Source organism: Helianthus annuus, chromosome 6 (genome assembly GCF_002127325.2).
Source record: "Helianthus annuus cultivar XRQ/B chromosome 6, HanXRQr2.0-SUNRISE, whole genome shotgun sequence".
Lineage (NCBI taxonomy): Eukaryota > Viridiplantae > Streptophyta > Magnoliopsida > Asterales > Asteraceae > Helianthus > Helianthus annuus.
This window is the reverse complement of record NC_035438.2, coordinates 2,017,176-2,089,264: the sequence shown is the minus strand read 5'-3', so window position 1 is coordinate 2,089,264 and position 72,089 is coordinate 2,017,176. Positions and strand designations below refer to the sequence as shown.

General features: G+C 38.3%; 1 protein-coding gene across 3 annotated transcripts; it reads left to right on the top strand.

Annotated features, from left to right (window-relative positions):
• Positions 1-23,376: 23,376 nt before the first annotated feature.
• LOC110864344 (alpha-ketoglutarate-dependent dioxygenase abh1) lies at positions 23,377-67,379 on the top strand. 3 transcript variants are annotated; one of them, XM_022113391.2, is made up of 4 exons: positions 23,377-23,490; positions 23,830-24,066; positions 66,430-66,738; positions 66,984-67,379. In XM_022113391.2, the coding sequence occupies exons 1-4, from the start codon at positions 23,425-23,427 to the stop codon at positions 67,254-67,256; spliced, it is 885 nt and encodes a 294-aa protein (XP_021969083.1). In that variant the 5' UTR covers positions 23,377-23,424; the 3' UTR covers positions 67,257-67,379. The 3 variants fall into 3 exon arrangements, with proteins under 3 accessions (XP_021969083.1, XP_021969082.1, XP_035830199.1); XM_022113390.2 differs by having other exon boundaries at positions 23,824-24,066; XM_035974306.1 differs by lacking the exons at positions 23,377-23,490; positions 23,830-24,066 and adding an exon at positions 66,110-66,351.
• Positions 67,380-72,089: the final 4,710 nt, after the last annotated feature.

The window sequence follows — 72,089 nt, the reverse complement described above, 5'->3', positions numbered from 1 at the left end:
AATAGATATTATAACATGTTGAGATAGACCAAATGGGACATTACTTCCGTTCCATAAGTTTTAACATTAAATTGGTCCTTACATATGTAACAAACAGTACTGCTCTCCTTTAGAGGATAATATGATAAATGAGATTATTTTCATACGCTTCATTAATTAGAAGCCTTATGTAAGTTTAAGTCTATACTCGTTTAGATATTACTCACATTGCAACACACTAGATATGTCTAGATTAACGTGAAGCATTTAATAGAGTATTACAATATCTTTAAAAGAAACGAGAGACTATATTTTAAAGAAGAAGTGAGAACTAAAACCGGTTGATTACTCTAACTTTGTGATATTAAAAGATGACAAAATGTAATTTCGGGTATATCCTTATGTCAGCAGACAAACCTATCTTATGGAGGAGTCATAATGAACTGATAATAACAACCTAAGTTATAACGACATAATATAGTCACTAAATGTTGTTGGAAATTTATCAGTGGACTCATAAGTTTATTAACTCCATATGATTAATATATTGAAGACTTATTGTGATAAAGTCAGCTACCATGTCTCCTTGAACAGTAACAGTTCGAGAGGTGCTGCATTAAATTTCGATACACAATTAATTATTCGTTTATGAACGAATTGAGGAAACTAAATCTTTGTATCGAATGCATTCATGATATGCTTAAGGATCCTATAACTAAAAGTCTATCACCCATAACTATTATGTAAGCGCTTATAATAATCACGGGTTTATTGATGACTATGTACAACTGCATATCGTACTATGAATGATTAACTTTTAATATTCCTCATCAGTTTGATTTTGTATGTCTCTTACATATGTTCTGCCGGTGTAATGACATATAGACAACTGTAAATACAAATCAAACGTTAAAGGGCTTACTTATTTTGATCATAACTATTAGGTTTTAAATTAAGGCTATAGTATGACTAATGGGGGTGCTGAGTCGCATAATGATTCAACGACTGTATTTCTCTGCTATAGTACTTGTTTAAGGCTAAAATGAGTATTAACTTCTGATCAGACTTATCTAATACTCATGATAAATGATTATTCGGCTAGTGGGAGAATGTAAGATTAAATATTTATTTATTTATATTTAATCTAGTAGCCATCATTATCATTTATATAATACGGATCAAAATATATTAAAACCTATAATAAATTAGTTGGTAATTGTTGATGGGCCAGATTACCCTAATTAACTAATTGGGTTTCCCCTTGGGTGTATATAAGGAGATTACTAGAGAGGGATTAGGGTTAGACATTCATAACATCATCACCAAAAATCGCCTCCTCTCTCTCTCCATTACTACGAGTTCTTCAACCCTAAAGAACTCGGTATTACCATCAAGAAGATACATCCTAAAGGGGAACCAGACCAATTTGACGAACATGACGTCTACTTCCCTCTCTGGTGTGGTGACTGCTAATCAGGTACACACCTCTTATTTTATTGTTCATGATTGAATTTACATCATTAGGGTTTATGTTTTACCCATGTTCTTTATGATATAATCAACATTTACGAATTCCATCTGGTTCTCGCGCATCAGGGGGTACGTTCTCACAGCGTTTGTTCTATTATCAAATGAGTTTCTTTGCTGTTAAAAAAAGGTCAAACATGTATGGCGGCGTCTTTTGCTGGCTATTTCCCGTTGTGACGTATCATAAATTAATAGAAGTGTAAAGCAAAATTAGGTCATAGTCGTCAAGTTTATAATAAACTACGTTAGAGATGGATGATTCAAATTCTACAAGTTGCAGGTATTGATGATAAATAAAAGTAGAGTATGATTATGTTAGTTTGTCGTTAAAAAAATTAATGCACTAAACAAGTTATAAGGTGTATTGGGTTTAAAACGTATTCTAAAATCAAGTACTTTCACATAAAAATAATATATTTTTAAACATCCTAACATGTGGAAATATAATCTACAACAAAAACAAGAATGCTTAGTTTCCATTATCTACTTGTGTATAAAAAAAGTAATACATGAATTACTTTAAAGTGCTTTCTTATAAATAAATTAAAACTCTATATATATAAACTACTAATTAAAAATAAATTAAGTAGAAGCCAGATGGTGATACTGGTTCAATGTATAAATGTGAATATGTACAATTCTTATCTATTAGTTATGCGATGAGAATTGGTTGAAAACGATGGTTGTTTGGTCATTTTCAGAAAATTCTGGCATATTTTCTTGTGTTCATACAACTTTCGGTATGATGCAAATTCTATCTGCCTCTTTGGTATCAACATTTATACCACCTTATCATAATTAATCTTTGTGATGTCATCTTTCGAATATTTGTTTTACTTTTCAATGTATTAGCTAATTAATTAACTTTAGTGTTAGTACTAGATGCGACAATGTCGATATATTAAATAACAGTCAGTCTATTTAGGTCATGTTTTTCTCTAAACCACTAGTTGGATACCCGTCTATAGGCTGGTATTTTAACGCATAATAACATATAAGTATATATGATACATGATAATGCAAATAATAAAAAGGATTGTTTTAAAAAGATGTGAACATTCTATTTATTTCTTTTGCCTGCTACCTTCATATTTCAAAACAAGATTTTTATATGAAAAAGTTATACAAATATAGTTAAACAAGGAGTATCCTAATCGATACTTCATGTATCAATTAGTGACTGGTTTTGGTTATAAAGCCACTAGGTTAGAACCCCGTATATTACACGGGTTTACTAAATATAATTTTATATACTAAATAATAAAAATAATATATCCTTAAAAAACTCGTGTATTGTATGGATTTAACAAATGTAATTTATATACCAAATAAAAAAAATTATATTTTTAAAAATCTTGTGTAATACATGAGTTAAATAAATGTAATTTTGTATGGTAAATAATCAAAAAAATTATTTTTTTAAAACCCTATGTATTACACGGGTTGAATAAACCTAATATTATGTACCAAATAAGAAAAAAAGTTGTATCATAAAAAATTAATGATAACATATTAATACAAAGTTTGGTTTTCGTGATAATAAGAAAAAGTTATAGCATAAAAAAACAAACGATTTCGTTATAGGGAAGCATTCTGTTCCAAAATGGCTAATGAAAAAACTTAGTTATATGAAAAATATATCTATCTATAAAGACACCAAGTACCTATACTTAATATAATAATATGTTTAAGTTTTTTAAAAGATATGGGAACTTATGAATGCACTATACGTATCTGTAAACACAAAAAGTAACATTCGCCATTGAAAAAATTAATAAAGAGAGTGAATCAACATAATAGCATGGATAGATTACGATCTATTTGGTGTAATTTAGAAGTAAAGTTATTATAACATTCGCCATTGAGAAATTAGTAAAGAGTAAGTAAATCAACATAATATACGGTAGAATAAATTAAACAAAAGGAAGGATACTAAAATTAGAAATAAAAAAAATTGAGAATTGATTTTGTTGACCACATTAACATAATTCATTTCCAATGAAGATTTCTTCAAATAAATTGTCGATCCAATCACTTGTTAGTTGAATCCTTTATCCTAATATTGAATAAATAATTCAAAACCCAACACCAAACTCAAATTTTGATAGCCTCGTTGATTGACACGTGTCCTCAAAGAGGTTTCTTTTATTATATGTATAGATGGATATGAAAAAATTATACACAACAGCTAAACAATCAGTTTCTTAATCGATACTTCATGTATCAATTAGTGACCCGTTTTGCACTTTTGGCTATAAAGAGGTTTTTTTGACACTTCTACCTCCTAATTCGTATACTCCCATACATGACCTGGGCTTTGTATAAACCCATCAAAATAAGCCCAATATAAGCTGTTGCAATATATAACCCAGTAAACTTCAATATATCTCATCAGACTATGATCAATTACTTTAGTTGACCTCTCTTTAACTTTTTGGTCAACCATGCCCAAAAAGTCAACTATATTATTTTTGGTTAAAATGGCAAAATCTCAAATATATATTTTCGAAAATCATTTCTTTTGACCATGATTTGACTTGGCTTATAAAAACACTCATCATATATGTTGAACCATCTTTTGAATAGTAATGCTGCTAACAAAGCAGTACCTTAATATGTATATCTAGTTGTACCCGTTTTGCATGGTTGTTGACCTGGTATCCTTCAGTTGACCCTCGCTATATTAAGCGTAAGAGGGAATACGAAAGCAAAACGCTATTGTTGTCTCCGAGCCCGTTAGAGCACAAGCCATCAAATCTCGACCAACTAAAGAATTAGTTGAGTGGATGATCAAATCCGATGCTTCGGACCACCACAAACCCGTAAATAAAGTAAGAAGCAGCCCCTCGCCTCGTCAAAAAGCCTGTGGAATAGCTAAATTTTCTTAATTTAATAAAAAACCACGAAAAGAAACACACCACGCATTTGACTCATTTCATTTCTATTGCTGTTTATTTTGTTTAAAAAGTCATACACAAGTTTTAACAAACCTGGCTAAAGTGTATTTAAAACACATAAAACATCTAAAATCATTTTATTTCATGTATTGTTTTATCAATGTAATAATAATATAGCTTTTTAATCATTCTTAGCACACTAAATTATGTATATATATAACTGAAGAAAAAGAAAAACAATCCTATCTCTCACCGGCCTACATTACAGAAGCATTGGAAATGTCGAGATTCTGTTAAAAAATCATTTGCAACAATAAAGTTTAGTCAAGTTTAATTCGTTACTTCGATAAACTGAATTGTCCGAAATTTAAAAAAAGGTCTAACCTAATAACTGAATATAATTCGGTTACGGTTAAAAGCCGAAGCAAATAACCAAATTTTTATTCGGGATTTTGAATGAACACCTTAGCATATATGTATATGTATGGTGGGTGGGCTTGAGATTGGGCTTATTAGGCCAGGGAGTTCTAAATATTTAAGGTATGTCATTTCCATGCCAGCCAATCTTGTCAAAGAGTAACAATGATGATGAATCGACTATTGAGACCCATAGTATCTTCATCTTTTGGGGTGAGCATCTATATATTCATATGGTTTATTTTGCTTTGTTGAATTTTATTTCAAACTTAGATTTGTTCTTCTTTCCACACACAAAACCTCCTCATCATTTGTTGAAGTTTTGGGTTTAGCTTTGAAGATGTTGTCTTCGTTTCTGTTGTTTTTTTTTTCTATACACAAAAGCTTTAGCATTTATTTTCTTCTATTGAAGTTTTACTCCAAACAGCATTTTTTCTAACATATATCTTGTCTTTTGTTTAAGTTTTACTCGAAATTTTGGGTTTACCTTTAAAGATCTGGTCTTTTGTTTAAGTTTTACTCCAAAATCTGTGTTTACTTTCAAAGATGTTGCCTTTGTTCATGTTGTTTGACGCTAATCCGTTGTTCTTTTGCCTTTGTTCATGTTGTTTGACGCTAATCCGTTGTTCTTTCAACACACAAAATCCGCTGTTCCAAAACCCTAAAGATGTTCATGTTACTCCAACAACTGGCTTTGAGTCTTTATAACCAGGATCATACGATCAACATTTAGTGTGTATGTGTGTTTACTTTTATTTAATAAATAAAACTGTTTATCTTGAAGCAACTTTAATATATTATGGTAACACTAATTTTCAAATTCAAAGGTGCAGGATGCAATTCATGGCCGTTTAAGTGGAATGTTGAAGAAGCGGTATCCCAACACCAACACGTCTCCTCCTCCCGACATTCAGGATGATGAAACAGAAGCTCCGTTTAGTTTAATCAGCCCCTATTTGAGCACATCTTCATGGTCTAGGTGGAGAAATCTATTTCCGGAACGTAAACTTCTTGGATCAGGAATGATGCTCATAAAGAATTGCGTCAACCTCATGGGCCAGGTAATTTTTTTTTTCAACAACAATGCAAGCAATGCTCTTTTACATGTAGTTGACCTGACCACCCAGAAGATCTATCTAATGTTTTAGGTTGAGATTGTGAATATGTGTCAAAAGTGGGGTGTGGATCATGGGGGTTTTTACCAGCCAAGTGGAGCCAAAGTTCCACTGCATATGATGTGTTTTGGTCGAAACTGGGATCCAGTTACAAGGTATGACAACCCTTACCGGAGTGATGGTTCTGAACCACCACCAATTCCAGATGATCTTTCTCTATTTGCTGAAAGCGTAGTTAAAGATGTCCGCTTCCTTTTGTATGAGGACAAACTTCCTTTAATGTGCCCGGATGTTTGTGTGGTCAATTTCTATTCAAAATCCGGTCTGCTTGGCCTTGGCCTTCATCAGGTTAATTACTTCTCACTTGCACATACCTATAAATGTATGTATGCTTAATTCCAGAAACGATATAGCTATTGTTATGTTAATGAATAATTGAGACTTAACATCATCATAACCCGTTTGTAGTTGTAGGTAAATTATCTGAAAAAGTAGAGTTAATTTTTTGTAGGATTGCGATGAGAGCCTTGATAGTCTCGAAAGAGGATTGCCTGTGGTTACCATCGCCATTGGCGACTCTGTAGAATTTTTGTTTCGCGACAGTGATGAAAACAAGTTACACGAGATTTTGTTGGAATCGGGTGATGTATTGGTATTTGGTGGCAAGGATAGACATATTTTTCACGCGATTGAGAGAGTCATTCCATTATCATGTCCTACACAGTTAGTTAAAGCAACCAGGCTTGCACAGGGCCATCTAAACCTTACTTTAAGACAGTTTTGATCCTTTCTTCTGGAACCGTTTAGAGTTTTCTGTCTCTCGTCTTCAAGATCTTGTTGGTGATCGTTGTTTGAGTTTCGTCTTGTCATGTTGGTGCCAATGAAATACTTGTCCAGTTTATCGTGCGTTTATTGTGACTGTGGCAGCTTATGCTTTCTTTTACTCTTAGTTTTAATTTGAATTTTCTTGAATTGTGTCGAATTCGAACTTGTGGTGATTTATTTCAGATTCTTTTTTTTCGCATGTGATTCTTACATTGTGTTTGTTGGTGCACTTGTGTCTGTACTTTGTCTGTATTCGGTCTGTATGTAACGATGTCCTGATTTGTGTTGTAAGTTGACCAAGTCAACCATCCTCCGGTTTGACTTGGACAACAGTTTGTATATTGAAAGATGTTCTGATCGAAGGATAGCTTCTCGAAGGATTCTGTTGATCCTTCGAGGTGCACGAATGATATAGTTCGATTGTTAGACCTCGAAGGATGATCCTTCGAGGTCAATGCTGATGATTCGAACAACTTATCCTCGATAGATGATCCTTCGGACCATCTATCGGATCCTTCGATCTGGCATCATGAGCTGGGTATATATATACCCATGCAGTGTATGTGTGAGTAAGTTCTGTCATTTGCACATCAGAGAGACACACAGCAGAGAGCATTCTGTCCGAAACACTCACACACTTTGAGAGTTTATAGAACATTTCTGTAAACATTGAGCTTGTAACCGAACCCTCATTGCATTAATACAAGTTGTGTTAATCGGTGAACTTGTGTGTTTGTTTCTCTACTTGCTACTAACTCGGTTTGCTTGCTAGCTTGGATTCCGCACTCGCTAGTAGGTTTGTATAACAAGGTTTAGGTTTGTTCTCGATCCTCCGAGAAAAGGGACCTACAAGTGGTATCAGAGCCTCGCTCTTTACCTTGTTTAAAACCGGGTTTTTACAAGTTTTGGTGTGTTGAAACACTTGGTTTTGCACCTGTTTTTACTTAGTTTCTTGCATTTTCTTTGAGTAAAAACGTGTCTAAACTAACCGGGAATGTTTAAAGTGGGGTTGGGTAACTTAGAAACTTGTTTTTGAGTGTTTTGGTGATTTCCGGCATACTCCGGTAACTATTCCGGTCACCGGACTGTGTGGATAAGATTGTCCATATTTGGTAAACTTTCAGGTCATTTCAAAGTTGGTAGAAATCTGTGTCAGACCTTACCTCCTTTTGCCGAAAGTTGACTTACCAACCTGTCACCTTTTCACCAACCCATCACTTTGTGTCTGTGTGTCAGAACCTCTCGAAAGATATCCTTCGACCTCGAAAGACTATCTTTCGATTAAGGAAGGCTCGAAAGATTATTATCCTTCGACCCATCCTTCGAAGTCCGAAGCATATCTTTCGATAAAGGAATCTTTTCGAAAGACAAGTGTCCGAAAGTTAGGGATTTATCTCGAAAGATAAGGATCTTTCAAGTGTGAATCTTTCGAGATTTTGAATCTTTCGAAGCCAGTGCTCGAAAGTCAACAGTGATCCTTCGAACACTGTTGATCATTCGAACAAGTGTGATTTTTCGAAAGTCAGCCATACGAAAGATAAGGATATTTAACTCGAAAGATAAGGATCTTTCAAAAGGGAATCCTTCGAGTTCTTGAATCTTTCGAAATTATTGTTCGAGACTCAACAGTAATCTTTCGAGTACTGTTGATCCTTCGAATAATAGTTGATCTTTCGATCGTGGTCAGTTTATTGCTAACAAGTTTCTGTGGTTTGAGATCCTTCGACCAGGAACCTTCGGCGGTGTGATCTTTCGGGTGCTCATCATCTTTCGTGACTTGGACATAGAATTTATTTTTCTTGTCAAAGATGAATCCGAGTTGGTGGGGAAATCCGGCTCCAGACAGTGGAAAATACATGAATACCAGTCAATCTCCATCATGGGCCGAATCGCCGGTATCTACATCCTCACAAACAAATGCCACTCCAGCTGGTCAATGGGCGTTTGTTTCAAATCAAACTCCGAGTATTCAAAGTCTTCTACTAAGCGAAAGTGAAACCGGAAGTTTGAACAGGCCTCCAAAGTTGATGCATCTTAATGAATATCCGGGATGGGTTGATCGTTTCCATACATACATTCTTGGTCAAAATACAGAGTTGTGGTTGCGGTTCACTACGGAATTCGATCAATCTATCGAGGTTGCTGCTTCTTCGACAGCTACATTTGCCGATCTTCCTGATGATCAAAAGAAGACGTATGACTTAGAAAAGAAAGCATACGCTATTCTCACTCAAGCACTGAGCAAGGATATTTATCATCAGTTCGTCAGTTTCAAGACTACAAAGAAGCTGTGGGATGCATTGAAGACAAGAGGAGTAGGTAATGAAGCCACACGTCAACTACGACGAGATCTACTGAAGAAAGAATTTGATGGCTTCACATGTATGGATAAGGAGTCCTTGGGAGATATGACAAGCCGTTTCTATCACCTACTTACTGAGCTGACCAACTTTGAAGTCACAACGACTCCAACAGAGGTGGTAAAGAAGTTTGCCGATGCATTGCCTCCTCAATGGAATAACTTCCTGGAAATCTTGAAGTACAACGGAACGTTGAAAACTACAAATATCAACGATTTCGTGCAGCTTCTGGAGAACAAGGATCAGGAAGAAACGTTGAAGGCAAAGAGAGTTGCAGTGCCACAGAATCCAGAGATGTATTATGGCACCTCCACTTCTTCATCTGCAAAAGCCGGTTCACATGCTCCACTTCAAACGGCGTTTGTCACAAGCACGGATATGTATGGCAATCCAGTGCAAGTTCCTGTAAAGCCGCCTCCAACCACAGATCTGTATGGAAATCCAATACAACCACCTCCTCCTCCTCCTGCTCAACAACCACAATATGCGTGTTATGGAGGAACATCATCTGCTGCAGGTCAACAATCAAAGCCAAATACAGTACAGCTTGACACTTCAAGCTTCTCTAAAGTCAGTGTAGAAGTAGCTAAGGAACACATGGAGCTACTTAACACTGTAGTGAGCGCGTACTGTGGGTTGATAGAAGGTCAGATTGGAAACATTAATCTGACACAAGAAGATTACAGGCAGATTGATAAGGAAGAGATGGACTTGATGGATATCAAGTGGGCCTTTGCGAGTGCTGTGAGAAGAGCAAAGGATTGGATGGAAAGTACTGGCAGAACCAGCTTGGAAAGTAAGCGAGACACCAAGTATGGGTTCGATAAGCAGGCTGTTAAGTGCTTCAACTGTGGTGAACGGGGCCACTTTAAAAGGGAATGTACAAAGCCAGCACAGCACGGGAATCAAAATCCCTTCAGAAACCGAGGCAACCAGCAGAATCAGAACAGAAACACTGAGCGTTCATTGGTGCCTGCAAATAACCAAACCAACCGAGCACTTGCAGTTCAGGTGGATGAAGGTTGTGACTGGTCAATCCAGTTGGGTGGTGATGCTCCTGATGGAACAGCATGTTTTGCTCAGATTGTGAAGGAGCTAGTTCACACCAGTGGTGGAGAATCTTCTGCCAGTGGTGATGAATCGTCTGAAGATGAAGACTCTTCTGGGTACAGCAGAAGTGTTGATGAAGAATCATCCAATTCTGGTGATGATCATGTGGGTGAGACATCGAATGCAGCAATCGATGCAGATATTGATGAACTCTTGGAGGAAGCTGCAGCAGAAACTCAAAGAAGATCTATTCTGGTGGATCAAGCTGCTTATACTTCGTCTTCTCTCCATTCAGCCTTTATGGCTAATGTCGACGGTTCATCAAGTCAGGTATGTGTCGATGAACCCACTGCTGTTAATTGTGATGAATGTGATAGATTGCATGCTAGGTATGCTGATTTGGAAGGAAACATGTCTGAGTTGCAAGCCAAACATGATGCTTTACAAGCTAGTTTGTTTGACTTGCAAGACAAACATAGTTCCTTAAGTGCTGATTGGTGTGACTTGCAAAGCAAGCATGAGGCTTTGCAAGAGAAATATGATGTGACATTCATCCACAATCAGAAGTTGACTGTGGATCTCTCTAAATGCACAGAAGCCAACATGTTTTATGAAAACCATGAAAAAGAATTTAAGTCAGTAATTGAAACATTAAAGAAGGATAAAACTGAACTGACTAAAATGGTTTCAAGAAAACAAACTGATATTAATTTGTATATATCTCGCCTTGAGAGTATACAAAAAGAGATGGCTTGTGTGAAAACCGAAAGTGATGCGATCCAACTCAAGCTAGACAGTTATTTGAGTTCTAGCTATGTGTTAGATCACATCATTGACGTTCAGAAGGAAAAGAGAGATGTCACATGCATAGGGTACAAGAAGTGTCCACCACCAGTGAGACATAATTATGATGCCATGCCTGATGAAGAGGACAGGGTTTTCTTTGAACCTTCTGTGCCTCTAGATGTTAAGGAGTTTGCTGCAGGACTCGGATACCAAAAGGAAGTATCCTCAGATTCAGATGTGTCAGCAGATACATTTGTGAGTGCTGAACAGAATCAAGATCCTCCAGTTGTGATTGAGGATGCTGATTCGTCTGATGATGAATCTGACGATACTGTCCCAGCAAAGTCTGATGCGGTAGCCAAAAATGAGGACATACCTCTTGAGAATCACATTCTATGTGATCCCCCTGTTCAACCCGCTAAGACTATTGCAACTGAGTCCTCATCTGCAGAAGAGCCGGAGAGTGTGAATTTGCTGTACACTCTAGTTGGTGATGATAAAATTTACTCAGACAAAGATTTTCCCATTAAGAATGTTAATCAATCCTTAATCTGTAAAGTCTTTGAGAATTCGACGAGTAAGTTCTTGGGAAAGGCAGGACCTAAAGTTACAGTTACACAGTGTCCTCCTATTCCAAAGGCTGAAATTCGAAAACAATTTGGTTACAAGAAATTACCAACAGTGCCAACACAGCAAAATCACACCAAACCCAAAGGTAAAACACCGGCTCAAGCTAACAAGAAGCCGAACCAAAAGAAGAAGAAAAAGGTTAACTTTGTGAAATCGACGGGAACGGACAAAATTGAAAAGTTTGAAAATCAATCTAACTTAGATTTTGTCAAGAAAGCTATTGTCGAGAAAAGAAATGAACCAAGCAGTTCAAAACCTAGTACCTCGGGTTCACAAAGTTCAACATCATCGGCTAGACGATCACATGATTCTTCGGGGTTTGTAGAACGAAGATCATGTTTTGAATGTGGAACCATTGGACATATTATTCGTAATTGTCCATATCTTCATAAACAAAAAGGAAAGGTCGATGATCCCCGTGGCAAAACTGACCGTAAGCCAACTGTTTCCACAAAACAAGATCCCCGACTTGTAAAAGAAAGGGAAAAGAAACAGAAACGCCAACAGGTCAAAAAGATTGAAAAAGCGATTAAAACCGATGTGGTTCAAAAACAATCTGTTGTTGTAAAACCAGACAATTCTAAAACTTCAAATCATCAAGAAGTTAAAATTTTAAAGAAAAACACTGGTGAAACCAAACAGACTTGGAAACCAAAAACGGTTGTTGAATCAGGGGGACCATCACAATTCACCAACCATCAAAGACAAGAAGTTATTGTCATTGATGAAAATGGAAGACCCAAGACCACAATGGCTTGGGTCCCCATCTCCAACTAATTCATTTGAGTTCATGTGCAGGGTGCTTCAGGAGGAACTATCAGTAGTCATTGGATTGTTGATAGTGGGGCATCCAGGCACATGACAGGCGACATGAAGCTTCTCTACGACGTTAAATCTATTAGAGGAGGTTATGTTGCTTTTGCTGGAGATAAGGGTGGATATATAACGGGTGAAGGAATGATATCTAACGGGATTGTCAGCTTTGACAAGATCAATTTTGTGCAACAACTTGATCACAATCTTCTTAGTGTTTCTCAAATCTGTGACAAGCAGTTCTCAGTACACTTTGATGCTAATGGATGTTATGTGCTGAAACCCGGCTTCAAAATTCCAAAAGAATGGATTCTCTTGTCGGCTCCAAGGATAAATGATTTGTACGTCCTTGACATGAGCCAAGCTATTACTACGTCTGCACAAGCAACTTGTTTCGTTTCTAAAGCCACAGAAAAAGACACTATCTCTTGGCACAGACGAATGGGTCACATTCACTTACGAAAAATGAATCATTTGGTTTCAAATGAATTGGTGAATGGTGTTCCCCTCAAAACTTTTCATCTTCAAGACGTCTGTGTTTCGTGCCAGAAAGGAAAGCAAACAAAGAAGAAGCACCCTACAAAGAAGATCAACACAGTGGCAGTTCCTCTTGAACGTTTGCACATGGATTTGTTCGGTCCTGTCAAGCACAAGAGTATTCGGGGTGATCAATACTGCCTCGTGGTTACTGATGATTATTCAAGATTTTCTTGGGTTGCGTTCATGGCACACAAGAGTGAAACCTTTGGCATTATCAAAAACTTGATCATTCAGATTGAGAATTTGTATAAGTTGAAGGTTAGGCGGATACGTAGCGACAATGGTACTGAATTTAAGAATCATTTCATGGCGGAGTTCTGCACTTCAAAGGGTATTCTTCATGAGTTTAGTGCAGCTTATACTCCTCAACAGAATGGTGTCGCTGAACGTAAGAACCGCACATTGATCGAGACTGCTAGGACAATGTTGGTAGAGTCACAGTTACCCATTCCATTCTGGACTGAAGCTGTGGCCTCTGCATGTTACACATTGAACAGAGTCCTTACAGTCAAAAGACACAACAAGACCTGCTTTGAGCTTCTTCAAAAACGGAAACCAGATTTGTCTTATCTAGAACCGTTTGGAGCTCCATGCACAATCATCGATCCTAATGGAAAGTTTGGGGCAAGAGCAATTGATGGATACTTTCTTGGGTATGCCACCCCTAACTTACGAGTCTGGAATCTAGAGACTAAAAGGGTCGAGGAATGGTCTGAGGTCAGAGTACAAAGGCACACCTTGCCAGTCAAAAATCCGGGTCAACCTTGGATGTTTGAGTATGATGACTTTTTCAATTCGATCAATGTTGAAGCCGTTGAAGAAAATGCTGCGGCTAGGATGTTTTTCGAGAGTGACAATGCAACAGTTTCACCGGTGGTTCGTCCAATTCTTGTTAATCAAGAACCATCTTCTTCGGTGAACAATAATACTCTCAACAATGAGGATTTTCATGATGCAAACGAATTGAACGAATCTTCAGAGGATGATGAATTTCTAGATGCAGATCAAGAAGCTCCTACAACAGCAGTTCATGGTACTTCAGAGGGTACTCCTCCAGTGGATACACATAGAACAGCTGAGACTACGGCATCATCCTCTTCGTCAATTCCGGGTCTTGAATTGGTTGTTGATCTTAATCTTAACAACCTGGGTATAAATGTTCCAGTTCCAGATAATCCAGAAACAAGGATTCATAATACCCATCCTCAACAAAACATCATTGGAAATGTGCAAAGTGGCGTTCAAACAAGAAACATGTTGCGAAACAACAACAATGCAGGCTTGTATGCAGCTATTCGAGAATCCGGGCAACAAAACGACTGGTCCTTCGCGTGTTATGTCTCACAGGAAGAACCAAGAACATGGAAAGAAGCCTTGAAAGATAGCGCTTGGGTTGAAGCAATGCAGGAAGAACTGCAACAATTCCAGAAGCTGGGTGTCTGGAAACTAGTAGAGAAACCTGCTGGATACAAGAAGATTGGTACCCGTTGGGTTTTCAAATGCAAAAAGGATGACCGCGGAGTTGTTATCCGAAACAAAGCACGTTTGGTCGTTCAGGGTTTTCGTCAGACTGAAGGGATCGACTACAACGAAGTCTATGCACCAGTGGCACGTCTCGAAGCAATTCGAATCTTTCTAGCCTATGCGTCCTTCAAAGGATTCAAGGTTTATCAGATGGACGTGAAAAGTGCATTTTTACATGGTGTGGTTGAAGAAGAGGTATACGTCGAACAGCCTCCAGGTTTTGAAGATCCTATCCATCCCGATCGGGTTTGGTTGCTCAACAAAGCTCTTTATGGTCTTCATCAAGCACCGCGAGCTTGGTATGCAACCTTATCTCACTATCTGCTGGAAAACGGTTTTCGTAGAGGGCTTATCGACTGTACTCTTTTCATCAAAGAACAAGATGGAGATCTTCTTCTGGTACAGGTATACGTTGATGACATTATTTTTGGTTCTACTAATGATGTCTTGTGTAGGGAATTCGAGCGCATTATGCAGGATAAATTCGAGATGAGTGCTATGGGGGAAATGACTTTCTTCTTGGGCCTACAAGTACAACAAACAGAGTCTGGGATATTCATCCATCAGACTAAATATGTTGGTGACATCTTGAGCCGGTTCCAGATGTCAGATGCAACGCCCATTGGTACCCCATTGCCAACTAATCACGGAATTACTCCAGATTTGAAGGGAGAAGCTGTTAGTCCCTCAAACTATCGCGCTATGATCGGATCTCTTATGTACCTCACAGCATCAAGGCCAGACATAATGTACCCAACATGCCTGCTTGCCAGATATCAAGTTAACCCGAAGGCCTCACATCTTGCTGCTGTTAAAAGGATTTTTCGTTATTTGAAGGCGTACCCTGACACCGGTCTGTGGTACCCTAGGGATAATAACTTTGAATTGGTAGCTTTCAGTGATTCTGATTTTGGCGGATGCAAAATCGACGGTAAATCCACAACGGCTGGATGTCAGTTCTTAGGAAATCGCCTAGTTACATGGCAGTGCAAGAAGCAGACGTGTGTCGCTACATCAACATGCGAAGCTGAATACATTGCTGCCTCAAGTTGTTGCTCCCAAGTTCTTTGGATCCAACAACAAATGCGGGACTACGGTTTTGAATTCCTAACTACTCCTATTTACGTTGATAATTCTGCTGCTTTAGATATCACTAGAAATCCTGTGCAGCATTCAAAGACCAAACACATCGAAATCAAATATCACTTCATACGTGATTGCTTTGAGAAAAGGCTAATCGATGTTGTTAAGGTCCACACCGATGACCAACGTGCCGACTTATTTACCAAAGCTTTTGACAAATCTAGATTTGATTTCTTATTATTGGTAAACGGCATTAAGGTCAAGCAAGAGTAAAACCAACATCGGAAAATCATTTTTGTAAATATCTTTGTGTGTTTTTAAATTTATCTTAGTTTATTGATTTTAGGGGGAGTAAATCCAAAATCTGAAAATCCAAAAACATCGAAAAATTTCAAAAACACAAAAACAATAGAAAAACAAAAATGAGTTTCCTGGCGAGCAAAAGAGAAAATGATAGTACATCAGTGGTCTATTCAAACCTCTTTAAAACCTTAAATGAAAAACGATAAGCAGCTCTATATAAGATGTATCGGTAGGCTCACAATCATTTTAAAGTGTGCAGGGTGATATAAATCTTAATCGACTGAAGACCAGGTGGGAACCATTCATTGGCATATGGTCTTAGTACCGAAATTTCGTTTGATAGATTGCCGAGGTTCTGAGATATTCGGTCTTTATGCTGCTTATCATCTGGGTATCATGGTTGTATCTTTTACCGAAAAATAACGGGGACGCAAGTCTAGATCTTCCATGATACTATACATACGTGTACATATATACATACTGCATTCGACCTCAATAAGTGATAAACAATCACATGTCCAAATCAAATAAGTGATAAAATATCATATTTTTCCGGGTGTCAAGTTCGTCTCTCTGCTGTACGGAAGTACTGACCTGTTCACGGACTTGCACCTGTGCCCTCATGCATATGAAAATCAAGTTCCTCATCAATAAGTGATTATATCACATAGGACTTGTTTTCAAATCAAAATAAGTGAGTATCTCACAATTTATACGGTCAAACAGATGATAATCGGTATACTCACCGGTAAGATGAACCCTCGTGCATACCTTGATACGGGAATGTGTCGTGATGTGGATGAACACCGGTCGGTAAGTATAAAAAATACCTTAACGTATCCCCTCGCCATGATTACATCTGATAAGTTGAGCTTAAGTGGACAACAATACCGATAATTGTTATAGGATGCTTATCTTAATGTTAACTAACTGAACAACAAGAGTGTTTTGGCATGACCGTATACTGATATGATTCTCTTACCCTCGAAACTCGCAAAAAGAATGTTTGTATATATTTATTTATTTACTGCTTAACTTTTATTATTTCTTTTAAACAGTTTCGTCGTTTGGTGCATATCAGCACGACATTAGCGGTGATGTCGTTTGATAACACTCAAAGGATTTTAAATTGTTGTCTTTTACTTTCAAAAATACCAAAAAGATTTTAGGAGTGTTTTAATATAAACTTTATAAAAGCCAAAAAGATTTTATTTCTGCTTTATTTTCGATCGTACGATGTTGGAGCTCAAGTCTTCGTTACCTGAAACCTGACTGAAAACCGAATTGACTAAATCTTCATAAACGGTAAAAAATTTGCATGTTTGAAAGTTAAAAGGCTAAAATTGGCAAATTTATTAAACTTTCAAACTGTCGGACGGTGTTTGTTTGTGACATGGTCATTCGTGTGTCATTTGTTTATACTATATTCCAAGCAGTTGTTCTCATTACGCGTTTAGATTTCTTGCATGTGCAGATTCTAAAGGCTGGAAGAACATAGTCGATGACAAGCTCTGGAATGAAGACACGACGAGAAGGCGCTCAAGTGATGAAAATGATCGAGTTGCCGTTGGCCATCATCAACACCACAAGGATCTCACTTCATAAAGATAAAGTCTTTTCACAAGCATAACTCAAGGGGGAGCTTATGTTAAGGGGGAGTTTGTCAACACACTTCCTACATGATATGGGTAGTTTGTTGATACACTCTCTGCTTTCAAGACGTGAAGACTTTGAAGATCCTCCGACATTGAAAACTTGAAAGGACATCAGAGTTTTGATAACTCGAAGACCAAAGACCGTCGAAGTTCAAGACGAGTCTACAGCTATAGAAGATAAAGACAAAGCTACAGCCAAGGGGGAGTTTGTTGGTGCACTTGTGTCTGTACTTTGTCTGTATTCGGTCTGTATGTAACGATGTCCTGATTTGTGTTGTAAGTTGACCAAGTCAACCATCCTCCGGTTTGACTTGGACAACAGTTTGTATATTGAAAGATGTTCTGATCGAAGGATAGCTTCTCGAAGGATTCTGTTGATCCTTCGAGGTGCACGAATGATATAGTTCGATTGTTAGACCTCGAAGGATGATCCTTCGAGGTCAATGCTGATGATTCGAACAACTTATCCTCGATAGATGATCCTTCGGACCATCTATCGGATCCTTCGATCTGGCATCATGAGCTGGGTATATATATACCCATGCAGTGTATGTGTGAGTAAGTTCTGTCATTTGCACATCAGAGAGACACACAGCAGAGAGCATTCTGTCCGAAACACTCACACACTTTGAGAGTTTATAGAACATTTCTGTAAACATTGAGCTTGTAACCGAACCCTCATTGCATTAATACAAGTTGTGTTAATCGGTGAACTTGTGTGTTTGTTTCTCTACTTGCTACTAACTCGGTTTGCTTGCTAGCTTGGATTCCGCACTCGCTAGTAGGTTTGTATAACAAGGTTTAGGTTTGTTCTCGATCCTCCGAGAAAAGGGACCTACAAGTGGTATCAGAGCCTCGCTCTTTACCTTGTTTAAAACCGGGTTTTTACAAGTTTTGGTGTGTTGAAACACTTGGTTTTGCACCTGTTTTTACTTAGTTTCTTGCATTTTCTTTGAGTAAAAACGTGTCTAAACTAACCGGGAATGTTTAAAGTGGGGTTGGGTAACTTAGAAACTTGTTTTTGAGTGTTTTGGTGATTTCCGGCATACTCCGGTAACTATTCCGGTCACCGGACTGTGTGGATAAGATTGTCCATATTTGGTAAACTTTCAGGTCATTTCAAAGTTGGTAGAAATCTGTGTCAGACCTTACCTCCTTTTGCCGAAAGTTGACTTACCAACCTGTCACCTTTTCACCAACCCATCACTTTGTGTCTGTGTGTCAGAACCTCTCGAAAGATATCCTTCGACCTCGAAAGACTATCTTTCGATTAAGGAAGGCTCGAAAGATTATTATCCTTCGACCCATCCTTCGAAGTCCGAAGCATATCTTTCGATAAAGGAATCTTTTCGAAAGACAAGTGTCCGAAGCATATCTTTCGATAAAGGTATTTAAATTGAAGAAGGATGCTAACGGGAATGTCACAAAACATAAAGCACGTCTGGTAGCTAAGGGTTATGTACAACAGAAGGGAGTTGATTTTGAAGATGCCTTCGCACCCGTTGCTCGCTTGGAAACGATTAGACTCCTTCTAGCGATCGCAGCAAATGAGAATTCGGTTGTGCATCATCTTGATGTCAAGTCGGCATTCCTTAATGGCGATCTTAAGGAAGAAGTGTATGTGACACAACCAAGCGGCTTTGAGGTTAAGGGAAAAGAAAGAATGGTGTACCGCCTACACAAGGCTCTCTACGGTCTAAGACAGGCACCACGAGCGTGGAATGCCCGGTTGGATAAAGCACTCAAAGAACTTGGTTTTAGCAGATGTGTGCACGAACAAGCGGTTTACAAGGTACATGAACCAGACTCTATACTTATTGTAGGTGTGTACGTTGATGACCTGATTGTAACCGGGTCAAACGAAGAAAAAGTTCGCGAATTTAAGAAAAGGATGAAGATGGTTTTTGACATGAGTGACATGGGGAAATTATCATACTACCTTGGTATTGAGGTTGAACAAACCAAGACAGGAATCTTAATCAAACAGGAGGCGTACGCGAAGAAGATTCTAGAGATGGCAGGTATGTCAACGTGTAATGCTACGGCGTTTCCTATGATTCCAAAACCGCAGTTGACAAAAGATGAAGAGGGAGAGAGTGTTGATCCAATCATGTACAGAAAGATAATTGGAAGCCTCCGCTATTTGATTCATACTCGGCCAGATCTTAGTTACTCAGTCGGGGTTGTGAGCAAGTTTATGCAGTCCCCAAAGCAAAGTCATTTTGCAGCGGTCAAACAAATTCTGAGATATGTTCGAGGTACAACGGGTTACGGGCTGAAGTACGATAAAGGGGGAGATGGCAGATTGTTTGGGTACTATAACAGTAGTTTCGGTACTGATGTTGAAGACCGTCGAGGCATGACTGGTATGGCATTTTATTACTCAAATAATATGATCACTTGGTGTTCACATAAACAAAAGACGGTTGCTTTAAGCTCTTGTGAAGCCGAGTTTATGGCAGCAACGTCGGCGGCTTGTCAAGCATTATGGTTAAGGAATTTGATTAGTGATTTAATGGGAGAAAAGGCACAGGTTGTGAAACTGTTTGTCGATAATGAATCTGCTATCGAGTTGATGAAAAACCCCGTCTTCCACGGGAGAAGCAAACATATCGACACTAAACATCACTTCATACGTGGGTGTGTTGAACGAGAACAAGTGTGCATCGAACACGTGAGTGGTAATCTACAGAAAGCAGATATATTGACAAAAGCGTTGGCACGGGTGAAATTTGCTGAAATGGTGAGTCTTATCGGAGTGAAGGACCTGCACGAAGATGTCAACACTACGGGGGAGAATGTTGGTTTAGTGTTGACTAACTCTGCTGAAAATAAACGTTGCAACAAGACCGAGTTCGCAGGAGGTGCACGTTGAAAAGTTAACGTTGGAATCACAAAATAATGGAACTGATTGGACTGAATAATATGCTGAAGTTTGTTGCATTTTTTATTATTTAAGTCAGTTTTATTGTTCAGTTTTTTTATCACTTTCAATTCCAAATCAGTCGAAATTACTGTAATCATTTCATAAGCTTTAAGCATTCAGCAATAAAGATTACATTCGACTTCATTTCTTCTCTGTTTTTCTTTGATAATTTCAATATTTGCCTGATCCAAACCAACAAACGCAATATATAGACAAACGATTGGTATTCCCTGTTGAAGTAGTGACAGCTCATATGGGTTCGTTGCTTTGTCATTGATACGGGATTTAAGTTGTTTTTGGTAATAAGTATGTTGTTGTCAAAGGTACAAAAATATGGCAGCCTTGAAATTATTGAGATTAAAAGTGGTAATTCAGTTGTAGTGAAAGCTCATACGGGTTCGGTTCAATCAATTGTTCACACCAGATGATGGTGGTTTTGTGACTGAAAGTACAGGTCATGATGTTAAGTTTTGGGTGTATCAAACAACAGAGGTTTCTGGTCAGGTGCATTTATTATTTGAAACCATAAAATTGTTGGAAATCCAGTTCACATGCAGCGGAAGTTTTGAATGATTCTCCAGACTTGATTTCCATTGTGTAAATGTGTAGAAAGTAAACGAAACAAAATGTGCAGAAAAAACGAATGGTTTGTGGACAATTTCAGTTGCGGTAAAATTGTCTTGATAACCGAAATGATTTGCCGGCAATCAACTATTTAAACCACTGTTTTGGCGGTTAATTTTGGGCGAGTAACTGCTCCTGCAGTTAAGTTTAAACCAAACCCGCTTATCATCCTAATTACATATCATGATTACATATATGTTCGAATTAATATAAACATATCTAAAGTTTAATAATAATAATAATAATAATAATACTTCTAACAAAAATCAGTAGTTTTTTTTTTAACTTTAGATAGACTTTATTTGATCATCTTATCATCTGTGTTTATGTTTTTGGTTTGTAATTTATGTTTATGAACTTTACCAATGAATGATGATGCTGTAGTGGTGGCTATAAGCTGTTATGGAAGGCATATTGTGGCTGCTCAAATGGATTCCATTGTCAAGGTAAAAATTTGCTTATTTATTATTTTGGCTATAACTAGGGCTATTCATGAGCCGAGCCGAGCCGAGCCAGGCCAAGCTCGGGCTCGGCTCGATTATAAACCGAGCTGGCTCGGCTCGGCTCGTTTTTGAAACCGAGCTGAAAATCTAAGCTCGGGCTCGGCTTGGTTTTAAACCGAGCTGGCTCGGCTTGGTTTGGCTCGATTTTATAAAGAAATACTAATATAAACATCTTAAAATTCAGTAGCCTAAAATATTATTCAATACTTTAAAATAATATATTCAAAATAAGTTCAACCAAATACATTACAAACCAAAATCAAGTCCAACAACGCAAAATAAGTTTTAATTTCAATGAAATACAATATTAGTTCATTAGTATGGTAATCAACCTTCAAATATGCCATAGATATCAAATTACAAACCTATATACATGTAAATAGTAATCAGTTTTTTTTGTAATATATTATAATGTATATAAAACTAAAATTTATTATAAGTAAAATAATCCGAGCTAAACCGAGCCGAGCTACAAAGCGAGCCAAACCGAGCCAACTCGGCTCGTTACGAGCCGAGCCGAGCTAGGCTCACTTTCTAACCGAGCCGAGCCGGCTCGGCTCACTTTTAAACCGAGCCATATCGAGCGAGCTTTTTCCGAGCTAAATCCGAGCGAGCTTCGAGCGAGCTCCGAGCCACGAGCTTTTTGAACAGCCCTAGCTATAACATGGTCACTTTAGTTTGTAGATTGTTATGCATAAACATGTCACTGTTGAAAACAATGATGAATCATTTCTTTTGACCATTATTTGACTTAGCTTATAAAAACACTCATAATATTTATGTTGAACCATCTTTTGAATAGTAATGCTGCTAACAAAGCAGTACCATATGTATATCGAGGTGCACCCGTTTTGCATGGTTGTTGACCCGGTATTCTTCCGTTGACCCTCGCTACGTTAAGCGTAAGGGGGAATACGAAAGCAAAACGCTATTGTTGTCCCCGAGCACGATAGAGCACAAGCGATCAAATCTCGACCAACTAAAGAAATAGTCGAGTGGATAATCAAATCTGATGCTTTGGACCGCCACAAACCCGTAAATAAAGTAAGAAGCAGCCCCTCGCCTCATCAAAAGCATGTGGAATAGCTAAATTTTCTTAATTTAATAGAAAAACCACGAAAAGAAACACACCACGCATTTGACTCATTTCATTTCTATTGCTGTTTATTTTGTTTAAAAAGTCATACACAAGTTTTAACAAACCTGGCTAAAGTGTATTTAAAACACATAAAACATCGAAAATCATTTTAGAGTTAAATGTCATTTTAGTCACTCTGGTTTGGGTCATTTTGGCAGTTTAGTCTAAAGGTTTGAAACGTTGCCTTTTTAGTTCAAATAGTTTCAAGCGTTGCCATTTTTAGTCCACTGGGTTAACTACGTTCATTTTTTCTATTAGCTAGAAGGGTAATTCGATCATTTTATATGGTTGAATTGTGTTTCTAATTAACAGAATTACATATAATATTGTTGGATAATCTTGATGGGTTCGGGTGAGTACAGGTCAAAGTTAGAAAGTGAAAGTTGGGTTGGTTCCACAAAAACGGGAGAACATGGGTTCATTTAGCATGTTTTTTTTTATGTTTTCTTATAATAAATTGTAGTATTCTATTCTCATTTCCAACACCCCTTGTAATCGTTATTTTGAGTTGAGAAATAAACACAGAAAAGAGTCCCAAATTGTGTCTATTGAGTGTGTCGATTCTGAACCCACAAAAATGACCGAAATTTAAAAAAAAAAAATGTCTAACCGAATATGTATATAAATATTTATGGTGGGTGGGCTTGAGATTGGGCTTATTAGGTCAGGGAGTTCTAAATATTCAAGCTATGTCATTACCATGCCAGCCATTCTTGTCAAAGAGTAACAATGATGTTGAATCGTTCTAGCTGCTACCACCGACTAATCAGACCCATAGTGTCTTCATCTTTTGGGGTGAGCATCTATCATATATTCATATGCTTTATTTTGCTTTGTTGAGTTTTATTTCAAACTTAGATTTGTTCTTCTTTCCACACACAAAACCTCCTCATCTTTTGTCTTTTGTTTAAGTTTTACTCCAAAATCTATGTTTACTTTTAAAGATGTTGCCTTTGTTCATGTTGTTTGACGCTAATCTGTTGTTCTTTCAACACACAAAACCCTAAAGATGTTCATGTTACTCCAACATTTAGTGTGTATGTGTGTTTACTTTTATTTCATAAATAAAACTGTTTAACTTGAAGCAGCTTTAATATATTATGGTAACACTAATTTTCATATTCAAAGGTGCAGGACGCAATTCATGGCCGTTTAAGTGGAATGTTGAAGAAGCGGTATCCCAACACCAACACCAACACCAACACGTCTCCTCCCGACATTCAGGATGATGAAACAGAAGCTCCGTTTAGTTTAATCAGCCCCTATTTGAGCACATCTTCATGGTCTAGGTGGAGAAATCTATTGCCGGAACGTAAACTTCTTGGATCAGGAATGATGCTCATAAAGAATTGCGTCAACCTCATGGGCCAGGTAATTTTTTTTTCAACAACAATGCATGCAATGGTCTTTTACATGTAGTTGACCACCCAGATCTATCTAATGTTTTAGGTTGAGATTGTGAACATGTGTCAAAAGTGGGGTGTGGATCATGGGGGTTTTTACCAGCCAAGTGGAGCCAAAGTTCCACTGCATATGATGTGTTTTGGTCGAAACTGGGATCCAATTACAAGGTATGACAACCCTTACCGGAGTGATGGTTCTGAACCACCACCGATTCCCGATGATCTTTCTCTATTTGCTGAAAGCGTAGTTAAAGATGTCCGCTTCCTTTTGTATGAGGACAAACTTCCTTTAATGTGCCCGGATGTTTGTGTGGTCAATTTCTATTCAAAATCCGGTCCGCTTGGCCTTAGCCTTCATCAGGTTAATTACTTCTCACTTGCACATACCTATAAATGTATGTATGCTTAATTCCAGAAACGATATAGCTATTGTTATGTTAATGAATAATTGAGACTTAACATCATCATAACCCGTTTGTAGTTGTAGGTAAATTATCTGAAAAAGTAGAGTTAATTTTTTGTAGGATTGCGATGAGAGCCTTGATAGTCTCGAAAGAGGATTGCCTGTGGTTTGTTGGGATTAATCTTGATCGGGTCGGTTACGGTTCAACATACGGGTCACGGGTGATGGTTATGGATCTGAACGTTTTGTTAATATTGGATTGGTTGGGGTTTGGCCGATTCATAAGGACCTGTACGTTGGTGAATTATATGCATGTGGTTAATTAGAGAAGTAGTCTATTTAGTTGACCGATTCTTAAGGATAGGAATTAGTTTTTTATTAGTTTTATTATTCCCACGTTTGTAATGTTGTGGCTATTTAAAGCCTTTGTTTTATTGAATAGTATAACCTTCTGCATATTATCATTTATCTTTGAGCTACCAATTCTCTAATATACATACTTACGTGAGAGTGTGATTGTGAGTGTATTGTGGGACCTGAACCAACATTTGGTATCAGAGCGGGTGAAGACGGTGTAGCCGGTTTGAGAGTCGTGTTCGGGGAAACGGGGGTGCAGCCCTCTAAACTGTAACGGCTGAAGAGAACGAAGAAAGGTGAGACGAAAGAAAGAGTTCGCAGACCGATTTCGCAGACCGATGCCGGCGAGTAAAACAAAGCCATAATTGATTGGTGGCTTGAAAGAAAGACCGAAGAACTCGCCAGGAAGACCGTAGGCGTGAGGAAGACCGTTACCGGAGAAGACCGCGCCGTGCAGACCGAACGGCTTGAAAGACCGCAGCCGGAATGTTAATTCTGGTGGGAGAAAGAGAAGACTGAGGTCGGCGAGAAGACCGGCTGCACACCGCAGCGAAGACCGAGACCGTCACCGGAGTAATAGAAACCGGTGAGAGACCGTAGACCGAAAGAAGCGTTTCTTGAAGAATGCTTAGACCAAAAGGCCAGAATTGTGAATCCGAGACCGAAGAGGTTCACATGAGATGGAGACCGTGGGTGTGACAAAGACCGTAGGTTTGCACCAAAGTAGACCGAGAAAGAAAGAAAGAAAGACGAAAATTGTGAACAAAGACCGAAAGAGTTCACAATAGACCGAGTCGTGAACGAGAGACCGAAAGCGTTCACATAAGAAAGAGAAAGGCCGGGCCCGCGTGGTTCGTGAAGCAAGAGCAAGAATCGAGTCATATTGGTTCGTAGAAAGTAGAAAGATTGAGTCTTAATGATTCAAATAGCAAGAAAGTTGAACTTGGATTGAGCAAGAAAGAAAGAGCAAGTTCAGAAAGCATGAAAGTTAGCAAGAAGATTCGACAAGCAAACAAGAACGGGTTCGAATCAAGAAAGTTTTGCAAGACTGAAGACAAGCCAAAAGAAAGAACCGGATCAAGATTAAGGGGGTGAATGTTGGGATTAATCTTGATCGGGTCGGTTACGGTTCAACATACGGGTCACGGGTGATGGTTATGGATCTGAACGTTTTGTTAATATTGGATTGGTTGGGGTTTGGCCGATTCATAAGGACCTGTACGTTGGTGAATTATATGCATGTGGTTAATTAGAGAAGTAGTCTATTTAGTTGACCGATTCTTAAGGATAGGAATTAGTTTTTTATTAGTTTTATTATTCCCACGTTTGTAATGTTGTGGCTATTTAAAGCCTTTGTTTTATTGAATAGTATAACCTTCTGCATATTATCATTTATCTTTGAGCTACCAATTCTCTAATATACATACTTACGTGAGAGTGTGATTGTGAGTGTATTGTGGGACCTGAACCAACATGGTTACCATCGCCATTGGCGACTCTGTAGAATTTTTGTTTCGCGACAGTGATGAAAACAAGTTACACGAGATTTTGTTGGAATCGGGTGATGTATTGGTATTTGGTGGCGAGGATAGACATATTTTTCACGCGATTGAGAGAGTCATTCCATTATCATGTCCTACACAGTTAGTTAAAGCAACCAGGCTTGCACAGGGCCATCTAAACCTTACTCTAAGACAGTTTTGATCCTTTCTTCTGGAACCCTTTAGGGTTTTCTGTCTCTTGTCTTCAAGATCTTGTTGGTGAGCCTTGTTTGAGTTTCATCTTGTCATGTTGGTGCCAATGAAATATTTGTCCAGTTATCGTGACATGTTTATTGTGACTGTGGCAACTTATGCTTTCTTTTACTCTTAGTTTTAATTTGAATTTTCTCGAATTGTGTCGAATTCGAACTTGTGGTGATTTATTTCAGATTCTGTTTTTTCGCATGTGATTCTTACATTGTGTTAACTAACAAGTATATAATTTAGGTGTTGATTTTGACTTATCTTATGTTTTTACATATGACAATTGAGAGATAATGAATTCTGTATTTTATTACAATACACTTAGTCCTCTATATATAAGGAAGGAACAATAAAGGAAAATAACACTACAAGAATAGATTATATGACTGATAATCATGCTAAAAATTAGACTAATTAACATATATATTTGGACCGAACAATAAAGGAAAATAGCACTACAAGAATAGATTATATGGACTGATAATCATGCAAAAAATAGACTAATTAGCCGGGTGTAGATGACTTAAAACAAGATGTCTAACATAAGCCAAGCTCTATATCTTAGCCCCAGGGCCGGCCCTGAGAAATCGTATACCCTGTTCGAGCTCGAAGAAATGCGCCCTTGGGCCTTAACGAAATTGGGTATTAGGCTTACTATAGGTCTAAATCTAATGCCAAAGGAGTTAATAACTAATCTAAACCATAAGAATAGTTTTGTTAGGGGGCCTATGTTGGTGTTTGCATGCGTGTACCATATTAAAACAATATATTACATATACATACCGGATTTTTTTCATAAAAAATGTGCCCTTCAAGATATCGGGCCATGGCCGGTGGTCCTCCCCGCCCACCCTCAGGGCCGGCTATGCTTAGCCCACTTGATGAATTTATGGAATTTTAGACTTGTGCACATATGGAAGTTACACTATTCGATTGCTTTTGTTGCTGCACAAACAAAAGTCAAAAATATTATTAACTAGTATTAAACACCCCCCGCGTTGCGGCAGGGACGAACACTAATGCCACACTACTGTCAGCGACCACCAACACTGAAGTTGCGGTGTTAATGCAAAGAAATTAAATCGAAACGTAAAACATAGAATAAAATAACCACGTTGATCTAGGACTTGCGCGTTACGATGAACGCGCGTCTATTTTTTCGCGTTTGACAGGTTCATCGTAATCTATATATAATATATATCGTTACCACTATACAAACCATAATGCATACGTTACAACAACCATTGCATCAATATATTGCAAATTATATTTATACAAGATTTTGGCTAAATTAATTAGATTATTATAAATAATAATAATTTACAAATAAAACAACACAACTTTGAATGGATCAAACCGATTGAATATTGTAAGATAATGAAACCATTATTTGATTAGGGTAAAGCCACTTAAGCACGTACAATTTACAACCATACATGCATACAAAACATATTGAATTTGCTAAGGTAATGAAACCATTATTATTTGATTAAGGTACAACCACTTAAGCACAACTTACAACCTATATTTGATTAAGGTACAAGTATTTAATCACAACTTACAACAAAACATGCACACAAATGTTTCAAATTAATAGTATATAAATATAAATGTCTAGACTTATTTTAACGACGATCTTAGTTTGGATGCTCGTTAGGGACCTACGCGCCTTACGATTCGACTTGGACTAAATAAAAAAATATATTTTAACGACGATCTTAGTTTCGACGCTCGTTAGGGACGTACGCGGTCGAAATCCATAACGAGTCAAAAATATATAATCTTTTTATTATTTAGTCGATGTCGTCCGTTACGAGCGTAGGTCCGTTACGCGCGTCGAAATCCGTAACGAGTCAAAAATATGTTGTATTTTTATTATTTAGTCGACGTCGTCCGCTACGAGCGTAGGTCCGTTACGCGCGTCAAAATCTGTAACGAGTCAAAAATATATTGTTTTTTTATTATTTAGTCGATGTCGTCTGATTATTATTTACTGACTGGTTTCCTTTTGTGCAGGTATTTTCACAAGATGATATCCACTTCCATCACCGCTTGAAACAAGAGCCGGGAGTGGTGTACGAGTGGTGACCTGTTTTACTTATATTGCCTCTTGTATAAGAGGACGTGCGCTCTCGCACATTGGTTGGCGCAATACTTCACCTCCGCGCATCATCGACAAAAGCGCAGATTATTGTACGGCGGCGCCTACGTCACTGTGACAGCCCTTTCGTTGGGCTATCACCCGGAGACTGACCCGCGTGTAGGCAAGGCGATACAGCTGAAACAGATGGGGATGAACACGATATTGGGAATGCAAGTTACCAAAAAACTCCCATGCGGGAAGCGGTTTAAGGGTGCGAACGACCAGCCTTACGCGCCTATGCAGCTGCCGGCACAGTTCGAGCTGGTATATCCCCCGCGCGATCTGGAGGTGCTGGAGCATGAGCCGGACATGTACATTCCGGAGCCACCACAGCCGCGTGGACCACCCGGGGCGCCTCAGTTCCCACGACATGTTGGGCCCTGTCCTGCCCCATCATATCAGCGGCTACGTCGCGATGTTGACAGGCTGACGTATGTGGTGGAGTGGATGACACATCGTTTCGCCTGCGGAATGGCATCAGCAGCATGAGCAAGAGGAGCAGCAGCAGCAGCGGGAGCAGAAGGATCCGCTGCCATAGTATTTTATCTTTTGTTATGTATTTAGTATTGGAATCGTATATACGTCTATCAAACTTATGCTTATATTGTATATCTTTTGTGATGTGACTACCCTTAGTATTTAGTCATATATTATAACTTTTGTTTGTATGTACAAACTTATGCTTATATTGTATATATTATATTCAGTCATATTGTATCTTTTGTTTGTATGTACAAACTTATAATATTATCGGTATAACGTTAACAATATAATATATTCGAACCTTATATACGTCTATCAAAAAATTTTAACGGTATATAATATTATCGGTATAACGTTAACAATTATATATTTTAAGCGATTAACGTTGGAACCGGTTGAGAATTTATACCACGAATACACCAAATGACCAAAAAAATTCTGAAAGGTTATATATGCTACGTATAGCTCTATACGCAGCATATATAAACTTTGTGAAAAATTGATGCCTCAATCCTACCAAAATGACCCAAAAATTCTGATGGTTTATATACGCTGCGTATAGCCCTATACGCAACGTATATAAACCCTTGTTTTCTGTGCAATGATTGCTGATAAGGCTCTGAAACCCATGGCTTATATACGCTGCGCATAGAGTTATACGCAGCGTAGGTAAAGGTAGGGTTTGTTAGGGTTTGGTGTGCAAATAGGAAACATGGTGTACCAATATGCACACCCATTTCTGATATAGTTTCTAAATCAGTTAGTTCAGGGGCGGATATATATAGAACCAAGGGGTAGCCTCCGCTACCGCTTGGTCGGAAAATTTTTGACGTTTTTAGTGTAAATTTTGGAAAAATTTGACGTTTTTTCGATTTCGTTACCGCCTATTTATAAAACGTTACCGCTTGGTCGGAATCCTAGATCCACCACTGAGTTAGTTTACGTTTCTATATACTGCATAATTGTAATTCATGAATCTTCGTAAGACCTATTAAGTTGTTATTAACTCAAATATGTAGGTCTTCTATATGAGGCTTTGGTGTCTAGATGAATATTGCTATTGTGAATGAGGCTATTCTCATAGAGGAGTCTACCCCCCAATGGAAGGTTGTTTTCTCTTTCAAGTTTTTTTTTTCAAATTTTAGTAGTGGTATTTTATTTTACTTTTATGCCTTACACAAGTACTAACTTATGTATTCATGTGTGGTTTTAATTGAGTAAACTTGTGTGAAACAGTAACAAGTAGATGTTTAACGGGTTTCACCTAATACAACGTTGCCGGTGAGAACGGTTTGTGAGTAATTATTTCAGTTACATGCGCATGAAATTTGATAAAATTTGCTCTAGTTTTAAGTTTTACTTGCAATTTGAAGGTATGGAGTTCCTGAAGTGATGGGTGTGATTTGTTGGCTGTTGGAGTGTTGGTGCACTTCCAGTAGCATATGAAACATCTCATGTGGCATTGGTTCATGGGCCAACTTCAAATATGGATAACCCTTTCCTAGATAATCATACAAATTTGTGCTTTAAATTTGATTACTTCTTTTCAGCTTCATTTTTTTACAAAAAACATCCATAGAAAATTACTATACTTTGGACTTTTAGCTGGTTTTTGCGTTGTTTAAGAAGTACCCTCCACAAAAGGTATGTTACTCGGCTTTTGAAAACTAGATATACTTGAGGTATCCATTCATTTTCTTCCAGGTTTGGTGATGAAATCTTTGTGTTTTCATTGATATTTACATTGCAGATCTTTTCATCAATGTCCTCTTCTTCCTATGCTTCGGATAATCTCATGCACATGGATCTAACTACATTAGTGAGATTCCCAACACACTCATCATCTGTTTACTTTTACTATTTGTTTAAATTGAAAAAAAACATACACAATAATGCAATATATAGACAAACGATTGGTATTCCCTGTTGAAGTAGTGACAACTCATATGGGTTTGGTTGCTTTGTCATTGATACGGGATTTAAGTTGTTTTTGGTAATAAGCAGGGGCGGACCTAAAGAAGGTCCAGGCGTAGCACGGGCTACGGCTAAACTTTTTTCCGGTAGTATAAAAAAATTTTAATTTTCGATTTTTATACTAAGGACACCCCTAAACAACTACGAGGACACCCCTCAAAAAAATTTTCACCGAGAAGGGAGAGGGAGAGCAGGAGAGTGAGCTCAGGTTGTGTGTGTGAATGGTTTGAAGATGTTGAGTTCTCTTTGTTTGTGTGTGTCTTGATAATATGCAGGGGAAGTGAAATGGGAGGGAAGGTGTCACGGCCCCCGACCCGGTTTGACCCGTTTCCGGAGCCGCGGGACAGAAATCCCGTGATATTTATTTAATTGAGTTTAGCAGCGGAAATTTTAACATCAGGATCGTTGTAAAGCTAAAACTTTTCCCGATTATTTTATTTCACAATTCGGGATAAAACCTCGATAATTTACAATACATAAGTTTAGTGATAAATTTTTATTTTAAAACATATTTCTTATTTTATACTGAGCCACTATTTTAAGCTTGAAATGCTCCCCAGCACTTTTCCTGATTTACAGCAGATCACCTGAAACATGTTTGAAAAAGGTTTTGTCAGCGGGGAAATACTGAGTGAATCATTCATTTTAATGAAAATGACACATTTTATGATTATTCACAGTGTTAAGATCTTTTACGCATGTTTCTGATATCAACCAACTACCTACAGTATTTGTCACTCGACCGGATCTGTGACAGTGGTCATATCACCATTGGCTGCCCCAATGAATGACGTAAATCAATTAAAATTAGGTTCGCCCACCTAAAATGATTTAAACTGTAGTAATGTGCACAATACCCCACATACTGGCTGTAATTTGGTGATTACATCAACTTAATCACTGTAATTATAATTCTGAAAAATAATTTGGAGTATTGTAAAACAGTTGATAAAAAGAAGAATGACTCACATTGCAGATTTAGTATGGCTAGAATATGATTTAGTCCTGTTAACCTAATTTCAACAATAATGCACACAAAACAGGATTAGTGGTCAATACAGCAGTTACGATAACTCACGAGATCAAATTCTCACAATAAACGACAAAGTGCTATACTTCAACTCATTTATCGAATTAACGACAAACGACAAAGTATCACCCTAATGTGGGCAGCACTTAAACATTCTTTGGATATATTGATCTCGGAAAATGAATCGTAATAACGATCGAGTAATTACCCTGTTCCGCGGCAGCACCTCGTGAACAATGGGTGTTTAATTGTGATATAATAGCCTAATATCGACGTACACAAAGAGTTTGGTCGACGTTTTAATATCATCAGTCGACTGCCAAGGTCGGCTATTTATAGTGCAATTTGAGACTCGCATACGGACCGTATGCTGGATTCCTTACGATCCGTAAAGGAACCGGTTGGCTTACGGTCCGTAAGGACTAACCCTTACGGTCCGTAAGGGGTGTGGTCTATTTCGTAGACTAGCCTTCTCAGTGGCATAGGCTTGATGATTCAGAACTTTTCGAAAATTCTCACATAGACAACGAAAATTTTAAGATAAATATCAATTAGGGTTTAGCCCCCCTGAGTTTTAGGGGTCCTGATCCTGATTCCGATTTTCCCGGAAATTTTAGGGTTAGTGCGGAATTACTTGGGTGTCTCAATTAGGGTTTTCTAATTGACTAATTATCATTCTAATTATTATTTTTTAATGAGAGTTGTTACATCCTCCCCACCTTAGGAAAATCTCATCCTCGAGATTTACTAAAACAGATGAGGATACTTGCGCTTCATTTCTGATTCCAGTTCCCAAGTGTATTCCGGTCCTCTCTTTGAATTCCATTTGACTTTTACCAGTACAAGTCGCTTATGTTTGAGAAACTTGATCTTTCGGTCTTCTATTTGTAAAGGTTTTTCTATGAATTTCAATTTTTCATTTACCTCTATGTCTGGAAGAGGTACTACCAGGGATTCGTCTGATAAACATTTCTTGAGGTTGGATATATGAAATACATCATGTATTCCAGCTAGTTCTTCTGGTAGCTGTAAGCGATAAGCAACTGGTCCGATTCGTTGAATCACTGGAAATGGTCCAACATATCTTGGACTCAGTTTTCCTTTCTTACCGAATCGTACTACTCCTTTCCAAGGAGATACTTTCAATAGTACTTTGTCTCCTATCTGGAATTCGAGTGGCTTGCGACGATTGTCTGCATAGCTCTTCTGGCGATCTCTGGCTGTTTTCAATCGTTCCTTGATTTGAGTTATCTTGTCTGTGGTTTCTTGCACAATTTCTGGACCTGATAATTGACTTTCTCCTATTTCTGCCCAACATACGGGTGTTCTGCACTTGCGTCCATACAGTGCCTCGAATGGAGCGGCTTCAATACTTGAGTGATAACTATTGTTATAGGAGAATTCGATTAATGGTAAATGGTTATCCCAATTACCTCCAAAGTCAATTACACATGCACGGAGCATGTCTTCCAGAGTTTGGATCGTCCTTTCACTTTGTCCGTCTGTTTGTGGATGATATGCAGTACTTAGATTGAGTCGGGTTCCCATTGATTCGTGGAAACTTGTCCAGAAACGGGAAGTGAAACGACTATCTCTATCCGACACAATGGAGAGTGGAACTCCATGCAAGGATACTATTTCATCTACATACAACTTGGCTAACCTTTCCATACTAAAGGTTTCTTTTATTGATAGAAAATGAGCTGATTTGGTTAATCGATCCACGATTACCCAAATGGCATCATTACCTTTTCTGGTCTTGGGTAACTTAGTAACAAAGTCCATTGTTATGAGTTCCCATTTCCATACAGGCATTTCTAACTGTTGTAGTAGACCTGAAGGTTTCTGGTGTTCGGCTTTAACTTGTAAACAAGTTAAGCACTTAGATACGTATTCAGCTATATCCTTTTTCATTCCTATCCACCAGAAATTCTTTCTTAAATCTTGGTACATCTTATTGTTTCCTGCGTGTATAGTATACCTAGATTTATGAGCTTCTTCTAAAATCTTTCATCTTAAATTTCCTTGTTTAGGTACCCAAATTCTGCTTTTGTGAAATTTCCAAAGTCCATTATTTCCTTGTTCCAATTCTTTTAGGTAACCTTTCATCCCTTCGGCATCGTCCTTGATTGCCGTTTCCTGAATTTCCTTCAATTGTTTCATTAAATCTACTTGTAGATTTATTCTAAGAGCATGAACTCGCTTTTGCTTTTCATGGAACTTATGACTTAAGGCGTCAGCGACTACGTTTGCCTTTCCTTCGTGATATTGAATATCACAATCGTAATCACTCAAGATTTCCATCCATCTTCTTTGTCTCATGTTTAACTCTTTTTGCCCAAATATATATCTTAAACTTTTATGATCTGTATAAATAGTAAACTTACTTCCATACAGATAATGTCTCCAAATCTTAAGGGCAAAAACTATAGCTCCTAGTTCTAAATCATGAGTCGTATAGTTTTCTTCGTGCTTTTTCAATTGTCTGTGAGCATACGCAATTACCTTTTTGCGTTGCATCAACATGCATCCATATCCTAATTTCGAAGCATCACAATATACTTCAAAATCTTCTGTTCCTTCTGGTAAGGCTAAGATTGGAGCATTGGTTAATTTCTGCTTTAAAATTCTGAAGGTTTCTTCTTGTTTTGGTCCCCACTCAAACTTAGTGGCTTTACAGGTTAGCTTAGTTAATGGTACAGCTATTTTGGAAAAATCCTTAATAAACCGTCTATAATAACCGGCTAAACCTATGAAACTTCTAATTTCCATTGCAGTTTGCGGAGCCTTCCAATTAGTAATTGCTTCTATCTTAGCAGGATCTACGTGAATACCTTCGTGATTCACCATGTGTCCTAAGAATTGCACTTCTTGTAGCCAAAATTCACACTTCGAGAATTTAGCGTACAACTTTTCTTTTCTTAACAAGGTTAAGAGTGCATGCAAGTGCTGACAATGTTCGACCTGACTTTTGGAATAAATAAGTATATCGTCTATGAAAACAATTACAAATTTATCCAGATATGGTTTACAGATCCTGTTCATCATGTCCATAAATGCTGCAGGTGCATTAGTTAATCCAAAGGGCATGACTGTAAACTCATAATGTCCATACCTAGTCCTAAAAGCAGTTTTAGGTATGTCTTCTTCTTGAACCTTTAATTGATGATATCCGGAGCGCAAGTCTATCTTCGAAAAATATTTAGCGCCTTGTAATTGATCAAAGAGATCATCAATCCTAGGTAATGGGTATCGATTCTTAGTTGTAACCTTATTCAATTCTCTATAATCAATACACATTCTCATTGATCCATCTTTCTTTTTCACAAACAACACTGGTGCACCCCAAGGGGATGAACTAGGTTGTATAAATCCTTTGCTTAGTAATTCATCTAATTGTTTCTTTAATTCTAACATTTCGGTAGGAGCTAATCGATAGGGTGCCTTGGCTATCGGTGTAGTTCTTGGAATTAGATGAATTCTAAATTCTACCTCTCTATCTGGTGGTAACCCAGGTAAATCTTCTGGAAATACATCTGGGTATTCTGAGACTACAGGGATTTCCTTAAGTTCTTTTCCTTTAGTACAAATGATTACTGAATCATATATACTATTCCCTGTTTCCGTCCATAATTAGCAACTTTCAGTACTGATATGAACTTTAATGGCTTCCGAGGTTTATCTCCTGAAATCTGAATTACCTCTCCATTAGGTGCTTGAATTTCTATAGAGTTTTTATCACAAATAATTTGAGCATGGTTGGCTATTAACCAATCCATTCCTAACACAACATCGAACTCAGCTAATTTCATATGTAATAGGGTTGCAGTAAATTTATGACCTAAGAGTTCTATTTCTACTTTTTGCAAAACCTGATTAATTTTTACTGAATTCCCATCTGCAGTTTCGACTGTAAAAATCTGCCTAACGGTAGTTAATGGTAGCTTAAGAGCTTGACAAAATGAAGTATTTATAAAACTTTGGTTTGCACCAGAGTCAAATAATACTTTTGCATAAACGTTGTGAACTAAAAACGTACCGGCGATCACATCCGGAATGAGTTCTGCTTCTTGAGTACTCAGCTGAAATGCTCTAGCATTCTTCTTAGTAGCTCCTTCAGCTGCCTTGGGTTTGTCTACTGGGTTGGCTAACTTAGGACATTCTGTTTTGAAATGTCCGGCTTCTCCACAATGGTAACAAATTATGGATTTCTTTCTGCAGTTTTCTTCACGATGTCCTGTTGTTTTGCAAAAATTGCAAATTCTATTACATTTTCCAAAATGGTTCTTACGGCAAATTTTGCAGAATGGCACAGTTGCAGATCGTCCTGTCCCTCTCTTCTTGAAATTACTACTATTACCCGTCCTAAACCCTTGGGTAATTTTCTGAGCTAATTCCTTCTTCCTATCTTCATCTCGTGTGCGTATTAGTTCATCAGTTAAGGTGTTAGCTAATTCTACTGCATCGTCAATAGTGCGAGGTCTCGCAGCTTTAACGATATTGCAAATTTCGCTAATTAATCCCCAAATATAGCGAGAAATGAGTACCGGTTCTGGCGAAGCCAGTGTTGGTACCACCCTAGCATATTCGAAGAATGTCGAAGTGTAACCACGACAATCTACACCTAACATTCGATGGTTTAGGAACTTGTTTGCCATTTGTTCCTTTTCATACTCAGGACAGAATTTTCTTTCTACCAGATTCTTGAATTCTTCCCAAGTCATAGCATACGCCCTAGCTCTTCCCTTAGCTTGTAACACAGTGTTCCACCATTCGAGTGCTCCTTCTTTAAACAGATTTGAGGCGTACATGACTTGATCTTCTTTGGCACACTTGCTTATTGCGATTACTGCTTCGGTTTTCTCTAACCAACGCAGTGATGCAGTTGCCCCTTCATTGCCTGCAAATTCAGTGGGTTTACAAGCAAGAAATTCTTTGAAAGTGCAACCAGGTGCTGCAGCTTTTCGTTTCTTAGGGAGCGGCGTGTGCTGGGTTTCGTTATCATGATTGGTATGATTATTACCCCCGTTTATACTATTGCTGAAGTTATCCTCAATAGTATGTTTACTAGGAATAATATGTTGCGGTTCGATTGGATTTTTCACAGCAGCAACAAATGCTGGAATAGCATTAGCTATCCCTTGAGCAACAATGGTTTCAATATCATGTCTGGTCATATATTGATCTCCTGGATGTTGCTCCGATTGATTAACCTCATTTACTGGTTCATTATCACTATTTGCCATCTGATAATAATAATTCTTATTAGTATTTGATAATTAACAATTATACCCAACAATCAAATAATTCATAATGCAAGTAAAGTCAAAACTATTGATTTCTCGATTTCATTTTATATTAGGATAGTATGCATCAATACACACTAATATTTTACAACGTTTTATTTGTTATGTTACAACTGGTTTCACTATTTCTATTACTATTATACAACTAGAGTTTTGTCACTTGTCACCCTAAAAACGAAGTTCCCTCTCGTCATACTTCCATGCAATCTGTCCCCCTATTTCCCTGATTCTATTCCCGGCATCCATCAACTCTTCACCAAAATGGCGCAGTTCAGCCATATTCTCGTGGCTCATTGGTGGACTAGGTAAGGGTTCTGGGTCGAATTGTGGAAGGAAGGAATAAGGGTCGTTGACAATATTTTGAAATTGCCAATCATTTGTCCACCATTCTTCCATTTCTACAGGTTGGTCATGGACTATTGGTTCAGGGATAGTTGGTGCAAAATTCATAGGGATTGGATTTTTGATAGGATAGGTAAAAATATTTGTGTTGACAGGCTGCATAGTCTCACAGTTTGCCAATAGAGTATCTATCTCTTCCTGAAAAGTAATTCTCTTGTTTTGATTAGAGCTTTCTCCGACTTCTACCTGAGTTGGTCTAAAACCTTGCCCTACTTCCATTTCTATTTCTTGAGAATATTCCTCAAACTCTATTCCCATTTGCCTAGTCTCTTCCTCGACTTCTATGACTATTTCTGGCTGCTTACCACGTTCTTTGGCTATTTCTAAAGGATTGTTTATTTTGGGAAGTTTTGGAACTGTCTTTTTCCTACGGATACGACTTCCCCACACATAATTCTTCTTTTTCCTTCGTTTTGGTTTTGTCAAATGTGGAGCATGGAATTCTACAGGTTGGTCTACATCAGCAAAGTATCCAGTAAATTCCTGGGAAACTTCTATCTTCAATGGGTAAAGATTGAGGTTCTGAAAAGCTTCAGATATCTCGTTCATGCTGTGTAGCATATATGCAAAATGCACAAAAATATTAAGTTAAAACTTTGGAACAAAGTTTAACAAATAACATCAAAGTTTTATTGCACACTATTTGTACAAAATACAAGAAAACATACACTCAGATTTCTTTATTTACTTACTGAGAATTACTAGTACTAGTACTTTTAAAGATTCGCATTTTCTGCTACAGTAGCTAGCATATATAAATTTGTCCATTTTTCATCTAGCTTATCTTCCCACGGTGATTTATTGATTAAATCCTGGGTTTCCTTTTTAATTCTCTTTTCTCGGATTTGCTCCTTACTTTTCTTAATAATCATACTCCTTTTTCTAGGAGAAAGTGGATTCTCATACTGTGCCTTACGCACAAATATTCCTTCTTCAGGAATTGTAGGGAGCTTTGAAAATTTAGTTTTGGATGAACTTCCCTCTTCGTAAATTGAGCTATCTAATTTAAGATAGATATCTTGCAACTTTTGTTTACCCATACTGTAATTAACAAATAATCAGTTTAAATAAACACATAATCACACAATAGTAATCAGGAAAAATTAAGTATCGTTTAAATACTTAATTAGCTTAACTCAGTGGCTCTGATACCACCTTGTTTCTGTCACGGCCCCCGACCCGGTTTGACTCGTTTCCGGAGCCGCGGGACAGAAATCCCGTGATATTTATTTAATTGAGTTTAGCAGCGGAAATTTTAACATCAGGATCGTTGTAAAGCTAAAACTTTTCCCGATTATTTTATTTCACAATTCGGGATAAAATCTCGATAATTTACAATACATAAGTTTAGTGATAAATTCTTATTTTAAAACATATTTCTTATTTTATACTGAGCCACTATTTTAAGCTTGAAATGCTCCTCAGCACTTTTCCTGATTTACAGCAGATCACCTGAAACATGTTTGAAAAAGGTTTTGTCAGCGGGGAAATACTGAGTGAATCATTCATTTTAATGAAAATGACACATTTTATGATTATTCACAGTGTTAAGATCTTTTACACATGTTTCTGATATCAACCAACTACCCACAGTATTTGTCACTCGACCGGATCTGTGACAGTGGTCATATCACCATTGGCTGCCCCAATGAATGACGTAAATCAATTAAAATTAGGTTCGCCCACCTAAAATGATTTAAACTGTAGTAATGTGCACAATACCCCACATACTGGCTGTAATTTGGTGATTACATCAACTTAATCACTGTAATTATAATTCTGAAAAATAATTTGGAGTATTGTAAAACAGTTGATAAAAAGAAGAATGACTCACATTGCAGATTTAGTATGGCTAGAATATGATTTAGTCCTGTTAACCTAATTTCAACAATAATGCACACAAAACAGGATTAGTGGTCAATACAGCAGTTACGATAACTCACGAGATCAAATTCTCACAATAAACGACAAAGTGCTATACTTCAACTCATTTATCGAATTAACGACAAACGACAAAGTATCACCCTAATGTGGGTAGCACTTAAACATTTTTTTAGATATATTGATCTCGGAAAATGAATCGTAATAGCGATCGAGTAATTACCCTGTTCCGCGGCAGCACCTCGTGAACAGTGGGTGTTTAATTGTGATATAATAGCCTAATATTGACGTACACAAAGAGTTTGGTCGACGTTTTAATATCATCAGTCGACTGCCAAGGTCGGCTATTTTAGTGCAATTTGAGACTCGCATACAGACCGTATGCTGGATTCCTTACGGTCCGTAAAGGAACCGGTTGGCTTACGGTCCGTAAGGACTAACCCTTACGGTCCGTAAGGGGTGTGGTCTATTTCGTAGACTAGCCTTCTCAGTGGCATAGGCTTGATGATTCAGAACTTTTCGAAAATTCTCACATAGACAACGAAAATTTTAAGATAAATATCAATTAGGGTTTAGCCCCCCTGAGTTTTAGGGGTCCTGATCCTGATTCCGATTTTCCCGGAAATTTTAGGGTTAGTGCGGAATTACTTGGGTGTCTCAATTAGGGTTTTCTAATTGACTAATTATCATTCTAATTATTATTTTTTAATGAGAGTTGTTACAGAAGGGTTGGTAACGGCTGTAAATTGTGAATGTGGATAAGGTTTTCAAAGTAAATGAAAGGGTTAGCGTCCTTTAAATAGGTCGGGTTTTTCTAAATGGGCTTGGGCCTCAGGCCCACAAGCTCACTTCCCACCGTTTAAGTGGCCCGTCTGCATTTACGAACCCGTTTTCAAAACCCGAGCCCCATGGATTGTCGTAAAACATAATTTTAGGTTTAAAAATATGTAAAATAGTGTCAGTTGTCGTTGTTCGTCGTGTTCGTTCGTCGGTTGCGTTAAAATCGCGTAAAATGCGTCGTTGGTCGTTTTAATCCGTTTTTCGATCCGGTTTCGACTACGAATAATAAAATTCGAAAACGAAGCTAACTATATCATAAAATTTCAATTTTAAAAGTAATACGCGTCTCCGATGCTTCCATTTCGTTGCCAGTGCGTTCCTGCAGTCGCGTTTTTCGTTCGCGTTTGCGCTTGTGACGTACGGAAGCACGATAAATTCTCAAAACTAAATTTATAAGTATAAAATATTCCTAGAAAATTCGTATTTGTCGGCTTTGTCAGTATTTTGTTTGGTTTCAGTTTGTTACCGTTTAATTTCCAGCAGTTTCTCCGCAGTTCGTCATACGCGCACTGTAAAGTCGAGTAGGCGTTCCTAACCTTACTAAGGGCCTAATTAAGTTTATTTACGTCTTAAACACTATTTGTTATCATTCTAATGCTTGTTTTGCGCGTAATTAAGAGCCTTAAATTACCGGTTGTCACATTTGTTTTACTTTATTTATTTATTTATTTATTTATTGTTGTTTCTTTTTAATATTGTATGATTGCACAGTAATTTTTTTTTGATACCCCTGAGTTCATGTTCTAGTTCCGTCACTGGTAATAAGTATGTTGTTGTCAAAGGTACAAAAATATGGCAGCCTTGAATTATTGAGATCAAAAGTGGTAATTCAGTTGTAGTGAAAGCTCATACGGGTTCGGTTCAACCAATTGTTCACACCAGATGGTGGTGGTTTTGTGACTGAAAGTACAGGTCATGATGTCAAGTTTTGGGTGTATCAAACAACAGAGGTTTCTGGTCAGGTGCATTTATTATTTGAAACCATAAATTAGTAGTTTTTTAAACTTTAGATAGACTTTATTTGATCATTTTATCATCTGTGTTTATGTTTTTGGTTTGTAATTTATGTTTATGAACTTTACCAATGAATGATGATGGTGTAGTGATGGCTATAAGCTGTTATGGAAGGCATATTGTGGCTGCTCTAATGGATTCCATTGTCAAGGTAAAATTTGCTTCTTTATTATTTTGGCTATATTGTTATGCATAAACATGTCACTGTTGAAAACAATGATGAATCATTTCTTTTGACCATTATTTGACTTAGCTTATAAAAACACTCATAATATGTAGGTTGAACCATCTTTTGAATAGTAATGCTGCTAACAAAGCAGTACCATATGTATATCGAGGTGTGTTGGTAATTTTAGTGTTATCAACATGATTAGTGATATTGGATTACCTTGTCGATAAATTCTATCTTACTTTACTAATCGAGTTAGGCGATGCAGGAGTGCGGGCTCGGTTTGCTAAAATAAGATATCGTATATTGGGCTTTAAGCTGGTTATCTCTTGGGCTCATCAAAGTTTTACTACAATTAATAAACTTGAGCTGATCATACAGCCAATTTAATGTTTATTATTGTTTACATGGGCTTTATTTATTGAGTATTTGGGCTTAAATGTTAAGCCTTAAAATCTATACTATATAATAAAAGAAACCTGTTTTGGGACACGTGGCGATCCCTCCTCCTTTTTCTGGTTTTCGCAACTAGAATTTGACCCGGAATCATTGAAGCTCGCACCTATTTGATCTTTTGATCTTTCATTCGCATGATAGCCCTTCCCAAATCTTCAGAAACCCTACATTCATCGTGGGTTCCAAATACAAGATTTTTTTGGTGTGTTTCTTCAACACCAAATCAGATTTTCTTCTCCATCTCACTTTCGCTGCCGATCGTTCTTTGTCACAAACCCTAAATCTTCATCAAATTGGCGCAACCCTAATCATCTTCATCTCCTCTACCGTCCGTGTGTGTTTCACTCAGATTTCTTCATCGCCAACATGATTCCGTCTCCAGGTAATAATCATTGTCTAATCAGCTCTGATTGATTTTTGGTTATTTTAATTGTACATAATTGGTTATTATTCTGATTTTGGTTCATGTTCGAAACCCTAATCTACATATTTCTTTATGCCGCTTCCTGATTCTCCCAGTGATGGACTTTTACTCAGAGTTTATTTACTATGGCTCGATCCCAATGGTTTCCTCCTCGCCAAATCCTTAATCAGGTATGATTTATTTCTTCGTACGATTCTTATTGTTGATAATTTGCTTAGATTCATTTATTATGTTCATTATATAGATATCTTGATAATTGATGAGGTTTTGGGGTATCTTGATATGCATATATATGTATCTGTATTATTTGTTTCATTCAAGATATTTGATTGATGAAAAATGCAATTTTTATTTGTTTATTCTGATGATATGATAAAAAAATATAGTGTTTTGAGTATTATGACTTTTAGAATGAGTAATGACTATTTCCGTGTGCTTCCAACTTTTTTATAGCTTTTGTTAATTTATGCATTGAAGTCTTTTCTTTATCGAAGGTTTGTTCATTTCAGCTCCTTTTGACTTCTGTTTCTATTTGATCAGAAGTTTGATAAATCTAAGAATCTTTTATGGGTTAGTTGTAAAGAAGGCTACCCAAACGGCAAACATGATGTGAGGTAATTTCTACACATAAAGGTTTGTGATATTCTTCATCATCCACTTTCATTTTTACCAATCCATTCAAATAAGTTCATCTTTCTACAAGATACAACTAAAACCAGAGTCCAAGCTACTACTAAAGGCTAAGGAGGAGGAAGGGCAGTTTTGGGAACATGTATGTTGACATCGTTATTTCCGATGACCATAGAATGCGTATTTTAGGATTTTTTTTCTGGTCACTTTCTTGAATTTGCTGGTTCGTATCCAGCGACCCCTAAACTTATTCATTAATGTCTTGACCGTCTTAGATCTATCTCTGATGGTTAATAATTTGATATTTCCCAAATAAAAAGCATCAACCCTTTTAGTCATGAACCTTTTATAATATGACAATGAATGCATGACATTATAGTCTTTAAGACAAGATGTGCTTAATGGTAAATTATATTATAGTTGAAAAAAGAGGTTTTTTGAGCCTGTGTTTTTTTTATATAATAGTGTTTTTATACTTTATTAAATATAAATAATTCATATTTTCATTCTTGGCAGGCCGTTCAGCCGGGCAAGTTTGATTACAGACTTTCAAACAAGTTGGATACTGATTTGCAAAAGCTTAGATGTATGGTAAAGTACCATGCGTTAAAATTCACAGACCCTATAATTAAAATGGGTCAAAAGTTGGTCAACTGAATGAGGAGGATGGGCAAGCAGCCAAGCACTATGTTGCTCTACACATGAGGTATGCACTTGATGTTTCTTATGTTGCTGTCTTGCTCTTCACTTGAGCAAACACTATGCTGTCGTTATTTCATGTAATCCCTCATTTAGATAGATCTCATTATTAGTTATTGTTGGCAATTTCGACGCATTTACTTGTGAATGGGTCAATTCGTGCAAGTTTTATCTCTAAAAGGTCAAACTGGTAAAACAAAAAAAGTTAGCTAAATAGGAAAATGTCAAATGGTAAAAGGTTAATCAAAGTGTTTGTTTTGTGCATAAAACCTCCTATATCACTTTATTTAAAAATTAGATTATGATTGAAATAACGTGTTGGTCCCTTTTCGCGGAGGATTACGAACCTAAACCTTGTTATACAAACCTACTAGCGAGTGCGGAATCCAAGCTAGCAAGCAAACCGAGTTAGTAGCAAGTAGAGAAACAAACACACAAGTTCACCGATTAACACAACTTGTATTAATGCAATGAGGGTTCGGTTACAAGCTCAATGTTTACAGAAATGTTCTATAAACTCTCAAAGTGTGTGTGTGAGTTTGGACAGAATGCTCTCAGCCCGTGTGGGTGTATTCTCTCTGTCTTGTGTCTGTCTACTGAAACTCAACACGTGCATGGGTATTTATACCCAGCCCAAGATGCTATGTCCGAAGGATTCGACAGATGGTCCGAAGGATCATCTGTCGAAGATTAAGTGTTCGAAGGATAAGCATGTACCTCGAAGGATCACCTTTCGAGGTCAAGTCATTCGAAGCATATCTTTCGATGAGATCGAAGGATCCACATCATCCTTCGATCTCTTATCCTTCGGGACAGTGCATCGTTCAACATCTCTTTCAACTGTTGACTGAGTCAAACCAGGAGGACGGTTGACTTGGTCAACTTACAGGATTGACAAGGACATCGTTTACATACAGACCGAATACAGACAAAGTACAGACACAAGTGCACCAACAAACTCCCCCTTGGCTGTAGCTTTGTCTTTGATCTCTAAGCTTTGTCTTGTTCTTCTAAAGGTGTAGACTCGTCTTGAACTTCGACGGTCTTTGGTCTTCAGGTCTTCAAGACTTTGATGTCCTATCATGTCTTCAATGTCGGAGGATCTTCAAAGTCTTCACGTCTTGAAAGTAGAAAGTGTATCAACAAACTACCCGTATCATGTAGGAAGTGTGTTGACAAACTCCCCCTTAACATAAGCTCCCCCTTGAGTTATGCTCGTGAAATACTTTAACTTTATGGAGTAAGATCCTTGAGGTGATGATGATGGCCAGCGGCAACTCGATCATCTTCATTCATTGAGTGCCTTCGTGTCTTCATTCCAAAGCTCGTCAACGACCATGTTCTCCTAGCCTTTAGAATCTGCACACGCAAGAAATCTAAACGCGTAATGAGAACAACTGCTTGGAATATAGTTAGCATAAACAAATGACACACGAATGACCATGTCATAATCAAACACCGTCCGACAGTTTGAAAGTTTTAATAAATTTATCAATTTAAATTCTAACTCTCAAAACATGCAAATTTCTGACCGTTTATGAAGATTTAGTCAATTCGGTTTTCAGACAGGTTTCAGGTAACGAAGACTTGAGCTCCAACATCGTACGATCGAAAATAAAGCAGAAATAAAATCTTTTTGGCTTTTATAAAGTTTATATTAAAACACAGATTTTAGGTGTGTTTTTGAAATTAAAAGACAACAATTTAAAATCCTTTGAGTGTTATCAAACGACATCACCGCTAATGTCGTGCTGATATGCACCAAACGACGAAACTGTTTAAAAAGAAAACAATAAAAGTTAAGCAGTAAATAAATAAATATATACAGACATTCTTTTTGCGAGTTTCGAGGGTAAGAGAATCATATCAGTGTACGGTCATGCCAAAACACTCTTGTTGTTCAGTTAGTTAACATTAAGATAAGCATCCTATAACGATTATCGGTATTGTTGTCCACTTAAACTCAACTTATCAGATGTAATCATGGCGAGGGGATACGTTAAGGTATGATTTATACTTACCGACCGGTGTTCATCCACATCACGACACATTCCCGTATCAAGGTATGCACGAGAGTTCATCTTACCGGTGAGTATACCGATTATCATCTGTTTGACCGTATAAATTGTGAGATACTCACTTATTTTGATTCGAAAACAAGCCCTTTGTGATAGAATCACTTATTGATGAGGAACTTGATTTTCGTATGCATGAGGGCACAGGTGCAAGTCCGTGAACAGGTCAGTACTTCCGTACAGCAGAGAGACGAACTTGACACCCGGATAAATGTGATATTTTATCACTTATTTGAAATGGACATGTGATTGTTTATCACTTATTGAGGTCGAATGCAGTATGCAGTATGTAATATGTACACGTATGTATAGTATCATGGAAGATCTAGACTTGCGTCCCCGTTATTTTTCGGTAAAAGATACAACCATGATACCCAGATGATAAGCAGCATAAAGACCGAATATCTTAGAGCCTCGGCAATCTATCAAACGAAATTTCGGTACTAAGACCATATGCCAATGAATGGTTCCCACCTGATCTTCAGTCGATTAAGATTTATATCACCCTGCACACTTTAAAATGATTGTGAGCCTACCGATACATCTTATATAGAGCTGCTTATCGTTTTTCATTTAAGGTTTAAAGAGGTTTGGATAGACCACTGATGTACTATCATTTTCTCTTTTGCTCGCCAGGAAACTCATTTTTGTTTTTCTATTTTTTTTTTTTTGTGTTTTTGAATTTTTCGATGTTTTTGGATTTTCCGATTTTTGGATTTACTCCCCCTAAAATCAATAAACTAAGACAAATTTAAAACACAAAGTTATTTACAAAAATGATTTTCCGATGCTGGTTTTACTCTTGCTTGACCTTAATGCCGTTTACCAATAATAAAAAGTCAAATCTTGATTTGTCAAATGCTTTGGTAAATAAGTCGGCACGTTGGTCATCGGTGTGGACCTTAACAACATCGATTAGCCTTTTCTCAAAGCAATCACGTATGAAGTGATATTTGATTTCGATGTGTTTGGTCTTTGAATGCTGCACAGGATTTCTAGTGATATCTAAAGCAGCAGAATTATCAACGTAAATAGGAGTAGTTAGGAATTCAAAACCGTAGTCCCGCATTTGTTGTTGAATCCAAAGAACTTGGGAGCAACAACTTGAGGCAGCAATGTATTCAGCTTCGCATGTTGATGTAGCTACACACGTCTGCTTCTTGCACTGCCATGTGACTAGGCGATTTCCTAAGAACTGACATCCAGCCGTTGTCGACTTGCCGTCGATTTTGCATCCGCCAAAATCAGAATCACTGAAAGCTACCAATTCAAAGTTATTATCCCTAGGGTACCACAGACCGGTGTCAGGGTACGCCTTCAAATAACGAAAAATCCTTTTAACAGCAGCAAGATGTGAGGCCTTCGGGTTAACTTGATATCTGGCAAGCAGGCACGTTGGGTACATTATGTCTGGCCTTGATGCTGTGAGGTACATAAGAGATCCGATCATAGCGCGATAAATAGAAGGGCTAACAGCTTCTCCCTTCAAGTCTGGAGTAATTCCGTGATTAGTTGGCAATGGGGTACCAATGGGCGTTGCATCAGACATCTGGAACCGGCTCAAGATGTCACCAACATATTTAGTCTGATGGATGAATATCCCAGACTCCGTTTGTTGTACTTGTAGGCCCAAGAAGAAAGTCATTTCCCCCATAGCACTCATCTCGAATTTATCCTGCATAATGCGCTCGAATTCCCTACACAAGACATCATTAGTAGAACCAAAAATAATATCATCAACATATACTTGTACCAGAAGAAGATCTCCATCTTGTTCCTTGATGAAAAGAGTACAGTCGATAAGACCTCTACGAAAACCGTTCTCCAGCAGATAGTGTGATAAGGTTGCATACCAAGCTCGTGGTGCTTGATGAAGACCATAAAGAGCTTTGTTGAGCAACCAAACCCGATCGGGATGGATAGGATCTTCAAAACCTGGAGGCTGTTCGACATACACCTCTTCTTCAACCACACCATGTAAAAATGCACTTTTCACGTCCATCTGATAAACCTTGAATCCTTTGAAAGACGCATAGGCTAAAAAGATTCGAATTGCTTCGAGACGTGCAACAGGTGCATAGACTTCGTTGTAGTCGATTCCTTCAATCTGACGAAAACCTTGAACGACTAAACGAGCTTTGTTTCGAATAACAACTCCGCGGTCATCCTTTTTGCATTTGAAAACCCAACGGGTACCAATCTTCTTGTATCCAGCAGGTTTCTCTACGAGTTTCCAGACACCCAGCTTCTGGAATTGTTGCAGTTCTTCCTGCATTGCTTCAACCCAAGCATTATCTTTCAAGGCTTCTTTCCACGTTCTTGGTTCTTCCTGTGAGACATAACACGCGAAGGACCAGTCGTTTTGTTGCCCGGATTCTCGAATAGCTGCATACAAGCCTGCATTGTTGTTGTTTCGCAACATGTTTCTTGTTTGTACGCCACTTTGCACATTTCCAATGATGTTTTGTTGAGGATGGGTATTATGAATCCTTGTTTCTGGATTATCTGGAACTGGAACATTTATACCCAGATTGTTGAGGTTAAGATCAACAACCAATTCAAGACCCGGAATTGACGAAGAGGATGATGCAGTAGTCTCAGCTGTTCTATGTGTATCCACTGGAGGAGTACCCTCTGAAGTACCATGAACTGCTGTTGTAGGAGCTTCTTGATCTGCATCTAGAAATTCATCATCCTCTGAAGATTCGTTCAATTCGTTTGCATCATGAAAATCCTCATTGTTGAGAGTATTATTGTTCACCGAAGAAGATGGTTCTTGATTAACAAGAATCGGACGAACCACCGGTGAAACTGTTGCATTGTCACTCTCGAAAAACATCCTAGCCGCAGCATTTTCTTCAACGGCTTCAACATTGATTGAATTGAAGAAGTCATCGTACTCAAACATCCAAGGTTGACCCGGATTTTTGACTGGCAAAGTGTGTCTTTGTACTCTGACCTCAGACCATTCCTCGACCCTTTTAGTCTCTAGATTCCAGACTCGTAAGTTAGGGGTGGCATACCCAAGAAAGTATCCATCAATTGCTCTTGCCCCAAACTTTCCATTAGGATCGATGATTGTGCATGGAGCCCCAAACGGTTCTAGATAAGACAAATCTGGTTTCCGTTTTTGAAGAAGCTCAAAGCAGGTCTTGTTGTGTCTTTTAACTGTAAGAACTCTGTTCAATGTGTAACATGCAGAGGCCACAGCTTCCGTCCAGAATGGAATGGGTAACTGTGACTCTACCAACATTGTCCTAGCAGTCTCGATCAATGTGCGGTTCTTACGTTCAGCGACACCATTCTGTTGAGGAGTATAAGCTGCACTAAACTCATGAAGAATACCTTTTGAAGTGCAGAACTCCGCCATGGAATGATTTTTAAATTCAGTACCATTGTCGCTACGTATCCGCCTAACCTTCAACTTATACAAATTCTCAATCTGAATGATCAAGTTTTTGATAATGCCAAAGGTTTCACTCTTGTGTGCCATGAACGCAACCCAAGAAAATCTTGAATAATCATCAGTAACCACGAGGCAGTACTGATCACCCCGAATACTCTTGTGTTTGACAGGACCGAACAAATCCATGTGCAAACGTTCAAGAGGAACTGCCACTGTGTTGATCTTCTTTGTAGGGTGCTTCTTCTTTGTTTGCTTTCCTTTCTGGCACGAAACACAGATGTCTTGAAGATGGAAATTTTTGAGGGGAACACCATTCACCAATTCATTTGAAACCAAATGATTCATTTTGCGTAAGTGAATGTGACCCATTCGTCTGTGCCAAGAGATAGTGTCTTTTTCTGTGGCTTTGGAAACGAAACAAGTTGCTTGTGCAGACGTAGTAATAGCTTGGCTCATGTCAAGGACGTACAAATCATTTATCCTTGGAGCCGACAAGAGAATCCATTCTTTTGGAATTTTGAAGCCGGGCTTCAGCACATAACATCCATTAGCATCAAAGTGTACTGAAAATTTCTTGTCACAAATTTGAGAAACACTAAGAAGATTGTGATCAAGTTGTTGCACGAAATTGATCTTGTCAAAGCTGACAATCCCATTGGATATCATTCCTTCACCCGTAATGTATCCACCTTTATCTCCAGCAAAAGCAACATAACCTCCTCTAATAGATTTAACGTCGTAGAGAAGCTTCATGTCGCCTGTCATGTGCCTGGATGCCCCACTATCAACAATCCAATGACTACTGATAGTTCCTCCTGAAGCACCCTGCACATGAACTCAAATGAATTAGTTGGAGATGGGGACCCAAGCCATTGTGGTCTTGGGTCTTCCATTTTCATCAATGACAATAACTTCTTGTCTTTGATGGTTGGTGAATTGTGATGGTCCCCCTGATTCAGTAACCGTTTTTGGTTTCCAAGTCTGTTTGGTTTCACCAGTGTTTTTCTTTAAAAGTTTAACTTCTTGAGAATTTGAAGTTTTAGAATTGTCTGGTTTTACAACAACAGATTGTTTTTGAACCGCATCGGTTTTAATCGCTTTTTCTATTCTTTTGACCTGTTGGCGTTTCTGTTTCTTCTCCCTTTCTTTTGCAAGGCGGGGATCTTGTTTTGTGGAAACAGTTGGCTTACGGTCAGTTTTGCCACGGGGATCATCAACCTTTCCTTTCTGCTTATGAAGATATGGGCAGTTTCTAATAATGTGCCCAATGGTTCCACACTCAAAACATGATCTTCGTTCTACAAACCCCGAAGAATCATGTGATCGTCTAGCCGAAGATGTTGAACTTTGTGAACCCGAGGTACTAGATTTTGAACTGCTTGGTTCATTTCTTTTCTCGACAAAAGCTTTCTTGACAAAATCTAAGTTAGATTGGTTTTCAAACTTTTCAATTTTGTCTGTTCCCGTCGATTTCACAAAGTTAACATTTTTCTTCTTCTTATGGTTCGGCTTCTTGTTAGCTTGAGCCGGTGTTTTACCTTTGGGTTTGGTGTGATTTTGCTGTGTTGGCACTGTTGGCAATTTCTTGTTTCCAAATTGCTTTCGAACTTCAGCCTTTGGAATAGGAGGACACTGTGTAACTGTAACTTTAGGTCCTGCCTTTCCCAAGAACTTACTCGTCGAATTCTCAAAGACTTTGCAGATTAAGGATTGATTAACATTCTTAATGGGAAAATCTTTGTCTGAGTAAATTTTATCATCACCAATTAGAGTGTACAGCAAATTCACACTCTCCGACTCCTTTTCAGACGAGGACTCAGTTGCAACAGTCTTAGCGGGTTTGACAGGGGGATCACATAGAATGTGATTCTCAAGAGGTATGTCCTCATTTTTGACTACCGCATCAGACTTTGCTGGGACAGTATCATCAGATTCATCATCAGACGAATCAACATCCTCAATCACAACTGGAGGATCTTGATTCTGTTCAGCACTCACAAATGTATCTGCTGACACATCTGAATCTGAGGATACTTCCTTTTGGTATCCAAGTCCTGCAGCAAACTCCTTAACATCTAGAGGCACAGAAGGTTCAAAGAAAACTCTGTCCTCTTCATCAGGCATGGCGTCATAATTATGTCTCACTGGTGGTGGACACTTCTTGTACCCTATGCATGTGACATCTCTCTTTTCCTTCTGAACGTCAATGATGTGATCTAACACATAGCTAGAACTCAAATAACTGTCTAGCTTGAGTTGGATCGCATCACTTTCGGTTTTCACACAAGCCATCTCTTTTTGCATACTCTCAAGGCGAGATATATACAAATTAATATCAGTTTGTTTTCTTGAAACCATTTTAGTCAGTTCAGTTTTATCCTTCTTTAACGTTTCAATTACTGACTTAAATTCTTTTTCATGGTTTTCATAAAACATGTTGGCTTCTGTGCATTTAGAGAGGTCCACAGTCAATTTCTGATTGTGGATGAATGTCACATCATATTTCTCTTGCAAAGCGTCATGCTTACTTTGCAAGTCACTCAAATTCTCATTCACAATAGTATGTTTGTCTTGCAAGTCAAACAAACTAGCTTGTAAAGCATCATGTTTGCCTTGCAACTCAGACATACTTTTCTCAAGATCAGCACATCTATCATGCAACCTAGCACATTCATCACAATTAACAGCAGTGGGTTCATCGACACATACCTGACTTGATGAACCGTCGACATTAGCCATAAAGGCTGAATGGAGAGAAGACGAAGAGTAAGCAGCTTGATCCACCAGAATAGATCTTCTTTGAGTTTCTGCTACAGCTTCCCCCAAGAGTTCATCAATGTCAATATCATCCGAAACATTAGATGTCTCACCCACATGATCATCACCAGAATTGGATGATTCTTCATCAACGCTCCTACTGTATCCAGAGGAGTCTTCATCTTCAGACGATTCATCACCACTGGCAGAAGATTCTCCACCATTGGTGTGAACTAGCTCCTTCACAATCTGAGCAAAACATGCTGTTCCATCAGGAGCATCACCACCCAACTGGATTGACCAGTCACAACCTTCATCCACCTGAACTGCAAGTGCTCGGTTAGTTTGGTTGTTGACAGGCACCAATGTACGATCATTGTTTCTGTTCTGCTGGTTGCCTTGGTTCCTGAAGGGGTTTTGATTCCCGTGCTGGGCTGGCTTTGTACATTCCCGTTTAAAGTGGCCCCGTTCACCACAGTTGAAGCACTTAACAGCTTGCTTATCGAACCCATACTTGGTGTCTCGCTTGCTTTCCAAGCTGGTTCTGCCAGTACTTTCCATCCAATCCTTTGCTCTTCTCACTGCACTCGCAAAGGCCCACTTGATATCCATCAAGTCCATCTCTTCCTTATCAATCTGCCGGTAATCTTCTTGTGTCAGATTAATGTTTCCAATCTGACCTTCTATCAACCCACAGTACGCGCTCACTACAGTGTTAAGCAGCTCCATGTGTTCCTTCGCTACTTCTACACTGATTTTAGAGAAGCTTGACGTGTCGAGCTGTACTGTACTTGACTTTGATTGTTGACCTGCAGCAGATGATGTTCCTCCATAACACGCATATTGTGGTTGTTGAGCAGGAGGAGGAGGAGGTGGTTGTATTGGATTTCCATACAGATCTGTGGTTGGAGGCGACTTTACAGGAACTTGCACTGGATTGCCATACATATCCGTGCTTGTGACAAATGCCGTTTGAAGTGGAGCGTGTGAACCGGCTTTTGCAGATGAAGAAGTGGAGGTGCCATAATACATCTCTGGATTCTGTGGCACTGCAACTCTCTTTGCCTTCAACGTTTCTTCCTGATCCTTGTTCTCCAGAAGCTGCACGAAATCGTTGATATTTGTAGTTCTCAACGTTCCGTTGTACTTCAAGATTTCCAGGAAGTTATTCCATTGAGGAGGCAATGCATCGGCAAACTTCTTTACCACCTCTGTTGGAGTCGTAGTGACTTCAAAGTTTGTCAGCTCAGTAAGCAGGTGATAGAAACGGCTTGTCATATCTCCCAAGGACTCCTTATCCATACATGTGAAGCCATCGAATTCTTTCTTCAGTAGATCTCGTCGTAGTTGACGTGTGGCTTCATTACCTACTCCTCTTGTCTTCAATGCATCCCACAACTTCTTCGTAGTCTTGAAACTGACGAACTGATGATAAATATCCTTGCTCAGTGCTTGAGTGAGAATAGCGTATGCTTTCTTTTCTAAGTCATACGTCTTCTTTTGTTCATCAGGAAGATCGGCAAATGTAGCTGTCGAAGAAGCAGCAACCTCGATAGTTTGATCGAATTCCGTAATGAACCGCAACCACAACTCTGTATTTTGACCGAGAATGTATGTATGGAAACGATCAACCCATCCTGGATATTCATGAAGATGCATCAACTTTGGAGGCCTGTTCAAACTTCCGGTTTCACTTTCGCTTAGTAGAAGACTTTGAATACTCGGAGTTTGATTTGAAACAAACGCCCATTGACCAGCTGGAGTGGCATTTGTTTGTGAGGATGTAGATACTGGAGATTCGGCCCATGATGGAGATTGACTGGTATTCATGTATTTTCCACTGTCTGGAGCCGGACTTCCCCACCAACTCGGATTCATGATAAATAAGCAAAATAAATGCTAAGTAAAAAAAAGATCCGAAAGATACACAGCCGAAGGATCCTGGTCGAAGGATCTGAAATCACAGAAACTTGTTAATAACAAACTGACCACAATCGAAAGATATAACCTTGTTCGAAGGATCAACAGTACTCGAAAGATTACTGTTGACTCTCGAACAATGATTTCGAAAGATTCAAGAACTCGAAAGATTCCCTTTGAAAGATCCTTATCTTTCGAGCCAAATCCTTATCTTTCGAATAACAGATCTCGAAAGATTCACCAATACGAAGGATCCTAATCTTTCGGACACTAATCTTTCGAAAAGATTCCTTTCTCGAAGGATATGATTCAGACTTCGAAGGATGGGTCGAAAGATAGTAATCTTTCGAGCCTTCCTTGATCGACAGATGTCGATAGATGTCGAAGGATAATCTTTCGATGTCGAAAGATATCTTTCGAGAGCTCTGACACAATCTGATCTGATGTGAAAGGTTGGTGAAAAAGGTGATGGGGTTGGTGAAGTTGCTTTCGGCAGAAGGGGTGTTTCTGCACAACTTTCCACCAACCTTTTGACTTTCAAAAATAGTACCCAAAAAGGCAAAACCTTATCCTTAATTCCAGTCACCGGAAACACACCGGAATACCACCGGAAAACACAAAGTTTTCTAAAAACCAATTTTTATGTTACCCAACCCAACCTTGAACACTCCCGGTTAGTTTAGACACGTTTTTACTCAAAGAAAAAGCAAGAAAACAAGTAAAAACAGGTGCAAAACCAAGTGTTTCAACACACCACAACTTGTAAAAACCCGGTTTTAAACAAGGTTAAGAGCCTTAGCTCTGATACCACTTGTTGGTCCCTTTTCGCGGAGGATTACGAACCTAAACCTTGTTATACAAACCTACTAGCGAGTGCGGAATCCAAGCTAGCAAGCAAACCGAGTTAGTAGCAAGTAGAGAAACAAACACACAAGTTCACCGATTAACACAACTTGTATTAATGCAATGAGGGTTCGGTTACAAGCTCAATGTTTACAGAAATGTTCTATAAACTCTCAAAGTGTGTGTGTGAGTTTGGACAGAATGCTCTCAGCCCGTGTGGGTGTATTCTCTCTGTCTTGTGTCTGTCTACTGAAACTCAACACGTGCATGGGTATTTATACCCAGCCCAAGATGCTATGTCCGAAGGATTCGACAGATGGTCCGAAGGATCATCTGTCGAAGATTAAGTGTTCGAAGGATAAGCATGTACCTCGAAGGATCACCTTTCGAGGTCAAGTCATTCGAAGCATATCTTTCGATGAGATCGAAGGATCCACATCATCCTTCGATCTCTTATCCTTCGGGACAGTGCATCGTTCAACATCTCTTTCAACTGTTGACTGAGTCAAACCAGGAGGACGGTTGACTTGGTCAACTTACAGGATTGACAAGGACATCGTTTACATACAGACCGAATACAGACAAAGTACAGACACAAGTGCACCAACATAACGTGAAATGTTTAATCTAATTATTTTAAAACTTCTAATTTTTTTGGACAGTGTTTAGGCCAATCCAATTTGACTTGCTTCGACCTATGCTAAAAGTTGCATGCTTTGATCCATTATCCAACCTACCTGACCCATCCATTTGCTACACTGTGTGTAAGACCTCGTGAAGATTATGGTAAGAGTGAACAACTTTTTAATTGTTTATATCATTTCACCTGCTTTTAACTGTTTTAAGTTTGAAAATTATGGTTATAAGATGTTTTTTAACACATACTTGACTTATCTTGAGCAGTTGTTGTAGGTCCGGTTTTCGGGATCCAACCCGTGATTTTCGTGTTCATGTTCAAAGATGGAAGAGATAAGAGAGATGATAACAAACAAACTTTGTATTAATCCGGTAGTAAACATTACAAGTCGGCCCGGTTACATGACAACCGAACTAATACCAAAGAAGTATACATCCGGGGAGAAACCAAGTGGTGATTTCTCCCGGTGAGGTCTCAGACCTCCATTCTCTCTCTAGCACACACTTGTGCTCTCACTCTTGTGTTGCAAATGACAAAGTGTTGGTATTTATACCAAAACAAACACTGCAGGTCGAAGGATCAGACTGACTGGTCGAAACATCATCCTTCGATCAGACAGTCTTCGAAAGATACTCACATACCTCGAATGATATCCTTCGATATCCTTCGAGGTCCATCCTTCGATGGGTATCTTTCGAGCTCATCGAAGGATATTCATAATCCTTCGATGCCTTATCCTTCGACACCAATGACAACACAGCAACTTTGTCTAGCAACACACACACACAGTCAAACCAACAACCCTCTCGTTTGACCACTTCAAACGAGCGGGTCTATACACGTTCGCTTGACCGTTTCACTAACTATTACAAATTCAGCATAAAATAAAACTAATCTATTCGACAAGCATCGGACACAAAATCTGCATCAACAAATTCCCCCTTGTCCGTTGCTGTCGAATGCTGAAAATGCAATTGCAATCAATCTTCAGCCAAGTATTCATCTTCTCTGTGTAGACAAATTCCCCCTTGACCGATGATCCAGGTAAGTAGCATCCTGATGCTCATTGTATAAGATTTCCCCCTCAAAGTACGCGTATCCGTGTTGAGTGTTGTGCAATTTCCTCAAAAGGATCAATTGACCGATCTTCCGCTGATCTTCCAAAACTCCAACCGGCATATGATAAAGGTTCCATTCTTAAACAACTGCATCAAGTCTTGATCTTCAAGTGTCTGTGCAAAACATTCCACGCTGAACCGTTTGAATCACCAGAAGATCATAAACTCTACCACCTGAGATTGCGTTTAGAATTTTGCCGAAGAAATTCAACACATGAAAAAATTTTTATCCCCCCATTTCTTTGGCAAAATCTCTAAACCTTAACAGATTCTTTCCACTTCAAAGAAACTGTCGTCAAATATTCACCAATTCCCTCCACCAAGCGGAACTGTTGTGTTTGGCCCATAATAGTCACGTTACCATGTTTGTCATTGCATCGGTAACCGTGACTACCCCACATTTTCAAACATCAAGTCTTCATCATCTCTTGTGTTCATCATGCTGCATCATCCCGCGTGTTCCCAAAGCCCGTACGAATTTTGATGTTGAAACTTTGAAGCCCGGTATGAATAATCCTTGCGAACACCCGACCCGACTCCAAGTGAATTAAATGATTAACCCCAACACACTGTCTGAGTTCATAAAATTCCACAACATCTGGATCCTTCGAAACACCTGCATCAAACGAAAGATAAACACCAAGACAGCTTCGAAAGATGATCTTTCGAAGTCTTTCGAGCACATGTCACATATCTTTCGAGCATCTTTCGAGCACATGTCACATATCTTTCGAACACCTTTCGAAGTTGGACATGGCTGATCCTTCGTACACTTCAGAATTGATCCTTCGAAGTCTTTTTGATCCTTCGAAGAACTGATGATCTTTCGAGCACTCCTGTTCATCTTTCGAATCTCCTTGTTCGAAGGATGATCTTTCGAGATCGAAAGATATCTTTCGATGGTTCTGACACAAGGACAGAAAGTACGACAGGTGTCAGAAAAGTTGATGTGGTAGGTGACCAACTTTCGCAAATTTCGAAGCATGAAAATTTGAAATTTGAATTTTGTTTTATCCTTCGAAATCTGTTCAATCTTTCGATGGACAAAACACCATCTTTCGAAAATTTGAAGCTGTCAAGAACATCAAGAACACGGTGACGGTGAGATCTGCAGATCCGACGAAAACACTTGTACACGTTGTTTTGATGAAGAAAACTTGAGTATTTTAGAGAAAAACATAAAACCCAACACCCGGTTTAGCACAGATCTGGATATCCGGGTCCAGATCTGGGTTTTTCTCATTTTCACCTTTTTACATCTTGAACAAAAACCCACAAAAATCACAGATCTAGAGCACATGTGACTTAGTAAACGGTTAGTTTTACTAAATCGGGCACCATGGCTCTGATACCAATTGTAGGTCCAGGTTTCTGGATCGAATCCGTGATTCTCGTGTTCATGTTCAAAGATGGAAGAGATAAGAGAGATGATAACAAACAAACTTTGTATTAATCCGGTAGTAAACATTACAAGTCGGCCCGGTTACATGACAACCGAACTAATACCAAAGAAGTATACATCCGGGGAGAAACCAAGTGGTGATTTCTCCCGGTGAGGTCTCAGACCTCCATTCTCTCTCTAGCACACACTTGTGCTCTCACTCTTGTGTTGCAAATGACAAAGTGTTGGTATTTATACCAAAACACAGGCTGCAGGTCGAAGGATCAGACTGACTGGTCGAAACATCATCCTTCGATCAGACAGTCTTCGAAAGATACTCACATACCTCGAATGATATCCTTCGATATCCTTCGAGGTCCATCCTTCGATGGGTATCTTTCGAGCTCATCGAAGGATATTCATAATCCTTCGATGCCTTATCCTTCGACACCAATGACAACACAGCAACTTTGTCTAGCAACACACACACACAGTCAAACCAACAACCCTCTCGTTTGACCACTTCAAACGAGCGGGTCTATACACGTTCGCTTGACCGTTTCACTAACTATTACAAATTCAGCATAAAATAAAACTAATCTATTCGACAAGCATCGGACACAAAATCTGCATCAACAAATAAAAATTTTTTCATTTGTTGAATTTCTTCGGCAAAATTCTAAACGCAATCTCAGGTGGTAGAGTTTATGATCCTCTGGTGATTCAAACGGTTCAGCGTGGAATGTTTTGCACAGACACTTGAAGATCAAGACTTGATGCAGTTGTTTAAGAATGGAACCTTTATCATATGCCGGTTGGAGTATTGGAAGATCAGCGGAAGATCGGTCAATTGATCCTTTTGAGGAAATTGCACAACACTCAACACGGATACGCGTACTTTGAGGGGGAAATCTTATACAATGAGCATCAGGATACTACTTACCTGGATCATCGGTCAAGGGGGAATTCGTCAACACAGAGAAGATGATTACTTGACTGAAGATTGATGATTGCAGTTGCATTTTCAGCATTCGACAGCAACGGACAAGGGGGAATTTGTTGATGCAGATTTTGTGTCCGATGCTTGTCGAATAGATTAGTTTTATTTTATGCTGAATTTGTAATAGTTAGTGAAACGGTCAAGCGAACGTGTATAGACCCGCTCGTTTGAAGTGGTCAAACGAGAGGGTTGTTGGTTTGACTGTGTGTGTGTGTTGCTAGACAAAGTTGCTGTGTTGTCATTGGTGTCGAAGGATAAGGCATCGAAGGATTATGAATATCCTTCGATGAGCTCGAAAGATACCCATCGAAGGATGGACCTCGAAGGATATCGAAGGATATCATTCGAGGTATGTGAGTATCTTTCGAAGACTGTCTGATCGAAGGATGATGTTTCGACCAGTCAGTCTGATCCTTCGACCTGCAGCCTGTGTTTTGGTATAAATACCAACACTTTGTCATTTGCAACACAAGAGTGAGAGCACAAGTGTGTGCTAGAGAGAGAATGGAGGTCTGAGACCTCACCGGGAGAAATCACCACTTGGTTTCTCCCCGGATGTATACTTCTTTGGTATTAGTTCGGTTGTCATGTAACCGGGCCGACTTGTAATGTTTACTACCGGATTAATACAAAGGGACCTACAAGGGACCTACAAGTGATTTTCGGGATCCAACCCGTGATTTTCGTGCTCTGATACCAATTGTAGGTCCGGTTTTCGGGATCCAACCCGTGATTTTCGTGTTCATGTTCAAAGATGGAAGAGATAAGAGAGATGATAACAAACAAACTTTGTATTAATCCGGTAGTAAACATTACAAGTCGGCCCGGTTACATGACAACCGAACTAATACCAAAGAAGTATACATCCGGGGAGAAACCAAGTGGTGATTTCTCCCGGTGAGGTCTCAGACCTCCATTCTCTCTCTAGCACACACTTGTGCTCTCACTCTTGTGTTGCAAATGACAAAGTGTTGGTATTTATACCAAAACACAGGCTGCAGGTCGAAGGATCAGACTGACTGGTCGAAACATCATCCTTCGATCAGACAGTCTTCGAAAGATACTCACATACCTCGAATGATATCCTTCGATATCCTTCGAGGTCCATCCTTCGATGGGTATCTTTCGAGCTCATCGAAGGATATTCATAATCCTTCGATGCCTTATCCTTCGACACCAATGACAACACAGCAACTTTGTCTAGCAACACACACACACAGTCAAACCAACAACCCTCTCGTTTGACCACTTCAAACGAGCGGGTCTATACACGTTCGCTTGACCGTTTCACTAACTATTACAAATTCAGCATAAAATAAAACTAATCTATTCGACAAGCATCGGACACAAAATCTGCATCAACAAATTCCCCCTTGTCCGTTGCTGTCGAATGCTGAAAATGCAACTGCAATCATCAATCTTCAGTCAAGTAATCATCTTCTCTGTGTTGACGAATTCCCCCTTGACCGATGATCCAGGTAAGTAGTATCCTGATGCTCATTGTATAAGATTTCCCCCTCAAAGTACGCGTATCCGTGTTGAGTGTTGTGCAATTTCCTCAAAAGGATCAATTGACCGATCTTCCGCTGATCTTCCAATACTCCAACCGGCATATGATAAAGGTTCCATTCTTAAACAACTGCATCAAGTCTTGATCTTCAAGTGTCTGTGCAAAACATTCCACGCTGAACCGTTTGAATCACCAGAGGATCATAAACTCTACCACCTGAGATTGCGTTTAGAATTTTGCCGAAGAAATTCAACAAATGAAAAAATTTTTATCCCCCCATTTCTTTGGCAAAATCTCTAAACCTTAACAGATTCTTTCCACTTCAAAGAAACTGTCGTCAAATATTCACCAATTCCCTCCACCAAGCGGAACTGTTGTGTTTGGCCCATAATAGTCACGTTACCATGTTTGTCATTGCATCGGTAACCGTGACTACCCCACATTTTCAAACATCAAGTCTTCATCATCTCTTGTGTTCATCATGCTGCATCACCCCGCGTGTTCCCAAATCCCGTACGAATTTTGATGTTGAAACTTTGAAGCCCGGTATGAATAATCCTTGCGAACACCCGACCCGACTCCAAGTGAATTAAATGATTAACCCCAACACACTGTCTGAGTTCATAAAATTCCACAACACCTGGATCCTTCGAAACATCTGCATCAAACGAAAGATAAACACCAAGACAGCTTCGAAAGATGATCTTTCGAAGTCTTTCGAGCACATGTCACATATCTTTCGAGCATCTTTCGAGCACATGTCACAGATCTTTCGAACACCTTTCGAAGTTGGACATGGCTGATCCTTCGTACACTTCAGAATTGATCCTTCGAAGTCTTTTTGATCCTTCGAAGAACTGATGATCTTTCGAGCACTCCTGTTCATCTTTCGAATCTCCTTGTTCGAAGGATGATCTTTCGAGATCGAAAGATATCTTTCGATGGTTCTGACACAAGGACAGAAAGTACGACAGGTGTCAGAAAAGTTGATGTGGTAGGTGACCAACTTTCGCAAATTTCGAAGCATGAAAATTTGAAATTTGAATTTTGTTTTATCCTTCGAAATCTGTTCAATCTTTCGATGGACAAAACACCATCTTTCGAAAATTTGAAGCTGTCAAGAACATCAAGAACACGGTGACGGTGAGATCTGCAGATCCGACGAAAACACTTGTACACGTTGTTTTGATGAAGAAAACTTGAGTATTTTAGAGAAAAACATAAAACCCAACACCCGGTTTAGCACAGATCTGGATATCCGGGTCCAGATCTGGGTTTTTCTCATTTTCACCTTTTTACATCTTGAACAAAAACCCACAAAAATCACAGATCTAGAGCACATGTGACTTAGTAAACGGTTAGTTTTACTAAATCGGGCACCATGGCTCTGATACCAATTGTAGGTCCGGTTTTCGGGATCCAACCCGTGATTTTCGTGTTCATGTTCAAAGATGGAAGAGATAAGAGAGATGATAACAAACAAACTTTGTATTAATCCGGTAGTAAACATTACAAGTCGGCCCGGTTACATGACAACCGAACTAATACCAAAGAAGTATACATCCGGGGAGAAACCAAGTGGTGATTTCTCCCGGTGAGGTCTCAGACCTCCATTCTCTCTCTAGCACACACTTGTGCTCTCACTCTTGTGTTGCAAATGACAAAGTGTTGGTATTTATACCAAAACAAACACTGCAGGTCGAAGGATCAGACTGACTGGTCGAAACATCATCCTTCGATCAGACAGTCTTCGAAAGATACTCACATACCTCGAATGATATCCTTCGATATCCTTCGAGGTCCATCCTTCGATGGGTATCTTTCGAGCTCATCGAAGGATATTCATAATCCTTCGATGCCTTATCCTTCGACACCAATGACAACACAGCAACTTTGTCTAGCAACACACACACACAGTCAAACCAACAACCCTCTCGTTTGACCACTTCAAACGAGCGGGTCTATACACGTTCGCTTGACCGTTTCACTAACTATTACAAATTCAGCATAAAATAAAACTAATCTATTCGACAAGCATCGGACACAAAATCTGCATCAACAGTTGTGACAAATGTCATTGACCGGCAACCAGTGATGAAGCTTGAGATTTCCGACCGGGGGGGTTGAAAACGTATATACCTAAAAAAGTATAAACCGGGGGTCGAAAACGTATATACCTAAAAACTTCTATACGAAAACTACATACCGGACACTACGGAGCGAAAAGTTCGGGGGGTCGGGCGCCCCCCCACCCCCGGCCCTGCCGGCAACGGGAAGTCTATTAGCCTAAGTTCTACCAACTTACCTTGGTTTGAGTGGTCTATATTAGCAATGTAAATATTGGGTGGGATCTGATACATTAGAGTATAGATACACATAATTTTTTTATTACATTTATGCACACACATTATTTATTTTTGATTTATTATCATATTTCAGGTTATATGCCAACTCGACTTTGAATCGGTTCTTAGAAGATGTAATAGTTGGAAATGTAGTTTCACCAACACTTGAAATTGTGTAACAGATTGATTATGTACATTTTTATAGATATTTCTTTATTTTTTGTTAACTATATATTTCTATAACTTCATTATTTAAAATGTAGTATGTAATTTCATTTATCTATAGACTTATTATTTATATAATTTATATTGTTTAAACTCGTATATCATATGGGTAGATAACCTAGATGTTCGGTGCAAATTCAAGTAGGTTGAGTTTCACATGTGTTCTAAGTGATAATATTGCTGCTCCAATGTTTTCATCATCTTGGAACTTTGGTTCAATCTCACATGCGTATTTGGTTCATCAAGATCAGATCTAAATTCATTTTTTGTATCTAAAAACTATACTAAAAACCAAGTCCTGGTTGATTCGAGCTAACTCACACAAAAGTTTTGCAATGTGCTATTAAAGTTTTAAGGTATTTTCATTTATTAAACCGCGTGTATACGCGGGCTCTAACCTAGTATCCGATTATGTTAATATATATTACAGTGAGTTTGACTCAATATTTTCATTAGTTTTAATTAATAAAGATAACATCTATTTGAAAAAAGGAAATCGGATATAATGAATATATTTTGGAGATAACCACCAAGGGAACCGTTACAAGAAAATAGGATCTTATACGGAATTTATCGAACCTCTCTGGTACAACGTATTCTCACAAAAACAGTTTCTACAAATCTGATTCTTGAAGAACAAAGTTTAATCCGTTCAAACTTTTGATAGTACCATCAAATAGTTTGTTCTGATAGTGAACACACGACTCTTTGTTTAATCCAAGTTGCATTCGAATTGTTATCTTATTTTCTTGTTCCTGTTCTTCGCTTTAACCAACAAGGTGTACCGTTTTGCATGGTTGTTGACCCGCTATTCTTCCGTTGACCTTCGCTAAGTTAAGCGTAAGGGGGAATACGAAAGCAAAACGCTATTGTTGTCCCCGAGCCCGATAGAGCACAAGCGATAAAATCTCGACCAACTAAAGAAATAGTCGAGTGGATAATCAAATCTGATGCTTTAGACCGCCACAAACCCGTAAATAAAGTAAGAAGCAGTCCCTCGCCTCATCAAAAGCATGTGGAATATCTAAATTTTCTTAATTTAATAAAAAAAACCACGAAAAGAAACACACCACGCATTTGACTCATTTCATTTCTATTGATGTTTATTTTGTTTAATATACACAAGTTTTAACAAACCTCGCTAAAGTGTATTTAAAACACATAAAACATCTAAAATCATTTTAGAGTTAAATGCCAGTTTAGTCACTCTGGTTTGGGTCATTTTGCCAGTTTAGTTTAAAGGTTTGAAACGTTGCCATTTTAGTCCAAATAGTTTCAAGCGTTGCCATTTTTAGTCCACTGGGTTAACTCCGTTCATTTTTTTCTATTAGCTAGAAGGGTAATTCGATCATTTTATATGGTTGAATTGTGTTTCTAATTAACAGAATTACATATAAAATTGTTGGATAATCTTGATGGGTTCGGGCGAGTACAGGTCAAAGTTAGAAAGTGAAAGTTGGGTTGGTTCCACAAAAACGGGAGAACCATCGGTTTATTTAGCATGTTTTTTTTTATGTTTTTTTTTATAATAAATTGTAGTATTCTATTCTCATTTCCAACACCCCTTGTAATCATTATTTTGAGTTGAGAAATAAACACAGAAAAGAGTCCCAAATTGTGTCTATTGAGTGTGTCGATTCTGAACCCACAAAAATGACCGAAATTTAAAAAAAAAATGTCTAACCGAATATGTATATAAATATTTATGGTGGGGTGGGCTTGAGATTGGGCTTATTAGGTCAGGGAGTTCTAAATATTCAAGCTATGTCATTACCATGCCAGCCATTCTTGTCAAAGAGTAACAATGATGTTGAATCGTTCTAGCTGCTACCACCGACTAATCAGACCCATAGTGTCTTCATCTTTTGGGGTGAGCATCTATCATATATTCATATGGTTTATTTTGCTTTGTTGAGTTTTATTTCAAACTTAGATTTGTTCTTCTTTCCACACACAAAACCTCTTCATCTTTGTTTCTGCTGTTTTTTTTTTCTACTTCTACACACAAAAGCTCTAGCGTTTTTTCTTCTATTGAAGTTTTACTCCAAACAACATTTTTTTCTAACATATATCTTGTCTTTTGTTTAAGTTTTACTCGAAATTTTGGGTTTACCTTTAAAGATCTGGTCTTTTGTTTAAGTTTTACTCCAAAATTTGTGTTTACTTTTAAAGATGTTGCCTTTGTTCATGTTGTTTGACGCTAATCTGTTGTTCTTTCAACACACAAAACCCTAAAGATGTTCATGTTACTCCAACATTTAGTGTGTATGTGTTTTTACTTTTATTTCACTTTCAACACACAAAACCCTAAAGTTGTTCATGTTACTCCAACATTTAGTGTGTATGTGTTTTTACTTTTATTTCACTTTCAACACACAAAACCCTAAAGATGTTCATGTTACTCCAACATTTAGTGTGTATGTGTTTTTACTTTTATTTCACTTTCAACACACAAAACCCTAAAGATGTTCATGTTACTCCAACATTTAGTGTGTATGTGTTTTTTACTTTTATTTCACTTTCAACACACAAAACCCTAAAGTTGTTCATGTTACTCTAACATTTAGTGTGTATGTGTTTTTACTTTTATTTCACTTTCAACACACAAAACCCTAAAGATGTTCATGTTACTCCAACATTTAGTGTGTATGTGTTTTTACTTTTATTTCACTTTCAACACACAAAACCCTAAAGTTGTTCATGTTACTCCAACATTTAGTGTGTATGTGTTTTTACTTTTATTTCATAAATAAAACTGTTTAACTTGAAGCAGCTTTAATATGTTATGGTAACACTAATTTTCATATTCAAAGGTGCAGGATGCAATTCATGGCCGTTTAAGTGGAATGTTGAAGAAGCGGTATCCCAACACCAACACCAACACCAACACCAACACCAACACCAACACCAACACGTCTCCTCCCGACATTCAGGATGATGAAACAGAAGCTCCGTTTAGTTTAATCAGCCCCTATTTGAGCCCATGTCCATTGTTTAGGTGGACAAATCTATCGCCGGAACGTGAATTTCTTGGATCAGGAATGATGCTCATAAAGAATTGCATCACCCTCATGGGCCAGGTATTTTTTTTCTCAACAACAATGCATGCAATGCTCTTTTACATGTAGTTGACCACTTAGATCTATCTAATCCTTTAGGTTGAGATTGTGAATATGTGTCAAAAGTGGGGTGTGGATCATGGGGGTTTTTACCAGCCAAGTGGAGCCAAAGTTCCACTGCATATGATGTGTTTTGGTCGAAACTGGGATCCAGTTACAAGGTATGACAACCCTTACCGGAGTGATGGTTCTGAACCACCACCGATTCCAGATGATCTTTTTCTATTTGCTCAAAGCGTAGTTAAAGATGCCAGCAGTCGTGCTGAAGACCTTCCTTTAATGTGCCCGGATGTTTGTGTGGTCAATTTCTATTCAAAATCCGGTCTGCTTGGCCTTGGCCTTCATCAGGTTAATTACTTCTCACTTGCACATACCTATAAATCTTTCTTACCCATTTTGACATCCAACTTTTACATAAGTTACTAACATAACATTTCACGCTCCATATTATGCTTCTCTTTCAAAATGTATGCTTAATTCCAGAAATGATATAGCTATTGTTATGTTAATGAATAACTGAGACCTTAACATCATCATAACCCGTTTGTAGTTGTAGGTAAATGATCTGAAAAAGTAGAGTTAATTTTTTGTAGGATTGCGATGAGAGCTCTGATAGTCTCGAAAGAGGATTGCCTGTGGTTACCATCGCCATTGGCGACTCTGTAGAATTTTTGTTTCGCCACATTGATGAAAACAAGTTACACGAGATTTTGTTGGAATCGGGTGATGTTTTGGTATTCGGTGGCGAGGATAGACATATTTTTCACGTGATCGAGAGAGTCATTCCATCATCATGTCCTACACAGTTAGGTAATGCAACCAGGCTTGCATCGGGCCATCTAAACCTTAGTTTAAGACAGTTTTGATCCTTTCTTCTGGAAGCCTTTAGGGTTTTCTGTCTCTCGTTTTCAAGATCTTGTTGGTGAGCCTTGTTTGAGTTTCGTCTTGTCATGTTGGTGCCAATGAAATATTTGTACAGTTTATCGTGATATCGTGACATGTTTATTGTGACTGTGGCAGCTTATGCTTTCTTTAACTCTTAGTTTTAATTTGAATTTTCTCGAATTGTGTTGAATTCGAACTTGTGGCGATTTATTTTAGATTCTGTTTTTTCGCATGTGATTCTTACATTGTGTCAACAACAAGTACTGTATATAATTTAGGTGTTGATTTTGACTTATCTTATGTTTTTACATAACACTACAAGAATAGATTATATGACTGATAATCATGCTAAAAATAGACTAATTAACACATATATTTGGACCGAACAATAAAGGAAAATAGCATTACAAGAATATAGATTATATGACTGATAATCATGCTAAAAATAGACTAATTAGCATATACGTATATGTACCGAACAATAAAGGAAAATAACATTACAAGAATATAGATTATATGACTGATAATCATGCTAAAAATAGACTAATTAGCATATATGTATATGGACCGAACAATAAAGGAAAATAACACTACAATAAATAGATTATATGGACTGATAATCATGCAAAAAATAGACTAATTAGCCAGCTGTAGATGACTTAAAACAAGATGTCTAACATAAGCCAAGCTCTATATCTCCATTTAGCATTTTTATTTCTTAGCCCACTTGATGAATTTATGGAATTTTAGACTTGTGCACAGATGGAAGTTACACTATTCGATTGCTTTTGTTGCTGCACAAACAAAAGTCAAAAAAATATTATTAATGTCTAGACTTATTTTTTTTCCTTCTGTTCGTTCACTATAAACTCCACAAGACATTTAATTCTTCAAGTTACATAGTACTAATTTACAAGTTTTCTATGTATTTGCAAGTTCTCTATTTATAATGGTGTTTTGCACATCATGTTTGGATGTTTTTATAAAAAACATTTTTATTTTTTACTTTCAACTTTGGTCTCCTATATTTTTCATGTTTCGCGTTTCATTCTAATTTTGCAAATAACACGACGCAATGCGCGCTTGGTTCAACGTTTTTACGTTTTGTTCTAAAATTTGCAAGTTAACATGCCGCAACGTGCGTGTGTTGTTCAACGTTTTTATGTCTATTTTCTCATTTGACAAATTCGTCACAACACGGGTCGTAGATCAGTTGGTTATTCTTTTCTATGTTTTACGTTTTATTCTAATTTATTCACATTAACATGCCGCAACTTCAATGTTGGTGGTTTCCTAACGATACATCATGTATCGGTTAGTGACCGGTTTCGGTTATAAAACAATTTTTCTTTTTCACCTTTAGCTCCTACTGTAATTCCTATACTCCCATTCCCATACATGACCTGGGCTTTATAGAAACCCATAGAAACCAACCAAAATAAGCCCAATATAAGCTGTTGCAATATAAATCCAGTAAACTTCAATGTATCTTATCCGACTAAGATCAATTAACCATGCCCAAAAAGCCAACGATAATATTTTAACCCAAAATCTCTAATATATATTTTCTAACACCAATTATTTTCACCATTATTTGACTTAGCTTATGCCTCCAACACTGATTTGAAACCAGTTCATTAACAGTTTTTTACACCTCTATTTGGTAATTCTGGATCTCACAATGTTTTTAATTTTGTAGCATGTGATTCAACTATTTCATAAATGGGATAAATGTTAATGAGATTTTTCGATTATAATAACTAGGCTTTCTAAACTTAAATTATTGTCTAATTTGTTGATGGTAATTCAGCACAGCATCCATTACAAGTCAAAAACAATATCCAGATTCACTCCTTTGATTTTGTGTCTAAAACTATCAAACTTAAAACCTGTTGGTGCACTTGTGTCTGTACTTTGTCTGTATTCGGTCTGATATAAACGATGTCCTGATTTGTGTTGTAAGTTGACCAAGTCAACCATCCTCCGGTTTGACTTGGACAACATTTGAAAGATGTTCTGATCGAAGGATAGCCTCGAAGGATACACCTGATCCTTCGAGGTGATCGAAAGATATGGTTCGACCATGGTTCGACCATTAGACCTCGAAGGATGATCCTTCGAGGTCCATGCTGATCTTTCGTGTAACATGTGGTCGACAGATGATCCTTCGGACCATCTGTCGAATCCTTCGGACATAGCATCTTGAGCTGGGTATAAATACCCATGCATGTGTTGAGTTTCAGTAGACACACAGACAGAAAGACAACCGAGAGATAGAGAGTTTCTTTGAGAGCATTCTGTCGGAACTCACACACACACTTGAGAGTTTACATGTTAGATCTGTAAACATTGAGCTTGTAACCGAACCCTCATTGCATTAATACAAGTTGTGTTAATCGGTGAACTTGTGTGTTTGTTTCTCTACTTGCTACTAACTCGGTTTGCTTGCTAGCTTGGATTCCGCACTCGCTAGTAGGTTTGTATAACAAGGTTTAGGTTCGTAATCCTCCGCGAAAAGGGACCTACAAGTGGTATCAGAGCCTCGCTCTTTACCTTGTTTAAAACCGGGTTTTTACAAGTTGTGGTGTGTTGAAACACTTGGTTTTGCACCTGTTTTTACTTGTTTTCTTGCTTTTTATTTGAGTAAAAACGTGTCTAAACTAACCGGGAGTGTTTAAAGTGGGGTTGGGTAACTTGAAAAATTGTTTTAAGTAACTTGGTATTTCCGGTCAAGTTCCGATCAAGGTTTCCGGTGACTAGTGTGAAGATAAGGTTTTCCTTTTTGGGCAATCTTTTCAAAAGTTGGTGGGAAAGTTGATCTGACATCCCCTTTGCCGAAAGGTTGACCTTACCAACCTGTCACCTTTTCACCAACCTTTCACATCAGATCAGATTGTGTCAGAGTTCTCGAAAGATATCTTTCGACATCGAAAGATCATCCTTCGATATCTTTCGACCAAGGAGGGCTCGAAAGATTAATATCCTTCGACCCATCCTTCGAAGTCTGAAACATATCCTTCGAGAAAGGAATCTTTTCGAAAGATTAGTGTCCGAAAGATTAGGATCCTTCGTACTGGTGAATCTTTCGAGATCTGTTGATCGAAAGATAAGGATTTAACACGAAAGATAAGGATCTTTCAAAAGGGAATCCTTCGTGTTCTTGAGTCTTTCGAGATCATTGTTCGAGAGTCAACAGTAATCCTTCGAGTACTGTTGATCCTTCGAACAAGATTATATCTTTCGATTGTGATCTGTTTATTGTTAACAACTTTCTGTGATTTCAGATCTTTCGACCAGGATCTTTCGGTTGTGTATCTTTCGGATCATTCTTACTTAGCATTTATTTTGCTTACCTATCATGAATCCGAGTTGGTGGGGAAGTCCGGCTCCAGACAGTGGAAAATACATGAATACCAGTCAATCTCCATCATGGGCCGAATCTCCAGTTTCTACATCCTCACAAGCAAATGCCACTCCAGCTGGTCAATGGGCGTTTGTTTCAAATCAAACTCCGAGTATTCAAAGTCTTCTACTAAGCGAAAGTGAAACCGGAAGTTTGAACAGGCCTCCAAAGTTGATGCATCTTCATGAATATCCAAGATGGGTTGATCGTTTTCATACATACATTCTTGGTCAAAATACAGAGTTGTGGTTGCGGTTCATTACGGAATTCGATCAAACTATCGAGGTTGCTGCTTCTTCGACAGCTACATTTGCCGATCTTCCTGATGATCAAAAGAAGACGTATGACTTAGAAAAGAAAGCATACGCTATTCTCACTCAAGCACTGAGCAAGGATATTTATCATCAGTTCGTCAGTTTCAAGACTACGAAGAAGCTGTGGGATGCATTGAAGACAAGAGGAGTAGGTAATGAAGCCACACGTCAACTAAGACGAGATCTACTGAAGAAAGAATTCGATGGCTTCACATGTATGGATAAGGAGTCCTTGGGAGATATGACAAGCCGTTTCTATCACCTGCTTACTGAGCTGACCAACTTTGAAGTCACAACGACTCCAACAGAGGTGGTAAAGAAGTTTGCCGATGCATTGCCTCCTCAATGGAACAACTTCCTGGAAATCTTGAAGTACAACGGAACGTTGAGAACCACAAATATCAACGATTTCGTGCAGCTTCTGGAAAACAAGGATCAGGAAGAAACGTTGAAGGCAAAGAGAGTTGCAGTGCCACAGAATCCAGAGATGTATTATGGCACCTCCACTACGTCATCTGCAAAAGCCGGTTCACATGCTCCACTTCAAACGGCGTTTGTCACAAGCACTGATATGTATGGCAATCCAGTGCAAGTTCCTGTAAAGCCGTCTCCAACCACAGATCTGTATGGAAATCCAATACAACCACCTCCTCCTCCTCCTGCTCAACAACCACAATATGCATGTTATGGAGGAACATCATCTGCTGCAGGTCAACAATCAAAGCCAAATACAGTACAGCTTGACACTTCAAGTTTTTCTAAAATCAGTGTAGAAGTAGCTAAGGAACACATGGAGCTGCTTAACACTGTAGTGAGCGCGTACTGTGGGTTGATAGAAGGTCAGATTGGAAACATTAATCTGACACAAGAAGATTACAGGCAGATTGATAAGGAAGAGATGGACTTGATGGACATCAAGTGGGCCTTTGCGAGTGCTGTGAGAAGAGCAAAGGATTGGATGGAAAGTACTGGCAGAACCAGCTTGGAAAGTAAGCGAGACACCAAGTATGGGTTCGATAAGCAAGCTGTTAAGTGCTTCAACTGTGGTGAACGGGGCCACTTCAAAAGGGAATGTACAAAGCCAGCCCAGCACGGGA

Coding starts and splice junctions, on each gene's coding strand:
- LOC110864344 (XM_022113390.2), top strand. CDS start 23,425: ATGATGTTGAATCGTTCTAGCTGCTACCACCGACTAATCAGACCCATA. Junction 23,491..23,823: donor TAGTGTCTTCATCTTTTGGG/GTGAGCATCTAT, acceptor TCATATTCAAAG/GTGCAGGACGCAATTCATGG. Junction 24,067..66,429: donor GCGTCAACCTCATGGGCCAG/GTAATTTTTTTT, acceptor CTAATCCTTTAG/GTTGAGATTGTGAATATGTG.